This window comes from Calliphora vicina, chromosome 5, assembly GCF_958450345.1.
Source record: "Calliphora vicina chromosome 5, idCalVici1.1, whole genome shotgun sequence".
NCBI classification, from domain to species: domain Eukaryota; kingdom Metazoa; phylum Arthropoda; class Insecta; order Diptera; family Calliphoridae; genus Calliphora; species Calliphora vicina.
The window spans coordinates 61,970,713-62,042,801 of record NC_088784.1 but is presented as its reverse complement, the minus strand read 5'-3'; the positions used below and the strand labels follow the sequence as shown (position 1 = coordinate 62,042,801).

The 72,089-nt window shown below is 28.8% G+C and overlaps 7 protein-coding genes across 7 annotated transcripts; 4 read left to right on the top strand and 3 right to left on the bottom strand.

Annotated features, from left to right (window-relative positions):
* Positions 1-5,883: 5,883 nt before the first annotated feature.
* Positions 5,884-6,464, bottom strand: LOC135961308 (uncharacterized). The gene is made up of 3 exons (XM_065512800.1): positions 6,406-6,464; positions 6,259-6,340; positions 5,884-6,186 (listed from the first exon to the last, which is right to left on the bottom strand). The coding sequence occupies exons 1-3, from the start codon at positions 6,462-6,464 to the stop codon at positions 5,884-5,886; spliced, it is 444 nt and encodes a 147-aa protein (XP_065368872.1).
* Positions 6,465-11,023: 4,559 nt separating this feature from the next.
* Positions 11,024-11,604, top strand: LOC135961307 (uncharacterized). The gene is made up of 3 exons (XM_065512799.1): positions 11,024-11,082; positions 11,148-11,229; positions 11,302-11,604. Exons 1-3 carry the CDS (start codon positions 11,024-11,026, stop codon positions 11,602-11,604), a joined length of 444 nt encoding a protein of 147 aa, XP_065368871.1.
* Positions 11,605-18,435: 6,831 nt separating this feature from the next.
* Positions 18,436-19,016, top strand: LOC135961306 (uncharacterized). Its single transcript, XM_065512798.1, has 3 exons — positions 18,436-18,494; positions 18,560-18,641; positions 18,714-19,016. The coding sequence occupies exons 1-3, from the start codon at positions 18,436-18,438 to the stop codon at positions 19,014-19,016; spliced, it is 444 nt and encodes a 147-aa protein (XP_065368870.1).
* A 17,820-nt stretch (positions 19,017-36,836) lies between these two features.
* On the bottom strand, positions 36,837-37,417 carry LOC135961305 (uncharacterized). The gene is made up of 3 exons (XM_065512797.1): positions 37,359-37,417; positions 37,212-37,293; positions 36,837-37,139 (listed from the first exon to the last, which is right to left on the bottom strand). Exons 1-3 carry the CDS (start codon positions 37,415-37,417, stop codon positions 36,837-36,839), a joined length of 444 nt encoding a protein of 147 aa, XP_065368869.1.
* Positions 37,418-43,643: 6,226 nt separating this feature from the next.
* On the top strand, positions 43,644-44,224 carry LOC135961304 (uncharacterized). The gene is made up of 3 exons (XM_065512796.1): positions 43,644-43,702; positions 43,768-43,849; positions 43,922-44,224. Exons 1-3 carry the CDS (start codon positions 43,644-43,646, stop codon positions 44,222-44,224), a joined length of 444 nt encoding a protein of 147 aa, XP_065368868.1.
* A 19,451-nt stretch (positions 44,225-63,675) lies between these two features.
* LOC135961303 (uncharacterized) lies at positions 63,676-64,256 on the bottom strand. The gene is made up of 3 exons (XM_065512795.1): positions 64,198-64,256; positions 64,051-64,132; positions 63,676-63,978 (listed from the first exon to the last, which is right to left on the bottom strand). Exons 1-3 carry the CDS (start codon positions 64,254-64,256, stop codon positions 63,676-63,678), a joined length of 444 nt encoding a protein of 147 aa, XP_065368867.1.
* Positions 64,257-68,547: 4,291 nt separating this feature from the next.
* LOC135961302 (uncharacterized) lies at positions 68,548-69,128 on the top strand. Its single transcript, XM_065512793.1, has 3 exons — positions 68,548-68,606; positions 68,672-68,753; positions 68,826-69,128. The coding sequence occupies exons 1-3, from the start codon at positions 68,548-68,550 to the stop codon at positions 69,126-69,128; spliced, it is 444 nt and encodes a 147-aa protein (XP_065368865.1).
* The last annotated feature ends 2,961 nt before the right edge of the window (positions 69,129-72,089 follow it).

Sequence of the window (72,089 nt, the reverse complement as noted above, 5' to 3'; positions counted from 1 at the left end):
GAATAAAAATTGTTAATAAATATGTTAATGTTTTACACGCGGGTCCGGGCATTTATAAAATCATATATAGGGTTAAAGAGAATACTTTTAACATTATCTGGGCGATGTATTGACGTATAGTACTTTCACAAATATTTTATAACACATGCCATGTAGTGTACCGTTTTCAAAGACTACAATCCAACCAATTTAGAAAGAACAGGTAAGAGTGCTATATTCGGCTGTGCCGAATCTTATATACCCTTCACCAAATTATACTTCAAAATTTTAAATATTTTTAGGCAAACAAAATTTAATTTTTTTTCCAGTTGTTTTTTTAATTTTTTTGAAAAATTTTTTTTTCGATTATTATTTTAATTTTTTTTTTTAAATTTAAAATTTTTTTTTTTTTATTTTTTAAATTTCTTTTTTTGAAAAAAAAAAAATTCGGGTTAAAATTTTTTTTTTCCGATTTTGACCCATTGTAGGTCCAACTTACTATGGTCTTATATACGTCGTTGCAAATGTCTTTGAAATATCTATCATTAGATATCCATATTGTCTATATTAATGTCTTAGTAATCCAGATATAGGTAAAAAATAGGTGAAAAATCGAGGTTGTCTTGGTTTTTTCCTCATATCTCAGCCATTTGTGGACCGATTTTGCTGATTTTAAATAGCAAATTCTCGAAAGCATGTCTGACAGAATTATTGAAGATTTGGATCCCGAAGATATCTGGGGTCTTCAGAAAATTTATTTCAACAGACAGACATACGGACATGGTTTAATCGACTCCGCTATCTATAAGGATCCAGAATATATATACTTTATAGGGTCGGAAATGAAAAATGTAGAAATTACAAACGGAATGACAAACTTATATATACCCTTCTCACGAAGCTGAAGGGTATAAAAAATCAGTTCATTATCGATAATAATTTAGCTATGATCATTTTTATCTGATCAAATATAGACAATTAACTTTTTTCCAAAATTAAATTAAATATTTATGTTTACATATTTTGGCTATCTTAGTTTTGATATGTTTACTAACTAATGGCAAAATTTATGTTTTTGACAATGAAAATCAATTATGTCCGGCGACGTGTATAATTATACCCTACACCACCATAGTGGGGAGGGTATAATGCGTTTGTACAGATGTTTGTAACGCCGAAAAATATTGGTCTAACACCCGCCTTAAAGTATACCGATCGACTTAGAATCACTTTCTTAGTTGATTAAAGGATGTCCGTCCGTCTGGCTGGCTGTCCATGTAAACCTTGTGCGCAGACTACAGGTCGCAATTTTGAAGATATTTCGATAAAATTTGGTACATATTATATTTTCGGCCCAAGGAAACCTATTGAAACTGGCTGAAATCACTCCATTATTTCACCTAGCCCCCATACAAATGTCCTCTCGAAATTATTCTTTATCGGTCCTAAATGTTTAATTTATTTATGTAACTACACAAATTTCGCTCCAAATAAGTTTTATATATACAAAATTCATGTCACCAAATTTTGATACGATCGGTCGATAATTAGTCATAGCTCTCATATAGACCCGCTTCCGAAAATCACTTTAACGTGCATAAATCTCTTAAAAATGTTGGTATATACACAAAATTCAACATAAATAACTTTCATAACAGACATAAATCACTCGACCTAATTTCATGGTGATCGGTCCATAATTGGTCATAGCTCCCATATAAGGCCCACTTCCGAATATCACTCACGAATATAAATTATTGATATTTTAAAAGAAAAATGTTTTTGCTCATTAACTTGGTGTAGGGTATTATATGGTCGGGCTGGACCGACCATACTTTCTTACTTGTTTTTAGAATATTTTTTTTTCTGCATTACATGAGAGGCATATTTGCCATATATTCACTTATCAAAATATTCTCCATCGAAGTTATCACAAAGGATTACTTTATACATAATTTGTCTTTCATATAAAAAAATTTGCCTAAGGTATTTATAGACGGCAATACTGAATATTAATATTTGTCAAAAACTCAAGTAACATAATACAATTTCATCGCCTAAACAAAATTTGTATTAGATTTTCAAAAAATACGAATGATTTTTTTTTGATTTACGGTCGGTATTCAAAATTTGTTTAAAACAATTCAAAAACTTTTTATTTTCATATGTATCGAGTATATATTTATAAATACAATTAAGGCAAACAAAAATGTCAAGAAAATATAAAATGAAAATAAAGTTTGCAGAAAAATATCAATCAACAAAGAAATAAAATATTTGTAATACTATCGTGTAAACAATAAATGTTTTTTCGAAATGATTTATTGAAATACGGAATGATTTCAATAATATTTTAAATTTGAAAAGAGTTAATACTCGGTGTTGCCGTCTATGACTACCTCTAGGAGCATTTTGCAGGCCAGGTGATAAATACAAGGCTTTAAAAACATCGGCATATGATATACGTGTGGCCCCATATTACGTTATTTTAAAGTTAAGGATCAACATACAGGAATAAATTTTCTTATTTTCTTGCATTTGAACGTGTGTTATATTCATACATTTTTGTTTGTCTATTCGGCATAGCCAAATCTATGTAACATTCTAAGTTGTTTTTTGTGTCAAATGTACATATGTATTTTTTTAATTAAAAATTTTAGCCCTTTTTGTTCACCGTGAATTGGCAACACTGGTTCTAAGGGACACTCTAAAATATATAGTCAGCGTTGCCACTCATAAAATATTTTTCCTACCAAATTTCTAATTAAAAACTACCAAAACCTACCAAATTTAAAATATTTTAGAAATGCTATATGGATTCGTTTCAAAATTAATAGTTATCTTAAAATTATATTATTGCTGCTATAAAATTACCCAGAGGAAGAAAGATATTTAATAACACTACAATCATAAATAAGTCAAAATCGTTCAGTTTTCGATTTAAAGATGTCCTTTCGTACGTCTGTCTGGCTGGCTGTCCATGTATTTCACATAGCCCCCATATAAATGTCCTCCAGAAATAAGACATTATCCGTTATAAATGCTTGATTTATATAGATATTAAATAACATTTTTACAAATAAATTAACCTAAAAATTCAATTCATAATTGACCATATGGTCGGCCCTCTTCCGAAAATTACTTAAACGAGCATAAAAATCCTAAAATTGTTGGTATCCTGAAAAAATTCAACACAAATAAGTTTCATATAGAAATAAATTAAGCGTCCTAATTTCCATAATTGGATATTTAAAGTGTCAGATGAAACTGAAATATTGAAGCAGAGTTTAACATATATTATTAGAAAAAGTTTTGAGAGCCCTTTGGCATTTTTTGAACTCAACACTACTAAATAAATACACATTTACCTGACTAAACTAAATATTTAAGAAAATGATATCTTCATATTTTGCAAATATGTAGTTTTATTATTTTGGCACAACATAAGTAGTTTTTTCGTTATTATTTTAATTATTTTGTTCTTAAAAATACTTATGTATTCAGAAATATCGTAGCCTACCAAAATACGACAAATATCGGAACAAACCAACCAAACTACCAAAAGTCAATTTGTTAACTTGAAACTACCAATTTTGGTCCAATTGGACCAAAGCGGCAACGCTGTATATAGTTCATAAAAAGTTGCAGAACTATTATTTTTAACTACTAAATCACCAGGAAGTCTCAACGTTTGACGGTAAACTAATTCAGAAGGACAACATTTGAGTTCTTCCTTTATATTTGATCGAATTCCCAATAAAATAATGGGCAATTGTTCAGACCAATTTTTACGTTATTATTAGATTTAAGAGCAGTTTTTAATTGTCGATGAAAGCGTTCAACCAAGCGTGATAACAAGATGTATGAATTTTTATGGTTTCCTAAAAGTATATCTGCATTGTTTTTGAATTTATAATATTTAGATGAGGGGATTACTGTTGCACCTGTATTAATTAACAATTTTAAATTATTTTTATAATCAAAAATAAATAAGCGACGTGATGGTTCCTTTTGTGATCATTTATTTGTCGCTGCAATATTGGAATAATTTGGTTTAAATTTTTGGTATTATTCGAAATGAAATGCCAAATTTCTGATGATACCAACAAAAATTACAACTTTTGTAATTTCTTTGGTCCTGATTAATTTTTTTTGGACGATTTTTTATTTCCATTACTTCTCCATATTTTCTGTTAAACTTGAAGTAACTTTGATTAAATTTTCTAAAAGATCTTAAGGTAGAAGTAGGTAAATAAACGGAAGATATTTGGAGTTTATTTGACAATTCATACATTTTGTCGGCTAAGATTAATTTTTCACTAAAAAATGTTAAAGTCAACGCTGTTAGATGTATTTAAATAGTAGATTGAAGCTTTCGGATCCACAGTTTTGTTATTTGTTCATTATTTATCATAGAATTATTTATAGCAAGTTTCCTTAAATCATGGAAAAACTCAGATGATTTTCTATCTCCAATTTCTAATTCGTTGAGAAGTTTTTCAAAACGAAAATCCTCACTCATAGAAAAACGCTCAAGTATAATTTTTTTAATATATGGATATTTATTAGAGTGCCCAAAAAACCGGAAAATTTAAAAAACTGGTTTCCGGTTTAACCGAAAAAGTGTGTTTTTGAAAAAACCGGTTTCGATTATTATATTTTAAAAAAACCGGTTAAGCGGTTTATATTAAATTTTTATTTAATGGAAATTTATCATTTTTGAATTCTTTATGCATTTATTTTATATCTTTTACGAAATGTTGTCAAAAGCAACAATTTTCTATAAAATAAATCGTCTTACAAAAACCGGTTTGTCAAAAAAAAATAGTTAAAATAACCGAAACCGTTGAAGTTTACAAAGATGAAAATACCAATTGACCGGTTTTGGATACTCTCATGTTTATATTCTAAAGGTGGATTGTGAATTACATCTACTAATTTATTTAGAACATCATCAGATAGAGAAATAATAACAAGTTGATATTTAGTTGTATCATCTATGATGCCTTTAAAGGTAAATGTTAATTCTGTTTGTATGAACCAAGTTTCAGGACATGAAACCCAAAATTGTGGTAATTTTATAGAAACTTGTACTGGATTGTTAATTTGTATGTTTGTATTTGAGTTGGTATTAGAAAATGACATCTTGAAGTCTGAATTATTTATATTTTGTTGTTTAGTGGCGTATCTTGTTCGTTGAACGGGTTATAACAATTCTGTATATAGATAATTACTGGTAAAGGATTTACAAATAAAAACATATTGTAAAATTAATGGTACACAGAAAAAATAAATTCATAATTGGAATGAATTTTGTAATAAATATTATTAATCGAACATGAGTTTTTTTCCCAAACTTTTTTCATTCAGAATAAGAACTTGTTCATAAAATTGTACATGATGGAAATTTTGGCTTTTTTACATAAATTGTAAGATATTTTTTAAAAAAATTGCGTTATAATTCTATAATCGAATGAATTAGTTAAAACAATTTTGCATTATTGTCATATATTGGCCAATATTTTAAGATGAATTAACAATATCTGAAACTTAAAAAATGTTATTAATCATAATAAAACATCCATAAACATTAAAGCAGTTCATTCTCCATACAAAATTTAGTTAATTTCGCGCATATTTTCCCATTTTGTAGCTGAAAATCATAAAAAAATAAAAAATGTTCAAAAGAAAATTTCAAACATTTTTGAACAACAAAAAAATATTCTGGTTTAATTAAAAACACATGTTTATATATATTTTACATAACTACAATTATGCAATTATGGTTATTTATTATTATTTGTTTGATACTAATACTAATTATATATAAGGAATCACTATTTTCTAATATTACATACTAAATTATAAGCTAAGTTTTAAATAAAGGTGTAATTCATGTTAGCATTAGTTACAACCTGTCCTTTCCATCAGCCAGCCCTTAACGGATTCCACAATTTCAAACTCATTGTTGAAACAGCCGCGGCAAATATGTGCAGTTAAAGAAAGACGTCCTTCCACATTTATATGCTCGCACATATAGAACATCGAATGTACGGATTCTTTGCCCATTATAAAATACATGTTTTCAAACCGATGACCATTTGCCTTAAATAAATCTTCATTGCCCGAAGTAATATTCCACTCACAATAGCGTACCTTTGCGGTGGATGGTATACTCGACTTCTCTTGAGTCATTATGCGATCAAACTAAAAAGAGAAAGAAAGTTATTTGTAAGTATAAATTTAGAATAAATATTAATCTGTTTCTATAAAACTTACCCAATCATTAACTAGAGGTATGGAATCACATGGTGAACGCTTCCTGCGTGACACTGTAATTTGAGGACAGGATTGAGGATGCCTGTAAATAAATTGTTATTATTAAATACATAGTTTATAAATGATTAATTAAAATTAAATACTTACATTGATATGGAATATGTAAGTTTTAGAACAACATATTCAACTTTAATTTTAGGTGCCATTTTCAAAAAAAATTATTTAAAATATCTATTTAAATTACCAACTGAAGTTCTTGATGCTTACTGTGCCAAGATCGTTTTAGTTGTGTATAAGAAATTCGTAAATCTTTAGTCTTTTATACTTTAAAATCTTTAAGCTAAACATATTATCAGATGTCTTGTTCCTAATTTAGGTTCTAGCTCATAAATGAGTTAAGCGTTTTATGATATAATGGGACATTTTTAAAATTTGTGTGCGCTTTTAGGTAACAGAATAATTTGCAGCCGCAGCAATTAACCCTAATTAAAACATCCTTAAGTTATTCTTAGGAATCTACAGGTAAAATTATGCACACATGTGTGGAAAATAATGTAAAACAGGAATTTTCTTTTAAATTTTTCAAGAATACGTACATACAAATGTATTTCAGATTAAATCGCAGAAAAATATTAAAATATTAATTTTAAAATGATATTTTTCTACAATTCCGAACATATATTGCATTTTTATGAGTTAATAGTTTTCAAATCACCCATGATGTAATAAGTTAGGTGAGAGCCTTTCGACAACAATCACAATATTTGTTGCTGACAACAGCATAGGTTTTGTCAAAATTGAATTTGTCAAATAAAAAATAAACAAATTTTATTTTTGCATATTAACTAAAAACGGCCGTTAAATTTAAATTATTTTTGAAAAAGAACAACGGTTAATAGTGCTTTATCCAAATTTCATTATATGAAATCTTTTTATTCACATTTTCATTCATGTTTTTTGATTTAATTTGTTTCTTCTTTGAAAATAAAATTTATTATTTTTTCAAAATAAATTCAGTTTGACAAAACACAAGCACTTTCAAAATAGATAAATAAAAATCAGCTGTGTTGTTGATTTCACCTTACTTAGTGCATCCTGAAGCCACCTGTAAATTTTAAATTACGATATTAATGATTTATTGATTATTACACCATTTTTCATTGAAACTGAGAACAGTATACCTGATATTGAGAAAATTTCAAATTAAATTGAGAATTTCCATTTTAAATTGAGAATTTCAACTTTAAATTGAGAAAATTCCAAACGAAATTAAGCGATTTTACGTACAATACGTCCTGAATCTGGATAGAAAAGTAGGTATGTAAGATTTTGTAATATATAGTATCGGCCATAACTAAAGCGCCCCCTCAGTGAATTTGTGAGGGTGACTTCATTGAAATTTATCTTATTTTGTTTAATTATTTCAAATTCGCATTAGGTTTTACTAAATTTTTCTTTGGCTGTATTATAAATTCTACTGTTTGAACAAAATTACTATAATTGATTTTGTTTTTCAATTTTTTTATGTTTTGTTTAGTTAGCTTTGATTTTCATATATTTCTAATTTGTCTAATAATATAAAATTTTTCATTATTTGAAAATTGTCTTAAAACTCAGTCGATCGCAAGAGCTCATTAAAATACATTTTCTTTTGATTTTTTTGATATTGGTGGTTGATCCCTAGGTCGTATTTGCAAATTTCTTTATCGAATCTTTTTCTAATTGAGGTAAGGTCATTATTTCTATGATTTTTAAGATTTTGTTTGTAAAATAGTGATTTTTTTAAATATAGTGCATGTAACTCGAGATATTTGGTGCTAAAACTGACCCTATCTAAAATCGTGATCTTTGGAACGATTTTGCTTTTATATCAAGTAATTCAACATACAATTCTATGAGAATTCAAATCTGCTTTTATAACAGAAGATTCAACATCAAATTTTGTGAACGACTATAAAATAGATCCGAAATTTCGTGTGTCAGTTGAATCCATTGAATAATATACCTATACATATATCGCATATAAGGTTAAATCTTCTCAAACTCAATTACAATTGTCTGTTAAGGACCAAATTTTAGACTAACGTGTTAATAATCTTATCTCAAAACTTTGATATCAAACAATAATTTTCGGTTATTCGTATTCAGTTAAACAGAAATTGTAAATATTGCTGAAATCTTTAAATTTTAATCACAAAATTCTAAATTTTTGCATTTAAATTCTAAATTTTTTATCTTTAATTTATAATAATATTCCTAAAATTCGAATTTTCTAAAATCATTTTATTTTTTTTGTTAAATATTATTGTAAAATATCATTTTTGTTTTAAATTTCAATATGTAATTAACAATTGATATGGTCACCTAAGATAACTTTTATTAATATATTTGAAAATATCCTAAAACTATACTACACAAAATAATTAAAATTACTAATTGAAACATAAAGAACACATATACAATAATGTGGAATCTGTATTAGATGAAAATTTAATTTTTCATTTAATACACAATCCACAAACCACACACTTACACATACATCCAAACATATAAACATAATTTATACTCTCTTATATTAATGGTGATTGAGCAAATTTAAATAATATTCGCAAACGTCTACTCAGTATAAAAGTATTCAAAATCTGCCATTCTTTATCCTAGAAATGATGGCGTTTGTCAAATCAACGGTGAGGTGTTCCAAATACTTGAGTATTAACATAGTAGAATGTTATAGCATAGCCGAAAGAGAAAACTATCCGGTCGAGTTATTGAACAGCCTTTCACCATCTGGTATGCCGGCTCATAAATTAAACTTCAAGGTCGGTGTTATTTTTATGCTTCTGCGGAATTTAAATACGAGGAGAGGACTCTGTAATGGCACAAGATTGCAGGTGACCAAACTTTCGAAAAACCTCATATGTGCAAATATCTTGACAGGCACTGAAGAAGGATGACCAGCATTTATCGTTTTGCCCATAAGGCTGACGTTTTCCATAAAGTGATTCATAGAATGAAAATTATTCATTTAAATCGAAGTTACTAAAGAAAATTTAAGTCAATGTAGTTATTGCTTTTTGTTATGTATGATTCGGTCAATTAGGCTTATTTGTTTGTAAATTAAATTGTGTATTTCATTCTATAAAGAAATAAAATTGTTCTTCCTTAAAAACCATTAGAAAATTCTTTACAATCTACATACATATGTATTATTTATTAAAACCTGTTTGGATTTTTCGACTTTGATGATTTGCCTGCATGGACAGGCTTTTCAACTACACCATTTTTCATTGAAATTGAGAAATTCCAAGTGATATTTATAATTTCCATTTTAAATTGAGAAAATTCCAAATGAAATTGAGAATTTCCATTTTGAATTGAGAAAATTCCAAATTAAATTGAGAAAATTCGAAATATTGAGAATTTCAATATGAAATTGGAAAAACTCCAAATGAAATTGCGAAAATTCTAAATTAAATAGAGAAACATTATATGAAATATTTTAAATGAAAAAAACAATCAATTAGTTCCATAAAAAATATACAATATACAATCTCCTGTCATTTATTTTGGTCAAACATTCTTTCTGTGATGAGAAATTAGAAGTCAACATTTTATTTGAACGAACAAAAAGGGATTTAAAATATAATTTAGAGTTCCCTGTCGTCACATTTTCCTCGAAAAATGTGTAACTTCAGTTAGATCAAATCGTAGAGGTGAAATTGAAGGTAAATTTAAAAATCAACCGTAATAATTTATGTTACAAAATCTTACATACCTACTTTTCTATCCAGATTCAGAACGTATTGTATTGGGTCAAAAGAGTTCTTGATAGATGGCAAGAATTGACAACTCTCCAGCAACACTTCTACGATTTAGTCGCTATTCATCAACGCTTAATCCTATTGAAATAATTTGGTCCAAATTCAGAAGTAATGTCAAGTCAAGGATGAATATACCAACCGTAGATCCTCCGAATGTTGGACAGCATAAGATTTTATATTTTAAAGAATTAATATGCCTGTTGGTCATACGTATGTAGAGTCAAATAAAATAGAATTTTCTCAATTTCATATTAAAATTCTAAATTTCATATTGAAATTCTCAATTTCAATTGGAATTTTCTGAATTTAAAATGAAAATTCTCAATTTAAAGTTGAAATTCTCAATTTAATTTGGAATTTTCTAATGTTCTCAATTTCAATGAAAAATGATGTAATAATCAATAAATCATTAATATCGTAATTTAAAATTTACAGGTGATTTGAAAACTATTAACTCATAAAACTGCAATATATGTTCGGAATTGTAGAAAAATATCATTTTAAAATTAATATTTTAATATTTTTCTGCGATTTAATCTGAAATACATTTGTATGTACGTATTCTTGAAAAATTTAAAAGAAAATTCCTGTTTTACATTATTTTCCACACATGTGTGCATAATATTACCTGTAAATTCCTAAGAATAACTTAAGGATGTTTTAATTAGGGTTAATTGCTGCGGCTGCAAATTATTCTGTTACCTAAAAGCACACACAAATTTTAAAAATGTCCCATTATATCATAAAACGCTTAACTCATTTATGAGCTAGAACCTAAATTAGGAACAAGACATCTGATAATATGTTTAGCTTAAAGATTTTAAAGTATAAAAGACTAAAGATTTACGAATTTCTTATACACAACTAAAACGATCTTGGCACAGTAAGCATCAAGAACTTCAGTTGGTAATTTAAATAGATATTTTAAATAATTTTTTTTGAAAATGGCACCTAAAATTAAAGTTGAATATGTTGTTCTAAAACTTACATATTCCATATCAATGTAAGTATTTAATTTTAATTAATCATTTATAAACTATGTATTTAATAATAACAATTTATTTACAGGCATCCTCAATCCTGTCCTCAAATTACAGTGTCACGCAGGAAGCGTTCACCATGTGACTCCATACCTCTAGTTAATGATTGGGTAAGTTTTATAGAAACAGATTAATATTTATTCTAAATTTATACTTACAAATAACTTTCTTTCTCTTTTTAGTTTGATCGCATAATGACTCAAGAGAAGTCGAGTATACCATCCACCGCAAAGGTACGCTATTGTGAGTGGAATATTACTTCGGGCAATGAAGATTTATTTAAGGCAAATGGTCATCGGTTTGAAAACATGTATTTTATAATGGGCAAAGAATCCGTACATTCGATGTTCTATATGTGCGAGCATATAAATGTGGAAGGACGTCTTTCTTTAACTGCACATATTTGCCGCGGCTGTTTCAACAATGAGTTTGAAATTGTGGAATCCGTTAAGGGCTGGCTGATGGAAAGGACAGGTTGTAACTAATGCTAACATGAATTACACCTTTATTTAAAACTTAGCTTATAATTTAGTATGTAATATTAGAAAATAGTGATTCCTTATATATAATTAGTATTAGTATCAAACAAATAATAATAAATAACCATAATTGCATAATTGTAGTTATGTAAAATATATATAAACATGTGTTTTTAATTAAACCAGAATATTTTTTTGTTGTTCAAAAATGTTTGAAATTTTCTTTTGAACATTTTTTATTTTTTTATGATTTTCAGCTACAAAATGGGAAAATATGCGCGAAATTAACTAAATTTTGTATGGAGAATGAACTGCTTTAATGTTTATGGATGTTTTATTATGATTAATAACATTTTTTAAGTTTCAGATATTGTTAATTCATCTTAAAATATTGGCCAATATATGACAATAATGCAAAATTGTTTTAACTAATTCATTCGATTATAGAATTATAACGCAATTTTTTTAAAAAATATCTTACAATTTATGTAAAAAAGCCAAAATTTCCATCATGTACAATTTTATGAACAAGTTCTTATTCTGAATGAAAAAAGTTTGGGAAAAAAACTCATGTTCGATTAATAATATTTATTACAAAATTCATTCCAATTATGAATTTATTTTTTCTGTGTACCATTAATTTTACAATATGTTTTTATTTGTAAATCCTTTACCAGTAATTATCTATATACAGAATTGTTATAACCCGTTCAACGAACAAGATACGCCACTAAACAACAAAATATAAATAATTCAGACTTCAAGATGTCATTTTCTAATACCAACTCAAATACAAACATACAAATTAATAATCCAGTACAAGTTTCTATAAAATTACCACAATTTTGGGTTTCATGTCCTGAAACTTGGTTCATACAAACAGAATTAACATTTACCTTTAAAGGCATCATAGATGATACAACTAAATATCAACTTGTTATTATTTCTCTATCTGATGATGTTCTAAATAAATTAGTAGATGTAATTCACAATCCACCTTTAGAATATAAACATGAGAGTATCCAAAACCGGTCAATTGGTATTTTCATCTTTGTAAACTTCAACGGTTTCGGTTATTTTAACTATTTTTTTTTGACAAACCGGTTTTTGTAAGACGATTTATTTTATAGAAAATTGTTGCTTTTGACAACATTTCGTAAAAGATATAAAATAAATGCATAAAGAATTCAAAAATGATAAATTTCCATTAAATAAAAATTTAATATAAACCGCTTAACCGGTTTTTTTAAAATATAATAATCGAAACCGGTTTTTTCAAAAACACACTTTTTCGGTTAAACCGGAAACCAGTTTTTTAAATTTTCCGGTTTTTTGGGCACTCTAATAAATATCCATATATTAAAAAAATTATACTTGAGCGTTTTTCTATGAGTGAGGATTTTCGTTTTGAAAAACTTCTCAACGAATTAGAAATTGGAGATAGAAAATCATCTGAGTTTTTCCATGATTTAAGGAAACTTGCTATAAATAATTCTATGATAAATAATGAACAAATAACAAAACTGTGGATCCGAAAGCTTCAATCTACTATTTAAATACATCTAACAGCGTTGACTTTAACATTTTTTAGTGAAAAATTAATCTTAGCCGACAAAATGTATGAATTGTCAAATAAACTCCAAATATCTTCCGTTTATTTACCTACTTCTACCTTAAGATCTTTTAGAAAATTTAATCAAAGTTACTTCAAGTTTAACAGAAAATATGGAGAAGTAATGGAAATAAAAAATCGTCCAAAAAAAATTAATCAGGACCAAAGAAATTACAAAAGTTGTAATTTTTGTTGGTATCATCAGAAATTTGGCATTTCATTTCGAATAATACCAAAAATTTAAACCAAATTATTCCAATATTGCAGCGACAAATAAATGATTTATTTTTGATTATAAAAATAATTTAAAATTGTTAATTAATACAGGTGCAACAGTAATCCCCTCATCTAAATATTATAAATTCAAAAACAATGCAGATATACTTTTAGGAAACCATAAAAATTCATACATCTTGTTATCACGCTTGGTTGAACGCTTTCATCGACAATTAAAAACTGCTCTTAAATCTAATAATAACGTAAAAATTGGTCTGAACAATTGCCCATTATTTTATTGGGAATTCGATCAAATATAAAGGAAGAACTCAAATGTTGTCCTTCTGAATTAGTTTACCGTCAAACGTTGAGACTTCCTGGTGATTTAGTAGTTAAAAATAATAGTTCTGCAACTTTTTATGAACTATATACAGCGTTGCCGCTTTGGTCCAATTGGACCAAAATTGGTAGTTTCAAGTTAACAAATTGACTTTTGGTAGTTTGGTTGGTTTGTTCCGATATTTGTCGTATTTTGGTAGGCTACGATATTTCTGAATACATAAGTATTTTTAAGAACAAAATAATTAAAATAATAACGAAAAAACTACTTATGTTGTGCCAAAATAATAAAACTACATATTTGCAAAATATGAAGATATCATTTTCTTAAATATTTAGTTTAGTCAGGTAAATGTGTATTTATTTAGTAGTGTTGAGTTCAAAAAATGCCAAAGGGCTCTCAAAACTTTTTCTAATAATATATGTTAAACTCTGCTTCAATATTTCAGTTTCATCTGACACTTTAAATATCCAATTATGGAAATTAGGACGCTTAATTTATTTCTATATGAAACTTATTTGTGTTGAATTTTTTCAGGATACCAACAATTTTAGGATTTTTATGCTCGTTTAAGTAATTTTCGGAAGAGGGCCGACCATATGGTCAATTATGAATTGAATTTTTAGGTTAATTTATTTGTAAAAATGTTATTTAATATCTATATAAATCAAGCATTTATAACGGATAATGTCTTATTTCTGGAGGACATTTATATGGGGGCTATGTGAAATACATGGACAGCCAGCCAGACAGACGTACGAAAGGACATCTTTAAATCGAAAACTGAACGATTTTGACTTATTTATGATTGTAGTGTTATTAAATATCTTTCTTCCTCTGGGTAATTTTATAGCAGCAATAATATAATTTTAAGATAACTATTAATTTTGAAACGAATCCATATAGCATTTCTAAAATATTTTAAATTTGGTAGGTTTTGGTAGTTTTTAATTAGAAATTTGGTAGGAAAAATATTTTATGAGTGGCAACGCTGACTATATATTTTAGAGTGTCCCTTAGAACCAGTGTTGCCAATTCACGGTGAACAAAAAGGGCTAAAATTTTTAATTAAAAAAATACATATGTACATTTGACACAAAAAACAACTTAGAATGTTACATAGATTTGGCTATGCCGAATAGACAAACAAAAATGTATGAATATAACACACGTTCAAATGCAAGAAAATAAGAAAATTTATTCCTGTATGTTGATCCTTAACTTTAAAATAACGTAATATGGGGCCACACGTATATCATATGCCGATGTTTTTAAAGCCTTGTATTTATCACCTGGCCTGCAAAATGCTCCTAGAGGTAGTCATAGACGGCAACACCGAGTATTAACTCTTTTCAAATTTAAAATATTATTGAAATCATTCCGTATTTCAATAAATCATTTCGAAAAAACATTTATTGTTTACACGATAGTATTACAAATATTTTATTTCTTTGTTGATTGATATTTTTCTGCAAACTTTATTTTCATTTTATATTTTCTTGACATTTTTGTTTGCCTTAATTGTATTTATAAATATATACTCGATACATATGAAAATAAAAAGTTTTTGAATTGTTTTAAACAAATTTTGAATACCGACCGTAAATCAAAAAAAAATCATTCGTATTTTTTGAAAATCTAATACAAATTTTGTTTAGGCGATGAAATTGTATTATGTTACTTGAGTTTTTGACAAATATTAATATTCAGTATTGCCGTCTATAAATACCTTAGGCAAATTTTTTTATATGAAAGACAAATTATGTATAAAGTAATCCTTTGTGATAACTTCGATGGAGAATATTTTGATAAGTGAATATATGGCAAATATGCCTCTCATGTAATGCAGAAAAAAAAATATTCTAAAAACAAGTAAGAAAGTATGGTCGGTCCAGCCCGACCATATAATACCCTACACCAAGTTAATGAGCAAAAACATTTTTCTTTTAAAATATCAATAATTTATATTCGTGAGTGATATTCGGAAGTGGGCCTTATATGGGAGCTATGACCAATTATGGACCGATCACCATGAAATTAGGTCGAGTGATTTATGTCTGTTATGAAAGTTATTTATGTTGAATTTTGTGTATATACCAACATTTTTAAGAGATTTATGCACGTTAAAGTGATTTTCGGAAGCGGGTCTATATGAGAGCTATGACTAATTATCGACCGATCGTATCAAAATTTGGTGACATGAATTTTGTATATATAAAACTTATTTGGAGCGAAATTTGTGTAGTTACATAAATAAATTAAACATTTAGGACCGATAAAGAATAATTTCGAGAGGACATTTGTATGGGGGCTAGGTGAAATAATGGAGTGATTTCAGCCAGTTTCAATAGGTTTCCTTGGGCCGAAAATATAATATGTACCAAATTTTATCGAAATATCTTCAAAATTGCGACCTGTAGTCTGCGCACAAGGTTTACATGGACAGCCAGCCAGACGGACGGACATCCTTTAATCAACTAAGAAAGTGATTGAGCAAATTTAAATAATATTCGCAAACGTCTACTCAGTATAAAAGTATTCAAAATCTGCCATTCTTTATCCTAGAAATGATGGCGTTTGTCAAATCAACGGTGAGGTGTTCCAAATACTTGAGTATTAACATAGTAGAATGTTATAGCATAGCCGAAAGAGAAAACTATCCGGTCGAGTTATTGAACAGCCTTTCACCATCTGGTATGCCGGCTCATAAATTAAACTTCAAGGTCGGTGTTATTTTTATGCTTCTGCGGAATTTAAATACGAGGAGAGGACTCTGTAATGGCACAAGATTGCAGGTGACCAAACTTTCGAAAAACCTCATATGTGCAAATATCTTGACAGGCACTGAAGAAGGATGACCAGCATTTATCGTTTTGCCCATAAGGCTGACGTTTTCCATAAAGTGATTCATAGAATGAAAATTATTCATTTAAATCGAAGTTACTAAAGAAAATTTAAGTCAATGTAGTTATTGCTTTTTGTTATGTATGATTCGGTCAATTAGGCTTATTTGTTTGTAAATTAAATTGTGTATTTCATTCTATAAAGAAATAAAATTGTTCTTCCTTAAAAACCATTAGAAAATTCTTTACAATCTACATACATATGTATTATTTATTAAAACCTGTTTGGATTTTTCGACTTTGATGATTTGCCTGCATGGACAGGCTTTTCAACTACACCATTTTTCATTGAAATTGAGAAATTCCAAGTGATATTTATAATTTCCATTTTAAATTGAGAAAATTCCAAATGAAATTGAGAATTTCCATTTTGAATTGAGAAAATTCCAAATTAAATTGAGAAAATTCGAAATATTGAGAATTTCAATATGAAATTGGAAAAACTCCAAATGAAATTGCGAAAATTCTAAATTAAATAGAGAAACATTATATGAAATATTTTAAATGAAAAAAACAATCAATTAGTTCCATAAAAAATATACAATATACAATCTCCTGTCATTTATTTTGGTCAAACATTCTTTCTGTGATGAGAAATTAGAAGTCAACATTTTATTTGAACGAACAAAAAGGGATTTAAAATATAATTTAGAGTTCCCTGTCGTCACATTTTCCTCGAAAAATGTGTAACTTCAGTTAGATCAAATCGTAGAGGTGAAATTGAAGGTAAATTTAAAAATCAACCGTAATAATTTATGTTACAAAATCTTACATACCTACTTTTCTATCCAGATTCAGAACGTATTGTATTGGGTCAAAAGAGTTCTTGATAGATGGCAAGAATTGACAACTCTCCAGCAACACTTCTACGATTTAGTCGCTATTCATCAACGCTTAATCCTATTGAAATAATTTGGTCCAAATTCAGAAGTAATGTCAAGTCAAGGATGAATATACCAACCGTAGATCCTCCGAATGTTGGACAGCATAAGATTTTATATTTTAAAGAATTAATATGCCTGTTGGTCATACGTATGTAGAGTCAAATAAAATAGAATTTTCTCAATTTCATATTAAAATTCTAAATTTCATATTGAAATTCTCAATTTCAATTGGAATTTTCTGAATTTAAAATGAAAATTCTCAATTTAAAGTTGAAATTCTCAATTTAATTTGGAATTTTCTAATGTTCTCAATTTCAATGAAAAATGATGTAATAATCAATAAATCATTAATATCGTAATTTAAAATTTACAGGTGATTTGAAAACTATTAACTCATAAAACTGCAATATATGTTCGGAATTGTAGAAAAATATCATTTTAAAATTAATATTTTAATATTTTTCTGCGATTTAATCTGAAATACATTTGTATGTACGTATTCTTGAAAAATTTAAAAGAAAATTCCTGTTTTACATTATTTTCCACACATGTGTGCATAATATTACCTGTAAATTCCTAAGAATAACTTAAGGATGTTTTAATTAGGGTTAATTGCTGCGGCTGCAAATTATTCTGTTACCTAAAAGCACACACAAATTTTAAAAATGTCCCATTATATCATAAAACGCTTAACTCATTTATGAGCTAGAACCTAAATTAGGAACAAGACATCTGATAATATGTTTAGCTTAAAGATTTTAAAGTATAAAAGACTAAAGATTTACGAATTTCTTATACACAACTAAAACGATCTTGGCACAGTAAGCATCAAGAACTTCAGTTGGTAATTTAAATAGATATTTTAAATAATTTTTTTTGAAAATGGCACCTAAAATTAAAGTTGAATATGTTGTTCTAAAACTTACATATTCCATATCAATGTAAGTATTTAATTTTAATTAATCATTTATAAACTATGTATTTAATAATAACAATTTATTTACAGGCATCCTCAATCCTGTCCTCAAATTACAGTGTCACGCAGGAAGCGTTCACCATGTGACTCCATACCTCTAGTTAATGATTGGGTAAGTTTTATAGAAACAGATTAATATTTATTCTAAATTTATACTTACAAATAACTTTCTTTCTCTTTTTAGTTTGATCGCATAATGACTCAAGAGAAGTCGAGTATACCATCCACCGCAAAGGTACGCTATTGTGAGTGGAATATTACTTCGGGCAATGAAGATTTATTTAAGGCAAATGGTCATCGGTTTGAAAACATGTATTTTATAATGGGCAAAGAATCCGTACATTCGATGTTCTATATGTGCGAGCATATAAATGTGGAAGGACGTCTTTCTTTAACTGCACATATTTGCCGCGGCTGTTTCAACAATGAGTTTGAAATTGTGGAATCCGTTAAGGGCTGGCTGATGGAAAGGACAGGTTGTAACTAATGCTAACATGAATTACACCTTTATTTAAAACTTAGCTTATAATTTAGTATGTAATATTAGAAAATAGTGATTCCTTATATATAATTAGTATTAGTATCAAACAAATAATAATAAATAACCATAATTGCATAATTGTAGTTATGTAAAATATATATAAACATGTGTTTTTAATTAAACCAGAATATTTTTTTGTTGTTCAAAAATGTTTGAAATTTTCTTTTGAACATTTTTTATTTTTTTATGATTTTCAGCTACAAAATGGGAAAATATGCGCGAAATTAACTAAATTTTGTATGGAGAATGAACTGCTTTAATGTTTATGGATGTTTTATTATGATTAATAACATTTTTTAAGTTTCAGATATTGTTAATTCATCTTAAAATATTGGCCAATATATGACAATAATGCAAAATTGTTTTAACTAATTCATTCGATTATAGAATTATAACGCAATTTTTTTAAAAAATATCTTACAATTTATGTAAAAAAGCCAAAATTTCCATCATGTACAATTTTATGAACAAGTTCTTATTCTGAATGAAAAAAGTTTGGGAAAAAAACTCATGTTCGATTAATAATATTTATTACAAAATTCATTCCAATTATGAATTTATTTTTTCTGTGTACCATTAATTTTACAATATGTTTTTATTTGTAAATCCTTTACCAGTAATTATCTATATACAGAATTGTTATAACCCGTTCAACGAACAAGATACGCCACTAAACAACAAAATATAAATAATTCAGACTTCAAGATGTCATTTTCTAATACCAACTCAAATACAAACATACAAATTAATAATCCAGTACAAGTTTCTATAAAATTACCACAATTTTGGGTTTCATGTCCTGAAACTTGGTTCATACAAACAGAATTAACATTTACCTTTAAAGGCATCATAGATGATACAACTAAATATCAACTTGTTATTATTTCTCTATCTGATGATGTTCTAAATAAATTAGTAGATGTAATTCACAATCCACCTTTAGAATATAAACATGAGAGTATCCAAAACCGGTCAATTGGTATTTTCATCTTTGTAAACTTCAACGGTTTCGGTTATTTTAACTATTTTTTTTTGACAAACCGGTTTTTGTAAGACGATTTATTTTATAGAAAATTGTTGCTTTTGACAACATTTCGTAAAAGATATAAAATAAATGCATAAAGAATTCAAAAATGATAAATTTCCATTAAATAAAAATTTAATATAAACCGCTTAACCGGTTTTTTTAAAATATAATAATCGAAACCGGTTTTTTCAAAAACACACTTTTTCGGTTAAACCGGAAACCAGTTTTTTAAATTTTCCGGTTTTTTGGGCACTCTAATAAATATCCATATATTAAAAAAATTATACTTGAGCGTTTTTCTATGAGTGAGGATTTTCGTTTTGAAAAACTTCTCAACGAATTAGAAATTGGAGATAGAAAATCATCTGAGTTTTTCCATGATTTAAGGAAACTTGCTATAAATAATTCTATGATAAATAATGAACAAATAACAAAACTGTGGATCCGAAAGCTTCAATCTACTATTTAAATACATCTAACAGCGTTGACTTTAACATTTTTTAGTGAAAAATTAATCTTAGCCGACAAAATGTATGAATTGTCAAATAAACTCCAAATATCTTCCGTTTATTTACCTACTTCTACCTTAAGATCTTTTAGAAAATTTAATCAAAGTTACTTCAAGTTTAACAGAAAATATGGAGAAGTAATGGAAATAAAAAATCGTCCAAAAAAAATTAATCAGGACCAAAGAAATTACAAAAGTTGTAATTTTTGTTGGTATCATCAGAAATTTGGCATTTCATTTCGAATAATACCAAAAATTTAAACCAAATTATTCCAATATTGCAGCGACAAATAAATGATCACAAAAGGAACCATCACGTCGCTTATTTATTTTTGATTATAAAAATAATTTAAAATTGTTAATTAATACAGGTGCAACAGTAATCCCCTCATCTAAATATTATAAATTCAAAAACAATGCAGATATACTTTTAGGAAACCATAAAAATTCATACATCTTGTTATCACGCTTGGTTGAACGCTTTCATCGACAATTAAAAACTGCTCTTAAATCTAATAATAACGTAAAAATTGGTCTGAACAATTGCCCATTATTTTATTGGGAATTCGATCAAATATAAAGGAAGAACTCAAATGTTGTCCTTCTGAATTAGTTTACCGTCAAACGTTGAGACTTCCTGGTGATTTAGTAGTTAAAAATAATAGTTCTGCAACTTTTTATGAACTATATACAGCGTTGCCGCTTTGGTCCAATTGGACCAAAATTGGTAGTTTCAAGTTAACAAATTGACTTTTGGTAGTTTGGTTGGTTTGTTCCGATATTTGTCGTATTTTGGTAGGCTACGATATTTCTGAATACATAAGTATTTTTAAGAACAAAATAATTAAAATAATAACGAAAAAACTACTTATGTTGTGCCAAAATAATAAAACTACATATTTGCAAAATATGAAGATATCATTTTCTTAAATATTTAGTTTAGTCAGGTAAATGTGTATTTATTTAGTAGTGTTGAGTTCAAAAAATGCCAAAGGGCTCTCAAAACTTTTTCTAATAATATATGTTAAACTCTGCTTCAATATTTCAGTTTCATCTGACACTTTAAATATCCAATTATGGAAATTAGGACGCTTAATTTATTTCTATATGAAACTTATTTGTGTTGAATTTTTTCAGGATACCAACAATTTTAGGATTTTTATGCTCGTTTAAGTAATTTTCGGAAGAGGGCCGACCATATGGTCAATTATGAATTGAATTTTTAGGTTAATTTATTTGTAAAAATGTTATTTAATATCTATATAAATCAAGCATTTATAACGGATAATGTCTTATTTCTGGAGGACATTTATATGGGGGCTATGTGAAATACATGGACAGCCAGCCAGACAGACGTACGAAAGGACATCTTTAAATCGAAAACTGAACGATTTTGACTTATTTATGATTGTAGTGTTATTAAATATCTTTCTTCCTCTGGGTAATTTTATAGCAGCAATAATATAATTTTAAGATAACTATTAATTTTGAAACGAATCCATATAGCATTTCTAAAATATTTTAAATTTGGTAGGTTTTGGTAGTTTTTAATTAGAAATTTGGTAGGAAAAATATTTTATGAGTGGCAACGCTGACTATATATTTTAGAGTGTCCCTTAGAACCAGTGTTGCCAATTCACGGTGAACAAAAAGGGCTAAAATTTTTAATTAAAAAAATACATATGTACATTTGACACAAAAAACAACTTAGAATGTTACATAGATTTGGCTATGCCGAATAGACAAACAAAAATGTATGAATATAACACACGTTCAAATGCAAGAAAATAAGAAAATTTATTCCTGTATGTTGATCCTTAACTTTAAAATAACGTAATATGGGGCCACACGTATATCATATGCCGATGTTTTTAAAGCCTTGTATTTATCACCTGGCCTGCAAAATGCTCCTAGAGGTAGTCATAGACGGCAACACCGAGTATTAACTCTTTTCAAATTTAAAATATTATTGAAATCATTCCGTATTTCAATAAATCATTTCGAAAAAACATTTATTGTTTACACGATAGTATTACAAATATTTTATTTCTTTGTTGATTGATATTTTTCTGCAAACTTTATTTTCATTTTATATTTTCTTGACATTTTTGTTTGCCTTAATTGTATTTATAAATATATACTCGATACATATGAAAATAAAAAGTTTTTGAATTGTTTTAAACAAATTTTGAATACCGACCGTAAATCAAAAAAAAATCATTCGTATTTTTTGAAAATCTAATACAAATTTTGTTTAGGCGATGAAATTGTATTATGTTACTTGAGTTTTTGACAAATATTAATATTCAGTATTGCCGTCTATAAATACCTTAGGCAAATTTTTTTATATGAAAGACAAATTATGTATAAAGTAATCCTTTGTGATAACTTCGATGGAGAATATTTTGATAAGTGAATATATGGCAAATATGCCTCTCATGTAATGCAGAAAAAAAAATATTCTAAAAACAAGTAAGAAAGTATGGTCGGTCCAGCCCGACCATATAATACCCTACACCAAGTTAATGAGCAAAAACATTTTTCTTTTAAAATATCAATAATTTATATTCGTGAGTGATATTCGGAAGTGGGCCTTATATGGGAGCTATGACCAATTATGGACCGATCACCATGAAATTAGGTCGAGTGATTTATGTCTGTTATGAAAGTTATTTATGTTGAATTTTGTGTATATACCAACATTTTTAAGAGATTTATGCACGTTAAAGTGATTTTCGGAAGCGGGTCTATATGAGAGCTATGACTAATTATCGACCGATCGTATCAAAATTTGGTGACATGAATTTTGTATATATAAAACTTATTTGGAGCGAAATTTGTGTAGTTACATAAATAAATTAAACATTTAGGACCGATAAAGAATAATTTCGAGAGGACATTTGTATGGGGGCTAGGTGAAATAATGGAGTGATTTCAGCCAGTTTCAATAGGTTTCCTTGGGCCGAAAATATAATATGTACCAAATTTTATCGAAATATCTTCAAAATTGCGACCTGTAGTCTGCGCACAAGGTTTACATGGACAGCCAGCCAGACGGACGGACATCCTTTAATCAACTAAGAAAGTGATTCTAAGTCGATCGGTATACTTTAAGGCGGGTGTTAGACCAATATTTTTCGGCGTTACAAACATCTGTACAAACGCATTATACCCTCCCCACTATGGTGGTGTAGGGTATAATTATACACGTCGCCGGACATAATTGATTTTCATTGTCAAAAACATAAATTTTGCCATTAGTTAGTAAACATATCAAAACTAAGATAGCCAAAATATGTAAACATAAATATTTAATTTAATTTTGGAAAAAAGTTAATTGTCTATATTTGATCAGATAAAAATGATCATAGCTAAATTATTATCGATAATGAACTGATTTTTTATACCCTTCAGCTTCGTGAGAAGGGTATATATAAGTTTGTCATTCCGTTTGTAATTTCTACATTTTTCATTTCCGACCCTATAAAGTATATATATTCTGGATCCTTATAGATAGCGGAGTCGATTAAACCATGTCCGTATGTCTGTCTGTTGAAATAAATTTTCTGAAGACCCCAGATATCTTCGGGATCCAAATCTTCAATAATTCTGTCAGACATGCTTTCGAGAATTTGCTATTTAAAATCAGCAAAATCGGTCCACAAATGGCTGAGATATGAGGAAAAAACCAAGACAACCTCGATTTTTCACCTATTTTTTACCTATATCTGGATTACTAAGACATTAATATAGACAATATGGATATCTAATGATAGATATTTCAAAGACATTTGCAACGACGTATATAAGACCATAGTAAGTTGGACCTACAATGGGTCAAAATCGGAAAAAAAAAATTTTAACCCGAATTTTTTTTTTTTCAAAAAAAGAAATTTAAAAAATAAAAAAAAAAAAATTTTAAATTTAAAAAAAAAAATTAAAATAATAATCGAAAAAAAAATTTTTCAAAAAAATTAAAAAAACAACTGGAAAAAAAATTAAATTTTGTTTACCTAAAAATATTTAAAATTTTGAAGTATAATTTGGTGAAGGGTATATAAGATTCGGCACAGCCGAATATAGCACTCTTACCTGTTCTTTCTAAATTGGTTGGATTGTAGTCTTTGAAAACGGTACACTACATGGCATGTGTTATAAAATATTTGTTAAAGTACTATATTTACGTCAATACATCGCCCGGATAAAGTTAAAAGTATTCTCTTTAACCCTATATATGATTTTATATACGCCCGGACCCGCGCGTAAAACATTAACATATATATTAACAATTTTTATTCAAATAACGTCCATTTTATCTATATTAGTTATGGCATTTTTTTAATGTATGGAAGGTCCAACAATTTGTATGTGATTAAATTGTTTACTGGTTCAAAATTTTTAGTTAATTTTTGTCATAATATCCCTGCCAATTTTTTTGAACTGATTTTACTAATTTTCAACAGCAAACATTTAAGATCATTAGAGTAAATATATAATTTTCATTAGCGTAAATACATAGTATGTATGGCTAAATAAAAATAAAAAAGGCTAAACAAGATTGAAAAAGGGCTAAATTGGCAACACTGCTTAGAACTAAATTTGTTTAGCGTGTACTAAGAAGGGCAACCCGTGCCGACTTTCGATTTAGTTTTGAGGTGCATTTACAGGGAGAAAAAAATGCATTTTATCCGTTTTTTTTTTAAAAATTTTGCCATTTGCAATTTAATTTAAAAGAATCGAAATGTGTAATTGTAATATTAAAACAAAAGTTTATTCTTACTTAAAATATATCCATATTTATTTTACATTACCTATTCGCAGGTATAACCAAAAAAAAATATTTTTTTTAACGGCAGTTTCAAAACTCCAATTTAAAATTTTGTTAAACAAATTTCAGAATTTTTTGATCATCACATGGGGATTTATTGACAATATAATCATAATATTAATAGGCAAGTCGATTTCTTTAGACCCCTTTTACGCTCATATTAAACATTCAATTTGGGCAAAAAATATACCATTATAAAGGGATTTATTCACAGATGTGCAGAATATATATTTTATTGAAATCGGTTTAGTTTTTTAGGAGTTATAAGCGTTTAAAGATGTTACTAACACATATGCAAAAACGTGTACATGTGAAACTTAAGCTAAAATGAAAACAAAGCAATGCATGTTTGTCTAATTTGTTGTTGTAAATAAATAGTAACCTTGTATATTTGAATCATGGTACAGAGTGAAGTTATTCACCATAGCAATAGCGCTCATTATTTTATACCTGAAGAGGTCTTTTTTGCCGCCAATTTTTATTTTTAAATACTCATATTAAACAGAAGCCAAAAATTCAGGTCTCTATGTAAATATTTTCCCTATAAACAGGGTGATTCAATATGCACCTTTTTATTATCTGACTGAAAAGTAGGATTTTGTAATAAATTTTGAAAATTCAAAACGCTTGATTTTCAAAAGTGATTTTTATGAAGTAAACGGGTTTCGTTAAAATGGTTTCATAGCTTCAATTTGAATGTATATATATTTATCGAGCCATTAGCGCCAAATTATCGTAAACGACAAAACACAAATTTTACAGGAGAGTCTCCCATCGGATGCGTCCCAGGTGGCGGATAGTTGGAGCAATTGCCTAGTCTAGTGATACTGCTTTTTACAACAGGTCACTGGCCCTGACAATAGATCGAGTGATGTCAATATCTTGAGTAGAGTGTCCAAAAAACCGACAAATTTGAAAAACCGGTTTCCGGTTTAACCGAAAAAGTGTTTTTTGAATAAAACCGGTTTTGATTAATGTCTTTTAATAATATCGGTTAAACGGTTTCGGTTTTTGTCTTCAAAAAAACCGGTTAACCGGTTTATATTAAATTTTTATTTAATATGAAAATGGTTTCCTTAAATTTATTTTTATTTATGGAAATTTGTTAAGAATTGTGTACTAAATCTTCGGAAATTTTACATTTTTGAATTTTTAAGGCTCTATCTATATGCAATTATTTTATATCTTTTACGAAATATTGTCAAATGCTATAATATTCTATAAAATAAATCAATATTTTTAAAAATGGTATCAAAGTTTTTCATAAATATGCTTGAATGAGCTTTAGAAAATACATTTCATTAAAAGCGGTTAACCGTCTTACAAAAACCGGTTTGTCAAAAATCCGAAAATTTAGAAAAACCGAAACCGGTGGAGTTTGCGGCGATATCGATTGGGAAGTGGTAAGGTGGCCACCGATATTAAAATAATTGTAAATAAATAAAGTTGGTGATAGTTGTTAATTTTATTTAAATAATAAAAACACAAAAGAAATTTTTTTTTGAAAGTTTATTAAAATAAAGAAAAGTTAAAAATGATAATGAATAAATGACTAAAAGCATAAAAATATAAAAAAACTAAAATCTAAAGCAAAAGCTAAAACTAAAGTTAAATAAATTAAAAAACTAAAAGTTAAAATAAGCCTAAATTCGAAACTAAATGCTAAATAAAACTTAAACCTAAAATAACTAAGACTAAATTAATAATAAACTTAGAGACTGAGTTAAAATGAAACTAAAGCTTAAAAACAAATCTAAAAACTAAATAAAAATAGAACTAAAACTTAAATAAATCAGAAAGAAACTAAATTAAAATAAAACTAAAAGCTAAATTTAAATATAAAAATAAAGCTAAAATAAAATTTAAAACTAAAACTAAATGAACCGAAAAACTAAATGAAAAGTAAAAAGTAAAACTAAAGCCAAGAATAAAAATTTAAAGCTAAAAATAAAGAAAAACACTAGGGCTAAAAATACAAAAACTGAAGCTAAAATAAAAAGTAAAAAAAAACTAAATCTAAACTAAAATATAAAACTACTCCTAACTAAAACTTAAAAATAAATCTATAAAAAGACTAAATAAAAAAAGAACTGAAAAAGAAAGAAAGAAACAATCATCATAATATTAATAGGCAAGTCGATTTCTTTAGACCCCTTTTACGCTCTCATTATACATTCAATTATGGTAAAAAAATATACCATTTTAAAGGGATTTCTTCACAGAAGTGCAGAATATATATTTTATTGAAATCGGTTCAGGTTTTTAGGAGTTATAAGCGTTTAAAGATGTTACTAATACATATGCAAAAACGTGTACATGTGAACCTTAAGCTAAAATGTAAACAAAACAATGCATATTTGTCCAATTTGTTGTTGTAAATAAATAAGAGTAACAAATAAACAGTATTGATTTCGCTCTGTTTAAAGTGAGAGTTGTTATAGAAAACAAAGAAGAAGACTTTAGTAATTCAAAGTCAATTAAAAAACTATATTTTGAAGGTGTTTTTTTTGTTTGTTTTCTAACACCCATATGCATAAACAATTTTTAAATTTTTCAAAGGTTTATAAAACAAAATTTCCATTCAAAATTTGTTTTATAAACATTTGACAAATTTAAAAACTGTTTATGCATATGGGGGTAAATACTTCATACGAATCAATTTCTTATCACGGCATGAAGTTTAATAAAAAATGGGACGGGTTGGAACAAATGGTGAGCCACCTCCCATACAAATTAAATAGTTATTTATAAATATTTTGTGAACTTGCAAGATTCTCCAAACTTAGTCTAAATGGCTCATTTATAATTTTGCATAGTTTCGCTGAAATTGTTCGGGATTGAAATAGTGAACGTGGCCCTATACAAAGTAAATAATTAATTTCGAATATCTGTAGAACTATAATTGTAAAAGTGTTTAAACTTTTTACGAATTAATTTCTTATTACTGTGCGGAGTTTATCTGAATATAGACGGAATTGGATTAGAGGGAGTAGCACCTCCCATACAGAGTAAATATTGATTTCGAATATCTGGGGAACCAAAATGGGAGAGGTCGGAAAAGGAGGTGAGTCACCTTCCATACAAAGTAATAATTGGAAGGTTATTCAAAGTTTGTCCGCATAGCTCTCTTACAATTTTACAGAGATTGTCTGAAAATTGTCGGGATTGTAGTAGTTGTCGTGGCACAATGTAAATAATTAATTTTGAATATCTCGAGAACTATAATTCTAAAAATATTTAAACTCCGTATGAATCAATTTATTACCATTCTACGGAGGTTAGCCAAAAACGAATTTATTCCTGATCCCTGTACGAAGTTTAGCTAAGCGTGATCGGCGTAGTAGGATGACCCCTCCATTATAAAGGAAAGTTAAAGTAAAGCTTGATATGAGTTATTTTTTTACACAAAAGTTTTAAAAATGGGTGGGATCAGAACAGTGGAGTGGTATCTCCCATACCAAATTAGTTAGTTATATTTTACATGTGTTATTTTCTTACCATTGTACGTAGTTAGGTTGTATTAGAAAACATTCATATTTTTTTAATTTTACTAGGGTAGGGGTAGGGGTAGCGAAGTGCCCGGGTTATGCTAGTATTTAATAAAAATAAAAAAAAAATAAATCTGCCAAATTCCACATCCGCCACATAAAAAAAATCCATTCCATCCGCATCAATTCAATCTGCATTTCGCCATCTGTAATTTTCTACATCAGCATCAATCATCCGCAAGAGTCAGCCTAGTCATCATCCTTATGGTCATCGTTTCATCCGCCATAGCCTTACTAGTCATCTTTCTGGTCATCCTCCATTATCATCTTGTCCATCCTCATCAGCGTTGTCATCCTCTTTCACCATACACCACATACTTCAGCACATACATAATAGCCATCATAACAGCCCATATTCAGCATAGCACCATCATCAGTATAAAACAGCACCAGGTATCTGTAGATAAACAAAAAAAATATATTAAATATTCATTATACCCTACACCACCATTGTGGGGAGGGTATTATGCGTTTGTGCAGATGTTTGTAACGCCCAAAAATATTAGTCTAACACTTAAAGTATACCGATCGACTTAGAATCACTTTCTGAGTCGATTAAACGATGTCCGTCCGTCCGCCTGGTTGGCTGGCTGTCCATGTAAACCTTGTGCGCAGAGTACAGGTCGCAATTTTGAAGATATTTCAATCAAATTTGGTACATATTACTTTTTCGGCCCAAGGACCAAGCCTATTGAAACAGGCTGAAATCGGTCCATTATTTCACCTAGCCCCCATACAAATGTCCCCTCGAAATTGGACTTTATCGGTCATAAATGTTTAATTTATCTATGTATCTACTCAAATTTCGCTCCAAATAAGTTTTATATATGGGGCATTTCACGTCAAGTGAACCAACTTTTAAAGCGATGAAATTTGCACCAATGTTATTGGATAGTAATTCTATTGGATAGTAATTCGGACACCATTTTTCAACAAGATCGGTCAAGAACTCTCTGAGTTATAGGAGGTCAAAATTTGACATTTTGGATAAACAGGTGTTTTTTTATCCATATAACTTATTACCTATTGTTCTTAGCAAAATGTGTCCGAATAGGCCTATCAGTCTATAGTCCTTCCTCTTGAAGGCCATGGAAAGGTTGATTGATCTGATCCTTCTTTCATCGATTAATCCAAACTGGGCTGCTTGAGAGATTCATCGCTTGTGAGATTCATAGAGAAATCACTCGAGCACAAAGAATATGCATTGGGTGGCTTTTTTGGATATTGAAGGGGCCTTTAACAATGTGACGCCAGAGACAATTCTTTCGGCTCTAGGCGGTCTGAATATAGATTAGTCTATTATCCGCTTCATAGGTAGACTTCTGACCAATAGAGTCATTATTTCTTCTGTAGGAACTGCTACTATCTCCACTCTTGTGGAATCTTGCCATTAATATATTACTAATGAAATTAGATTCCATGAAGTGCAAAACTGTTGCATATGCTGATGATGTCGCTGTAGCTGTTTCTGGGAAACACCTGGACACATTATCACAATGCCTACAAACTTCACTTAGTAGACTTAGCCAGTGGAGCACTGCTAGTGGACTGGGCGTGAATCCTGGGAAAACGGAGCTTGTGCTTTTCTCCAGAAGGTACAAAATTCCCTCATTCCCACTGCCGCTCCTTAAGGGAGTGGAACTTAAGCTCCCGGATAGTGCTAAGTATCTGGGAATTATTCTAGACTCTAAGCTATCCTGGAGCCAGAATATTCATGCGAGAGCGTCCAAGGCGGCTATCGCCATTTATGCTTGCATTTATACTAATGTATGGAGCACTAGTATGGTGGAAGGCTCTAGGTAAAGCCACCTACTGCGGGATAATTGAGAGAATCCTGCGAATCTCTGCACTAATGATTACGGGTGCCCTGCGTAGTACTCCGTCCCGTGCTCTGTTTGTAATGGATGCACTGGATATGATTAGGTACTGTAGGAGCATGGGACATGCTTCAGTTGTACTGGCCATGCTTCTATTTTATGGACACTAGAGTATCCCTTATAATTAAATTTTTTGAAATGTTGAAACGGTACCCCTGAAAACTTTCGTAACGACCTAAAATACCACCAAAAAAATGTTTAGCTTGTTCTAAGAAGGGCAACCCGTGCCGACTTTCGATTTAGTTTTGAAGTGCATTTACAAGGGGAAAAATAATTTTTTTTCAGTTTTTTTTTAAAAAATGTTGCTAATAAGTAATTACTTTTGCAATTTATTTTAAAATAATCGAAATGTGTACGTAATTATCGTTCTAATGAGATATAAAAGACAAAACTTGGTTAAAAAAGTTTAATGTTATTAAAAAATCGCCGGGCCCTGAACTTTTAAAATCACGAAAAACACAGTCATTTTGACCCCAAGTGCTCTTAAGGGTTAATTTCCATTTTTGTACTATTATTGTAGACACTAGACTTCATGTTATATTTTCTTAAGTTTCATCAAAATCGGCCAAAAAGTATATAACATTTCGCTATATTCCCATTAGAAATTCCAAATATTGAAAAATTTGACATTTGACCTTTACGATTTTCGAGAAAAACTAACTTTTTGGCCATATTTTTACGAATGAGTAATTTTAAATACAGTCTGTATAACGTTTTCCGATTTTAGGAAAACATTCAGACTGTATTTAAAATTACCTGGACGATAATATTCTGAACAGATTTTACTTAAAATTAATAACAGTAAGGAAATTGGGCTCATTCGTAAAAATATGGCCAAAAAATTAGTTTTTCTCGAAAATCGCAAAATTTATATCGCAGGTACGGAAAAACTATAGGATGTATTGACATACTTTTTTCACATTTTTATTCCCTATTATATTGTCAATAAATCCCCATGTGATGATAAAAAAATTCTGAAATTTGTTTAACAACATTTTTAAAAATTTGAAATTGGAGTTTTGAAACTGCCGTTAAAAAAATATTTTTTTGGTTATACCTGCGAATATGTATATGAAGATAAAAACTCATATACAAGTAAATATGGATATATTTTAAGTAAGAATAAACTTTTGTTTTAATTTTTCTCAAAATATGTTAATTTTGTTCATACATTTCTTGTTCTAGTGTCCTGAGACAAATGGCCTGGCGATTTTTTAATAACTTTAACATTTTTTAACCAATTTTTGTCTTTTATATCTCATTAGAACGATAACGTACACATTTCGATTCTTTTAAATTAAATTGCAAAAGTAATTACTTAATAGCAAAATTTTTAAAAAACTGAAAAAAATGCATTTTTTCCCTCAAAACTAAATCGAAAGTCGGCACGGGTTGCCCTTCTTAAAACTTAATAATTTTGTTGGTGGTATTTTAGGTCCTTACGAAAGTTTTCAGGGGGTACCGTTTCAACATTTCAAAAAATTTAATTCTAAGGGACACTCTAATGGACACGTTTGTCATATATACAGATGGTTCCAAGTCTGCGGTTGGGGTGGGTGGTGTCTTTTATATTCCCCATCTTCAGAAGAGGGTGTGTTTCAGGCGATTAAATGGGCGGTACACTGGATGAAGTACTATAGGCTATTTGGTGTGAATATCCGAATCTGTACCGACAGTAAGCCTGCTATCAAATCCCTATCTGGCGTCTATTCGACATCCAGATTGGTACATGAATGCCGGGTATCTCTTAATGAGATGGCGAGATATTCTAACCTGGAGCTATTCTGGGTGCCTGGTCACTAGAGTGCTCCAAGATTGTATGGGCGAAAAAAAATTCTAGGTACAGGCCGTCCCCCCTCTAGAATTGTCCTATGTATTGTAAAATACATAAAATACATTTACACGCTGTGTAAAATATTAGGATGATAGGATAGCGTTAACTGGTGGCGCAACGAAGCTGAAGTTTTGAGGTGCATTTTTTCAGTTTTTGTAAAATTTTTGCCATTAAATAATGACTTTTACAATTCAATTTAAAAGAATCGAAATGTGTACGTAATTGTCGTTCTAATAAGATATAAAAGACAAAAATTGGCAAAAAAAAAATGTTAAAGTTATTAAAAAATCGCCAGGCCATTAACGTGTCTCAGGCCTCTAGAACAAGACATTTATGAACAAAATTAACATATTTTGATAAATATTAAAATAAAAGCTTATTTTTACTTAAAATATATCCATATTTACTTGTAAATGAGTTTTTGTCCTCATAGGATACCGTTAACCTATTCGCAGGTATGACCAAAAAAATTAAATTTTTTAACGGCAGTTTCAAAACTCCAATTTCAAATTTTTAAAAATTTTGTTAAACAAATTTTAGAATTTTTGGATCATCACATGGGGATTCATTGACAACATAATAGGGAATAAAAATGTGAAAAAATTATGTCAATACCTCCTATAGTTTTTCCGTACCTGCGATATAAATTTTGCGATTTTCGAGAAAAACTAATTTTTTAGCCATATTTTGGCGAATGAGCCCAATTTCCTTACTGCACAGAAAAAACTATTTCTTAAACCGTTTCAATTCAAATATTTGCTCAAAAACAAAATTTCTTTATATTTTCTATTGAATTTTGAGTTATTGGTTGAATTTCAAATACAAAAAATATTGAATATATAATTTTCGTAATTGAAAACACATTTTTGTTATTTTTTGTGTTTCAATTACGAAAATTATCTATTCAATAATTTTTGTATTTGAAATTCAACCAATAACGAAAATTGTATATTCAATTGTCAAAATAATCAAATTCAAAACTCAAAATTCAATAGAAAATATAAAGAAATTTTGTTTTCTTTTTCTTCAATATGGGATAAATGTTTGAATTGAAATATAATTTTTTTCTGTGTGTTATTAATTTTAAGTAAAATCTGTTCAGAATATAATAGTCCAGGTAATTTTAAATATAGTCTGATAGTTTTCCTAAAATCTTTTTTTCTATTATAACAATTACGTACACATTTCGATTCTTTTAAATTAAATTGTAAAAGTCATTATTTAATGGCAAATTTTTTACAAAAACTGAAAAAATTGCTGTTTTTTCCCCTTGTAAATGCACCTCAAAACTTCAACATCGTTGCGCCACCAGTTAACGGTATCCTGTCATCCTAATATTTTACACCACATATTTCTACAATACATAGAATTATTCTAGATGGGGGGACGGTCAAAATTAGCAATTTTATTTTTTTTGGAGCACTCTGCTGGTCACTCTGGTGTACCTGGCAATACTATTGCGGATGAACTGGCCAAAAGAGGCTCACGCCTCCAAGTCGAAGAGATCGATTACTTGGTCGGTTTAGCGCTATCCTGCTGTAAGTCAATCACACAGCGTAAATTATTTGAGTCTGCTCAACTCAAATGGTATAATTTGACAAATTGCTCGATATCGAGACTCACATGGCCCGTTTTTGACCATCATAGGTCAATGTCCCTCACGGGGCTACCTGGGACTAGGCTACGAGCTCTGATATCAGTGCTCACGGGAATCTCTATGCCAGGAGACTGAATACTCCATATAATGACTTCTGTAGGAGTTGCCATGATGAAGACGAGGATGAGACGATTGAACATCTCCTCTGTCTTTGCCCTGCCTTAGCAGGGGCTCGGACTGCGACAATATGTAGTCCATTTTTGCACGGCCTAGCGAATCTATCTACTCCGGATGTCAGGAAGATTGAATCGTTCATTCGTGCGACAGGTTGGTTCGGCATTGAACCCAGTTCTGATATGTGAAGGACCTGAGCATGGTAATTTAGGGTAACACAAAGGGACCAATTTATGGACCCAAGTGAGCTGGTTGATACTAGCTGCCTTTATAACCTAACCTAAGCTCTGATTTAGAATATATTGAAAGTGACTCGCAAAATTTAGAAGCTCAGCTCAGTTTAGCAATAAAAGAAGTTCAAAATCTACACAAAAGAACTAATATTGCCACAACGAACAAACAAGATTTTAATTATTTGGACTAATTTTCAGAAATATCGAATTAAATATTTTATACAATGCAATTTTAACAGTTAAATAATTTAAAGAACAAAATATAATTAACTATTATTATTATACAAAAGTATCTATTAATATTAAATTAAATTGCATCCTTTCTTTTGATTTCAAATTCTGAGTAATTTGACTGAACAATTTTTTAATTTGTTTTAATAAAAAAATAATTTAATATACCTCAATTCTTAAATTGACAAAAAAGGCTAAAAATCGGTTATTCTAACCGGTTTTTGAAAGAAAAAACCGAAAACCGGTTTTTTAAAAATTACACTTTTCGAATTATTCGAAAACCGGGTTTTAGAATATGTCGAATATTTGAAAACTCTAGTCATGATCGTGTGTTTTTTGCACTGTGTTATTTATAGAAAGTTTCATTAAATCATGGAAAAACTCAGATGATTTTCTATCTCCAATTTCTAATTCGTTGAGAAGTTTTTCAAAACGAAAATCCTCACTCATAGAAAAACGCTCAAGTATAATTTTTTTAATATATGGATATTTATTAGAGTGCCCAAAAAACCGGAAAATTTAAAAAAACTGGTTTCCGGTTTAACCGAAAAAGTGTGTTTTTGAAAAAACCGGTTTCGATTATTATATTTTAAAAAAACCGGTTAAGCGGTTTATATTAAATTTTTATTTAATGGAAATTTATCATTTTTGAATTCTTTATGCATTTATTTTATATCTTTTACGAAATGTTGTCAAAAGCAACAATTTTCTATAAAATAAATCAATATTTTTAAAAATGGTATAAACATTTTTCATAAATATGTTTGAATGAGCTTTAGAAAATATATTTCAGTTAACCGTCTTACAAAAACCGGTTTGTCAAAAAAAAATAGTTAAAATAACCGAAACCGTTGAAGTTTACAAAGATGAAAATACCAATTGACCGGTTTTGGATACTCTCATGTTTATATTCTAAAGGTGGATTGTGAATTACATCTACTAATTTATTTAGAACATCATCAGATAGAGAAATAATAACAAGTTGATATTTAGTTGTATCATCTATGATGCCTTTAAAGGTAAATGTTAATTCTGTTTGTATGAACCAAGTTTCAGGACATGAAACCCAAAATTGTGGTAATTTTATAGAAACTTGTACTGGATTATTAATTTGTATGTTTGTATTTGAGTTGGTATTAGAAAATGACATCTTGAAGTCTGAATTATTTATATTTTGTTGTTTAGTGGCGTATCTTGTTCGTTGAACGGGTTATAACAATTCTGTATATAGATAATTACTGGTAAAGGATTTACAAATAAAAACATATTGTAAAATTAATGGTACACAGAAAAAATAAATTCATAATTGGAATGAATTTTGTAATAAATATTATTAATCGAACATGAGTTTTTTTCCCAAACTTTTTTCATTCAGAATAAGAACTTGTTCATAAAATTGTACATGATGGAAATTTTGGCTTTTTTACATAAATTGTAAGATATTTTTTAAAAAAATTGCGTTATAATTCTATAATCGAATGAATTAGTTAAAACAATTTTGCATTATTGTCATATATTGGCCAATATTTTAAGATGAATTAACAATATCTGAAACTTAAAAAATGTTATTAATCATAATAAAACATCCATAAACATTAAAGCAGTTCATTCTCCATACAAAATTTAGTTAATTTCGCGCATATTTTCCCATTTTGTAGCTGAAAATCATAAAAAAATAAAAAATGTTCAAAAGAAAATTTCAAACATTTTTGAACAACAAAAAAATATTCTGGTTTAATTAAAAACACATGTTTATATATATTTTACATAACTACAATTATGCAATTATGGTTATTTATTATTATTTGTTTGATACTAATACTAATTATATATAAGGAATCACTATTTTCTAATATTACATACTAAATTATAAGCTAAGTTTTAAATAAAGGTGTAATTCATGTTAGCATTAGTTACAACCTGTCCTTTCCATCAGCCAGCCCTTAACGGATTCCACAATTTCAAACTCATTGTTGAAACAGCCGCGGCAAATATGTGCAGTTAAAGAAAGACGTCCTTCCACATTTATATGCTCGCACATATAGAACATCGAATGTACGGATTCTTTGCCCATTATAAAATACATGTTTTCAAACCGATGACCATTTGCCTTAAATAAATCTTCATTGCCCGAAGTAATATTCCACTCACAATAGCGTACCTTTGCGGTGGATGGTATACTCGACTTCTCTTGAGTCATTATGCGATCAAACTAAAAAGAGAAAGAAAGTTATTTGTAAGTATAAATTTAGAATAAATATTAATCTGTTTCTATAAAACTTACCCAATCATTAACTAGAGGTATGGAGTCACATGGTGAACGCTTCCTGCGTGACACTGTAATTTGAGGACAGGATTGAGGATGCCTGTAAATAAATTGTTATTATTAAATACATAGTTTATAAATGATTAATTAAAATTAAATACTTACATTGATATGGAATATGTAAGTTTTAGAACAACATATTCAACTTTAATTTTAGGTGCCATTTTCAAAAAAAATTATTTAAAATATCTATTTAAATTACCAACTGAAGTTCTTGATGCTTACTGTGCCAAGATCGTTTTAGTTGTGTATAAGAAATTCGTAAATCTTTAGTCTTTTATACTTTAAAATCTTTAAGCTAAACATATTATCAGATGTCTTGTTCCTAATTTAGGTTCTAGCTCATAAATGAGTTAAGCGTTTTATGATATAATGGGACATTTTTAAAATTTGTGTGCGCTTTTAGGTAACAGAATAATTTGCAGCCGCAGCAATTAACCCTAATTAAAACATCCTTAAGTTATTCTTAGGAATCTACAGGTAAAATTATGCACACATGTGTGGAAAAATATTAAAATATTAATTTTAAAATGATATTTTTCTACAATTCCGAACATATATTGCATTTTTATGAGTTAATAGTTTTCAAATCACCCATGATGTAATAAGTTAGGTGAGAGCCTTTCGACAACAATCACAATATTTGTTGCTGACAACAGCATAGGTTTTGTCAAAATTGAATTTGTCAAATAAAAAATAAACAAATTTTATTTTTGCATATTAACTAAAAACGGCCGTTAAATTTAAATTATTTTTGAAAAAGAACAACGGTTAATAGTGCTTTATCCAAATTTCATTATATGAAATCTTTTTATTCACATTTTCATTCATGTTTTTTGATTTAATTTGTTTCTTCTTTGAAAATAAAATTTATTATTTTTTCAAAATAAATTCAGTTTGACAAAACACAAGCACTTTCAAAATAGATAAATAAAAATCAGCTGTGTTGTTGATTTCACCTTACTTAGTGCATCCTGAAGCCACCTGTAAATTTTAAATTACGATATTAATGATTTATTGATTATTACACCATTTTTCATTGAAACTGAGAACAGTATACCTGATATTGAGAAAATTTCAAATTAAATTGAGAATTTCCATTTTAAATTGAGAATTTCAACTTTAAATTGAGAAAATTCCAAACGAAATTAAGCGATTTTACGTACAATACGTCCTGAATCTGGATAGAAAAGTAGGTATGTAAGATTTTGTAATATATAGTATCGGCCATAACTAAAGCGCCCCCTCAGTGAATTTGTGAGGGTGACTTCATTGAAATTTATCTTATTTTGTTTAATTATTTCAAATTCGCATTAGGTTTTACTAAATTTTTCTTTGGCTGTATTATAAATTCTACTGTTTGAACAAAATTACTATAATTGATTTTGTTTTTCAATTTTTTTATGTTTTGTTTAGTTAGCTTTGATTTTCATATATTTCTAATTTGTCTAATAATATAAAATTTTTCATTATTTGAAAATTGTCTTAAAACTCAGTCGATCGCAAGAGCTCATTAAAATACATTTTCTTTTGATTTTTTTGATATTGGTGGTTGATCCCTAGGTCGTATTTGCAAATTTCTTTATCGAATCTTTTTCTAATTGAGGTAAGGTCATTATTTCTATGATTTTTAAGATTTTGTTTGTAAAATAGTGATTTTTTTAAATATAGTGCATGTAACTCGAGATATTTGGTGCTAAAACTGACCCTATCTAAAATCGTGATCTTTGGAACGATTTTGCTTTTATATCAAGTAATTCAACATACAATTCTATGAGAATTCAAATCTGCTTTTATAACAGAAGATTCAACATCAAATTTTGTGAACGACTATAAAATAGATCCGAAATTTCGTGTGTCAGTTGAATCCATTGAATAATATACCTATACATATATCGCATATAAGGTTAAATCTTCTCAAACTCAATTACAATTGTCTGTTAAGGACCAAATTTTAGACTAACGTGTTAATAATCTTATCTCAAAACTTTGATATCAAACAATAATTTTCGGTTATTCGTATTCAGTTAAACAGAAATTGTAAATATTGCTGAAATCTTTAAATTTTAATCACAAAATTCTAAATTTTTGCATTTAAATTCTAAATTTTTTATCTTTAATTTATAATAATATTCCTAAAATTCGAATTTTCTAAAATCATTTTATTTTTTTTGTTAAATATTATTGTAAAATATCATTTTTGTTTTAAATTTCAATATGTAATTAACAATTGATATGGTCACCTAAGATAACTTTTATTAATATATTTGAAAATATCCTAAAACTATACTACACAAAATAATTAAAATTACTAATTGAAACATAAAGAACACATATACAATAATGTGGAATCTGTATTAGATGAAAATTTAATTTTTCATTTAATACACAATCCACAAACCACACACTTACACATACAGTGGTGGTCAAAACATATGCAACCAGCAACAGAATTTTACAAAAGTGGTTTAAACTACTTTAAGATGTAAACAAAAATATTCATTTGCTTATAATATTTTTTAATTTATGCTTTAAAAATAAGAATATGAAATTTAATTCAGAATTTTTTGCATTGAAAAGAAAAAAAATTTAAAAAACTACGTATGGGTTGATATTTCATTGGCCAAAACATATGCAACTAATTGCTTTTAAAACATTTCTGTCTATAAAACTTAATATTTCGTGGCAAATCCTATATTTTCAATGACGGCCTTACATCGGCAAGGCTGTGAAGCTATCAAATTGGCAATAAAATTTGCAGGAATAGCGTTCCAAGCATAACCAATCCTTGAAACATAATATTATTAATAATATTGAATTAGTGCAATTTTCGGTGTCGATTCTTTGATTAACGATTGCGCAAATGTTCTCAATGGGATTTAGATCTGGTAATTGTGGTGGCCATTCCATTACCGAAACTGTTTCTTGTGCTAACCACGATTTAACAACATGTGAAGAGTGCTTGGGGTCGTTATCGTGCTGAATAACTCATCGAAGAGGCTTATTATCCTCAGAATTTGGAAACATTACTCTTTCCAAGATGTCTCTATAGATAAATCCATCCATTATTTCATTAATTTAGAGCGACGGGCCAACTCCAGCAGCAGAAAAACAACCCCCATACCATTACGTTGCATCCTGCAAGCTTCACCGACGATTTCCCTACGCGCAAAAACCGCTTATATTAAAAGAAACGTTTGAAGTTTGCTATGGAGTATTTAAATTGGCCAGAAAACAAATGGACTACTGTCCTATTTAGCGACGAATCCGAATTTAATATCATCGGAAGTGATTTCATGTGTTACGTAAGACGACCACTTAACACGCGGCTTCAAGCACATAATGCAAAAAGACACTGAAACATGGAGGATGCAACGTAATGGTATGGGGGCAGTTTTTCTGATGCTGGAGTTGGCCAATCGCTCTAAATTAATGAAATAATGGATGGATTTATCTATATAGACATCTTGGAAAGAGTAATGCTTCCAAATTCTGAGGATAATAAGCCTCTTGGATGAGTTATTCAGCACTATAACGACCCCAAGCACTCTTCACATGTTGTTAAATCGTTGTTAGTACAAGAAAGAGTTTCGGTAATGGAATGGCCACCACAATTACCAGATCTAAATCCCATTGAGAACATTTGGGCAATCGTTAATCAAAGAATCGACACCGAAAATTGCACTAATTCAGATATTATGTTTCAAGGATTGGTAGATGCTTGGAACGCTATTCCTGCAAATTTTATTGCCAATTTGATAGCTTCACAGCCTTGCCGATGTAAGGCCGTCATTGGAAATATAGGATTTGCCACGAAATATTAAGTTTTATAGACAGAAATGTTTTAAAAGCAATTAGTTGCATATGTTTTGGCCAATGAAATATCAACCCATACGTAGTTTTTTAAATTTTTTTTCTTTTTAATGCAAAAAATTCTGAATTAAATTTCATATTCTTATTTTTAAAGCATTAATTAAAAAATATTATAAGCAAATGAATATTTTTGTTTACATCTTAAAGTAGTTTAAATCACTTTTGTAATATTCTGTTGCTGGTTGCATATGTTTTGACCACCACTGTACATCCAAACATATAAACATAATTTATACTCTCTTATATTAATGGTGATTGAGCAAATTTAAATAATATTCGCAAACGTCTACTCAGTATAAAAGTATTCAAAATCTGCCATTCTTTATCCTAGAAATGATGGCGTTTGTCAAATCAACGGTGAGGTGTTCCAAATACTTGAGTATTAACATAGTAGAATGTTATAGCATAGCCGAAAGAGAAAACTATCCGGTCGAGTTATTGAACAGCCTTTCACCATCTGGTATGCCGGCTCATAAATTAAACTTCAAGGTCGGTGTTATTTTTATGCTTCTGCGGAATTTAAATACGAGGAGAGGACTCTGTAATGGCACAAGATTGCAGGTGACCAAACTTTCGAAAAACCTCATATGTGCAAATATCTTGACAGGCACTGAAGAAGGATGACCAGCATTTATCGTTTTGCCCATAAGGCTGACGTTTTCCATAAAGTGATTCATAGAATGAAAATTATTCATTTAAATCGAAGTTACTAAAGAAAATTTAAGTCAATGTAGTTATTGCTTTTTGTTATGTATGATTCGGTCAATTAGGCTTATTTGTTTGTAAATTAAATTGTGTATTTCATTCTATAAAGAAATAAAATTGTTCTTCCTTAAAAACCATTAGAAAATTCTTTACAATCTACATACATATGTATTATTTATTAAAACCTGTTTGGATTTTTCGACTTTGATGATTTGCCTGCATGGACAGGCTTTTCAACTACACCATTTTTCATTGAAATTGAGAAATTCCAAGTGATATTTATAATTTCCATTTTAAATTGAGAAAATTCCAAATGAAATTGAGAATTTCCATTTTGAATTGAGAAAATTCCAAATTAAATTGAGAAAATTCGAAATATTGAGAATTTCAATATGAAATTGGAAAAACTCCAAATGAAATTGCGAAAATTCTAAATTAAATAGAGAAACATTATATGAAATATTTTAAATGAAAAAAACAATCAATTAGTTCCATAAAAAATATACAATATACAATCTCCTGTCATTTATTTTGGTCAAACATTCTTTCTGTGATGAGAAATTAGAAGTCAACATTTTATTTGAACGAACAAAAAGGGATTTAAAATATAATTTAGAGTTCCCTGTCGTCACATTTTCCTCGAAAAATGTGTAACTTCAGTTAGATCAAATCGTAGAGGTGAAATTGAAGGTAAATTTAAAAATCAACCGTAATAATTTATGTTACAAAATCTTACATACCTACTTTTCTATCCAGATTCAGAACGTATTGTATTGGGTCAAAAGAGTTCTTGATAGATGGCAAGAATTGACAACTCTCCAGCAACACTTCTACGATTTAGTCGCTATTCATCAACGCTTAATCCTATTGAAATAATTTGGTCCAAATTCAGAAGTAATGTCAAGTCAAGGATGAATATACCAACCGTAGATCCTCCGAATGTTGGACAGCATAAGATTTTATATTTTAAAGAATTAATATGCCTGTTGGTCATACGTATGTAGAGTCAAATAAAATAGAATTTTCTCAATTTCATATTAAAATTCTAAATTTCATATTGAAATTCTCAATTTCAATTGGAATTTTCTGAATTTAAAATGAAAATTCTCAATTTAAAGTTGAAATTCTCAATTTCTATTGGAATTTTCCCAATTGAAAATTGAAATTCTCAATTTCATTTGGAATTTTCTCAATTTAAAGTTGAAATTCTCAATTTAATTTGGAATTTTCTAATGTTCTCAATTTCAATGAAAAATTATGTAATAATCAATAAATCATTAATATCGTAATTTAAAATTTACAGGTGATTTGAAAACTATTAACTCATAAAACTGCAATATATGTTCGGAATTGTAGAAAAATATCATTTTAAAATTAATATTTTAATATTTTTCTGCGATTTAATCTGAAATACATTTGTATGTACGTATTCTTGAAAAATTTAAAAGAAAATTCCTGTTTTACATTATTTTCCACACATGTGTGCATAATTTTACCTGTAGATTCCTAAGAATAACTTAAGGATGTTTTAATTAGGGTTAATTGCTGCGGCTGCAAATTATTCTGTTACCTAAAAGCGCACACAAATTTTAAAAATGTCCCATTATATCATAAAACGCTTAACTCATTTATGAGCTAGAACCTAAATTAGGAACAAGACATCTGATAATATGTTTAGCTTAAAGATTTTAAAGTATAAAAGACTAAAGATTTACGAATTTCTTATACACAACTAAAACGATCTTGGCACAGTAAGCATCAAGAACTTCAGTTGGTAATTTAAATAGATATTTTAAATAATTTTTTTTGAAAATGGCACCTAAAATTAAAGTTGAATATGTTGTTCTAAAACTTACATATTCCATATCAATGTAAGTATTTAATTTTAATTAATCATTTATAAACTATGTATTTAATAATAACAATTTATTTACAGGCATCCTCAATCCTGTCCTCAAATTACAGTGTCACGCAGGAAGCGTTCACCATGTGACTCCATACCTCTAGTTAATGATTGGGTAAGTTTTATAGAAACAGATTAATATTTATTCTAAATTTATACTTACAAATAACTTTCTTTCTCTTTTTAGTTTGATCGCATAATGACTCAAGAGAAGTCGAGTATACCATCCACCGCAAAGGTACGCTATTGTGAGTGGAATATTACTTCGGGCAATGAAGATTTATTTAAGGCAAATGGTCATCGGTTTGAAAACATGTATTTTATAATGGGCAAAGAATCCGTACATTCGATGTTCTATATGTGCGAGCATATAAATGTGGAAGGACGTCTTTCTTTAACTGCACATATTTGCCGCGGCTGTTTCAACAATGAGTTTGAAATTGTGGAATCCGTTAAGGGCTGGCTGATGGAAAGGACAGGTTGTAACTAATGCTAACATGAATTACACCTTTATTTAAAACTTAGCTTATAATTTAGTATGTAATATTAGAAAATAGTGATTCCTTATATATAATTAGTATTAGTATCAAACAAATAATAATAAATAACCATAATTGCATAATTGTAGTTATGTAAAATATATATAAACATGTGTTTTTAATTAAACCAGAATATTTTTTTGTTGTTCAAAAATGTTTGAAATTTTCTTTTGAACATTTTTTATTTTTTTATGATTTTCAGCTACAAAATGGGAAAATATGCGCGAAATTAACTAAATTTTGTATGGAGAATGAACTGCTTTAATGTTTATGGATGTTTTATTATGATTAATAACATTTTTTAAGTTTCAGATATTGTTAATTCATCTTAAAATATTGGCCAATATATGACAATAATGCAAAATTGTTTTAACTAATTCATTCGATTATAGAATTATAACGCAATTTTTTTAAAAAATATCTTACAATTTATGTAAAAAAGCCAAAATTTCCATCATGTACAATTTTATGAACAAGTTCTTATTCTGAATGAAAAAAGTTTGGGAAAAAAACTCATGTTCGATTAATAATATTTATTACAAAATTCATTCCAATTATGAATTTATTTTTTCTGTGTACCATTAATTTTACAATATGTTTTTATTTGTAAATCCTTTACCAGTAATTATCTATATACAGAATTGTTATAACCCGTTCAACGAACAAGATACGCCACTAAACAACAAAATATAAATAATTCAGACTTCAAGATGTCATTTTCTAATACCAACTCAAATACAAACATACAAATTAATAATCCAGTACAAGTTTCTATAAAATTACCACAATTTTGGGTTTCATGTCCTGAAACTTGGTTCATACAAACAGAATTAACATTTACCTTTAAAGGCATCATAGATGATACAACTAAATATCAACTTGTTATTATTTCTCTATCTGATGATGTTCTAAATAAATTAGTAGATGTAATTCACAATCCACCTTTAGAATATAAACATGAGAGTATCCAAAACCGGTCAATTGGTATTTTCATCTTTGTAAACTTCAACGGTTTCGGTTATTTTAACTATTTTTTTTTGACAAACCGGTTTTTGTAAGACGATTTATTTTATAGAAAATTGTTGCTTTTGACAACATTTCGTAAAAGATATAAAATAAATGCATAAAGAATTCAAAAATGATAAATTTCCATTAAATAAAAATTTAATATAAACCGCTTAACCGGTTTTTTTAAAATATAATAATCGAAACCGGTTTTTTCAAAAACACACTTTTTCGGTTAAACCGGAAACCAGTTTTTTAAATTTTCCGGTTTTTTGGGCACTCTAATAAATATCCATATATTAAAAAAATTATACTTGAGCGTTTTTCTATGAGTGAGGATTTTCGTTTTGAAAAACTTCTCAACGAATTAGAAATTGGAGATAGAAAATCATCTGAGTTTTTCCATGATTTAAGGAAACTTGCTATAAATAATTCTATGATAAATAATGAACAAATAACAAAACTGTGGATCCGAAAGCTTCAATCTACTATTTAAATACATCTAACAGCGTTGACTTTAACATTTTTTAGTGAAAAATTAATCTTAGCCGACAAAATGTATGAATTGTCAAATAAACTCCAAATATCTTCCGTTTATTTACCTACTTCTACCTTAAGATCTTTTAGAAAATTTAATCAAAGTTACTTCAAGTTTAACAGAAAATATGGAGAAGTAATGGAAATAAAAAATCGTCCAAAAAAAATTAATCAGGACCAAAGAAATTACAAAAGTTGTAATTTTTGTTGGTATCATCAGAAATTTGGCATTTCATTTCGAATAATACCAAAAATTTAAACCAAATTATTCCAATATTGCAGCGACAAATAAATGATCACAAAAGGAACCATCACGTCGCTTATTTATTTTTGATTATAAAAATAATTTAAAATTGTTAATTAATACAGGTGCAACAGTAATCCCCTCATCTAAATATTATAAATTCAAAAACAATGCAGATATACTTTTAGGAAACCATAAAAATTCATACATCTTGTTATCACGCTTGGTTGAACGCTTTCATCGACAATTAAAAACTGCTCTTAAATCTAATAATAACGTAAAAATTGGTCTGAACAATTGCCCATTATTTTATTGGGAATTCGATCAAATATAAAGGAAGAACTCAAATGTTGTCCTTCTGAATTAGTTTACCGTCAAACGTTGAGACTTCCTGGTGATTTAGTAGTTAAAAATAATAGTTCTGCAACTTTTTATGAACTATATACAGCGTTGCCGCTTTGGTCCAATTGGACCAAAATTGGTAGTTTCAAGTTAACAAATTGACTTTTGGTAGTTTGGTTGGTTTGTTCCGATATTTGTCGTATTTTGGTAGGCTACGATATTTCTGAATACATAAGTATTTTTAAGAACAAAATAATTAAAATAATAACGAAAAAACTACTTATGTTGTGCCAAAATAATAAAACTACATATTTGCAAAATATGAAGATATCATTTTCTTAAATATTTAGTTTAGTCAGGTAAATGTGTATTTATTTAGTAGTGTTGAGTTCAAAAAATGCCAAAGGGCTCTCAAAACTTTTTCTAATAATATATGTTAAACTCTGCTTCAATATTTCAGTTTCATCTGACACTTTAAATATCCAATTATGGAAATTAGGACGCTTAATTTATTTCTATATGAAACTTATTTGTGTTGAATTTTTTCAGGATACCAACAATTTTAGGATTTTTATGCTCGTTTAAGTAATTTTCGGAAGAGGGCCGACCATATGGTCAATTATGAATTGAATTTTTAGGTTAATTTATTTGTAAAAATGTTATTTAATATCTATATAAATCAAGCATTTATAACGGATAATGTCTTATTTCTGGAGGACATTTATATGGGGGCTATGTGAAATACATGGACAGCCAGCCAGACAGACGTACGAAAGGACATCTTTAAATCGAAAACTGAACGATTTTGACTTATTTATGATTGTAGTGTTATTAAATATCTTTCTTCCTCTGGGTAATTTTATAGCAGCAATAATATAATTTTAAGATAACTATTAATTTTGAAACGAATCCATATAGCATTTCTAAAATATTTTAAATTTGGTAGGTTTTGGTAGTTTTTAATTAGAAATTTGGTAGGAAAAATATTTTATGAGTGGCAACGCTGACTATATATTTTAGAGTGTCCCTTAGAACCAGTGTTGCCAATTCACGGTGAACAAAAAGGGCTAAAATTTTTAATTAAAAAAATACATATGTACATTTGACACAAAAAACAACTTAGAATGTTACATAGATTTGGCTATGCCGAATAGACAAACAAAAATGTATGAATATAACACACGTTCAAATGCAAGAAAATAAGAAAATTTATTCCTGTATGTTGATCCTTAACTTTAAAATAACGTAATATGGGGCCACACGTATATCATATGCCGATGTTTTTAAAGCCTTGTATTTATCACCTGGCCTGCAAAATGCTCCTAGAGGTAGTCATAGACGGCAACACCGAGTATTAACTCTTTTCAAATTTAAAATATTATTGAAATCATTCCGTATTTCAATAAATCATTTCGAAAAAACATTTATTGTTTACACGATAGTATTACAAATATTTTATTTCTTTGTTGATTGATATTTTTCTGCAAACTTTATTTTCATTTTATATTTTCTTGACATTTTTGTTTGCCTTAATTGTATTTATAAATATATACTCGATACATATGAAAATAAAAAGTTTTTGAATTGTTTTAAACAAATTTTGAATACCGACCGTAAATCAAAAAAAAATCATTCGTATTTTTTGAAAATCTAATACAAATTTTGTTTAGGCGATGAAATTGTATTATGTTACTTGAGTTTTTGACAAATATTAATATTCAGTATTGCCGTCTATAAATACCTTAGGCAAATTTTTTTATATGAAAGACAAATTATGTATAAAGTAATCCTTTGTGATAACTTCGATGGAGAATATTTTGATAAGTGAATATATGGCAAATATGCCTCTCATGTAATGCAGAAAAAAAAATATTCTAAAAACAAGTAAGAAAGTATGGTCGGTCCAGCCCGACCATATAATACCCTACACCAAGTTAATGAGCAAAAACATTTTTCTTTTAAAATATCAATAATTTATATTCGTGAGTGATATTCGGAAGTGGGCCTTATATGGGAGCTATGACCAATTATGGACCGATCACCATGAAATTAGGTCGAGTGATTTATGTCTGTTATGAAAGTTATTTATGTTGAATTTTGTGTATATACCAACATTTTTATGAGATTTATGCACGTTAAAGTGATTTTCGGAAGCGGGTCTATATGAGAGCTATGACTAATTATCGACCGATCGTATCAAAATTTGGTGACATGAATTTTGTATATATAAAACTTATTTGGAGCGAAATTTGTGTAGTTACATAAATAAATTAAACATTTAGGACCGATAAAGAATAATTTCGAGAGGACATTTGTATGGGGGCTAGGTGAAATAATGGAGTGATTTCAGCCAGTTTCAATAGGTTTCCTTGGGCCGAAAATATAATATGTACCAAATTTTATCGAAATATCTTCAAAATTGCGACCTGTAGTCTGCGCACAAGGTTTACATGGACAGCCAGCCAGACGGACGGACATCCTTTAATCAACTAAGAAAGTGATTCTAAGTCGATCGGTATACTTTAAGGCGGGTGTTAGACCAATATTTTTCGGCGTTACAAACATCTGTACAAACGCATTATACCCTCCCCACTATGGTGGTGTAGGGTATAATTATACACGTCGCCGGACATAATTGATTTTCATTGTCAAAAACATAAATTTTGCCATTAGTTAGTAAACATATCAAAACTAAGATAGCCAAAATATGTAAACATAAATATTTAATTTAATTTTGGAAAAAAGTTAATTGTCTATATTTGATCAGATAAAAATGATCATAGCTAAATTATTATCGATAATGAACTGATTTTTTATACCCTTCAGCTTCGTGAGAAGGGTATATATAAGTTTGTCATTCCGTTTGTAATTTCTACATTTTTCATTTCCGACCCTATAAAGTATATATATTCTGGATCCTTATAGATAGCGGAGTCGATTAAACCATGTCCGTATGTCTGTCTGTTGAAATAAATTTTCTGAAGACCCCAGATATCTTCGGGATCCAAATCTTCAATAATTCTGTCAGACATGCTTTCGAGAATTTTGCTATTTAAAATCAGCAAAATCGGTCCACAAATGGCTGAGATATGAGGAAAAAACCAAGACAACCTCGATTTTTCACCTATTTTTTACCTATATCTGGATTACTAAGACATTAATATAGACAATATGGATATCTAATGATAGATATTTCAAAGACATTTGCAACGACGTATATAAGACCATAGTAAGTTGGACCTACAATGGGTCAAAATCGGAAAAAAAAAATTTTAACCCGAATTTTTTTTTTTTCAAAAAAAGAAATTTAAAAAATAAAAAAAAAAAAATTTTAAATTTAAAAAAAAAAATTAAAATAATAATCGAAAAAAAAATTTTTCAAAAAAATTAAAAAAACAACTGGAAAAAAAATTAAATTTTGTTTACCTAAAAATATTTAAAATTTTGAAGTATAATTTGGTGAAGGGTATATAAGATTCGGCACAGCCGAATATAGCACTCTTACCTGTTCTTTCTAAATTGGTTGGATTGTAGTCTTTGAAAACGGTACACTACATGGCATGTGTTATAAAATATTTGTTAAAGTACTATATTTACGTCAATACATCGCCCGGATAAAGTTAAAAGTATTCTCTTTAACCCTATATATGATTTTATATACGCCCGGACCCGCGCGTAAAACATTAACATATATATTAACAATTTTTATTCAAATAACGTCCATTTTATCTATATTAGTTATGGCATTTTTTTAATGTATGGAAGGTCCAACAATTTGTATGTGATTAAATTGTTTACTGGTTCAAAATTTTTAGTTAATTTTTGTCATAATATCCCTGCCAATTTTTTTGAACTGATTTTACTAATTTTCAACAGCAAACATTTAAGATCATTAGAGTAAATATATAATTTTCATTAGCGTAAATACATACACTGAATCAAATAAGTCTCCGTACAGATGTTTTGTTCGTAACTGATGTTATATTTTTACCCTAAAAACATAAAATCTCTAATAATTGAACTTTTTAATTTAATATATGAATAGTAGTGAACTACAATGTGGCAACTTTATGAGTCATATTGCAAATATGCTCATGTAATAATGACTTTTACATGGCAACACTGTTTTTTTACACCGAAAAAGTCTCCGTACAATGTTTGTTTTTGTATTATAACGGTAATCTAGCATTTTCTTTTGATCTAAAAAGTATTGAATATCAAAGAAAGTAGTGTTTTCTCTAAACGAAAGAGTTAATTAATAAAATTAAAAATTATGGAGTGCAAAAATAAGCAGATTTCAATAGATACCAAAAAAATTATAATTCACCTTAAAAATAATGGAAAAAGCCTATCGGAAATAAGTGAAATTGTTAAAAGACCACGTTCATCCATTCAATACGTCATTCAACAATTTAAAAAAACTGGAACAATGACAAACAAACCTAGAACTGGCCGTCCAAGGAAAATAGACCAACACTTGGAGAGGAGAATTATACGAACCGTAAACAACAATCCCAAAATTAGTGCGTGTCTCATTGCTGGAAACTTGAAATCTAGTGACGGAATCACTGTAGACCCCCAAACGGTAAGAAACGTCCTTAAAAGAAATGGATATAATGGACGGGTTAGTCGTAAGAAGCCGTATGTTCGAAAGGCCAATTTGAAAAAGAGATTAAATTACGCCTCTGAACATATTGATAAGGATTTTTGGTTTTGGGATAGAGTAATTTTCAGTGATGAAAGCAAATTTAATGTTTTTGGGTCAGATGGAAGAAGAATGGTATGGAGAAAGCCAAATACCGAAATGTACTCGAAGCATTTGACCCCAACTGTAAAGCATGGCGGAGGTAGCGTAATGGTATGGGGATGTATGGCCTCTTCTGGTGTTGGTAACCTCGTTTTTATTGAAAATACAATGGACAAATTTGCTTATTTAAATATATTGGAAGAAAACCTTAAACAAAGCGCGGAAAAATTAGGTTTGGGGCACTTGTATTACTTCCAGCAGGACAACGATCCAAAACACACCTCTGGAATAGTGAAAGAATGGATCACTAATAATGTCCCAATGCAGTTAAAACACCCACCGCAGTCACCCGATCTCAACCCGATTGAGCATTTGTGGGACCACTTGGAAAAAAAGATCCGGCAGCACATTATATCCAATAAAGACCATCTTAAAGCTGTTATTCGGATAGAATGGGAAAAAATAGATCCTACGACCACAACAAAGCTGGTACATTCAATGAAAAGCCGGTTAAATGCAGTAATTTCCAATAAAGGAGGACCAACCACATATTAAAAGTCATTATAAGGGATTTTAATCTAAAAACGATGAACTGTACGGAGACTTTTTTGGGATTGTTTTTAGTGAAGTTGAAGAAATTGTTTTATTTTTTATGTTTTTAATGAATATTGTTATATTTTGTTTATGTTATTTTATAATTTATAATAGATATTATGAAACAAAAATGTATTAATTTAATAAACACCTTGTTAACAAATAATAAATTAGCCATATATGAAATGATATAATCTGTACGGAGACTTAATTGATTCAGTGTATGTATGGCTAAATAAAAATAAAAAAGGCTAAACAAGATTGAAAAAGGGCTAAATTGGCAACACTGCTTAGAACTAAATTTGTTTAGCGTGTACTAAGAAGGGCAACCCGTGCCGACTTTCGATTTAGTTTTGAGGTGCATTTACAGGGAGAAAAAAATGCATTTTATCCGTTTTTTTTTTAAAAATTTTGCCATTTGCAATTTAATTTAAAAGAATCGAAATGTGTAATTGTAATATTAAAACAAAAGTTTATTCTTACTTAAAATATATCCATATTTATTTTACATTACCTATTCGCAGGTATAACCAAAAAAAAATATTTTTTTTAACGGCAGTTTCAAAACTCCAATTTAAAATTTTGTTAAACAAATTTCAGAATTTTTTGATCATCACATGGGGATTTATTGACAATATAATCATAATATTAATAGGCAAGTCGATTTCTTTAGACCCCTTTTACGCTCATATTAAACATTCAATTTGGGCAAAAAATATACCATTATAAAGGGATTTATTCACAGATGTGCAGAATATATATTTTATTGAAATCGGTTTAGTTTTTTAGGAGTTATAAGCGTTTAAAGATGTTACTAACACATATGCAAAAACGTGTACATGTGAAACTTAAGCTAAAATGAAAACAAAGCAATGCATGTTTGTCTAATTTGTTGTTGTAAATAAATAGTAACCTTGTATATTTGAATCATGGTACAGAGTGAAGTTATTCACCATAGCAATAGCGCTCATTATTTTATACCTGAAGAGGTCTTTTTTGCCGCCAATTTTTATTTTTAAATACTCATATTAAACAGAAGCCAAAAATTCAGGTCTCTATGTAAATATTTTCCCTATAAACAGGGTGATTCAATATGCACCTTTTTATTATCTGACTGAAAAGTAGGATTTTGTAATAAATTTTGAAAATTCAAAACGCTTGATTTTCAAAAGTGATTTTTATGAAGTAAACGGGTTTCGTTAAAATGGTTTCATAGCTTCAATTTGAATGTATATATATTTATCGAGCCATTAGCGCCAAATTATCGTAAACGACAAAACACAAATTTTACAGGAGAGTCTCCCATCGGATGCGTCCCAGGTGGCGGATAGTTGGAGCAATTGCCTAGTCTAGTGATACTGCTTTTTACAACAGGTCACTGGCCCTGACAATAGATCGAGTGATGTCAATATCTTGAGTAGAGTGTCCAAAAAACCGACAAATTTGAAAAACCGGTTTCCGGTTTAACCGAAAAAGTGTTTTTTGAATAAAACCGGTTTTGATTAATGTCTTTTAATAATATCGGTTAAACGGTTTCGGTTTTTGTCTTCAAAAAAACCGGTTAACCGGTTTATATTAAATTTTTATTTAATATGAAAATGGTTTCCTTAAATTTATTTTTATTTATGGAAATTTGTTAAGAATTGTGTACTAAATCTTCGGAAATTTTACATTTTTGAATTTTTAAGGCTCTATCTATATGCAATTATTTTATATCTTTTACGAAATATTGTCAAATGCTATAATATTCTATAAAATAAATCAATATTTTTAAAAATGGTATCAAAGTTTTTCATAAATATGCTTGAATGAGCTTTAGAAAATACATTTCATTAAAAGCGGTTAACCGTCTTACAAAAACCGGTTTGTCAAAAATCCGAAAATTTAGAAAAACCGAAACCGGTGGAGTTTGCGGCGATATCGATTGGGAAGTGGTAAGGTGGCCACCGATATTAAAATAATTGTAAATAAATAAAGTTGGTGATAGTTGTTAATTTTATTTAAATAATAAAAACACAAAAGAAATTTTTTTTTGAAAGTTTATTAAAATAAAGAAAAGTTAAAAATGATAATGAATAAATGACTAAAAGCATAAAAATATAAAAAAACTAAAATCTAAAGCAAAAGCTAAAACTAAAGTTAAATAAATTAAAAAACTAAAAGTTAAAATAAGCCTAAATTCGAAACTAAATGCTAAATAAAACTTAAACCTAAAATAACTAAGACTAAATTAATAATAAACTTAGAGACTGAGTTAAAATGAAACTAAAGCTTAAAAACAAATCTAAAAACTAAATAAAAATAGAACTAAAACTTAAATAAATCAGAAAGAAACTAAATTAAAATAAAACTAAAAGCTAAATTTAAATATAAAAATAAAGCTAAAATAAAATTTAAAACTAAAACTAAATGAACCGAAAAACTAAATGAAAAGTAAAAAGTAAAACTAAAGCCAAGAATAAAAATTTAAAGCTAAAAATAAAGAAAAACACTAGGGCTAAAAATACAAAAACTGAAGCTAAAATAAAAAGTAAAAAAAAACTAAATCTAAACTAAAATATAAAACTACTCCTAACTAAAACTTAAAAATAAATCTATAAAAAGACTAAATAAAAAAAGAACTGAAAAAGAAAGAAAGAAACAATCATCATAATATTAATAGGCAAGTCGATTTCTTTAGACCCCTTTTACGCTCTCATTATACATTCAATTATGGTAAAAAAATATACCATTTTAAAGGGATTTCTTCACAGAAGTGCAGAATATATATTTTATTGAAATCGGTTCAGGTTTTTAGGAGTTATAAGCGTTTAAAGATGTTACTAATACATATGCAAAAACGTGTACATGTGAACCTTAAGCTAAAATGTAAACAAAACAATGCATATTTGTCCAATTTGTTGTTGTAAATAAATAAGAGTAACAAATAAAAAGTATTGATTTCGCTCTGTTTAAAGTGAGAGTTGTTATAGAAAACAAAGAAGAAGACTTTAGTAATTCAAAGTCAATTAAAAAACTATATTTTGAAGGTGTTTTTTTTGTTTGTTTTCTAACACCCATATGCATAAACAATTTTTAAATTTTTCAAAGGTTTATAAAACAAAATTTCCATTCAAAATTTGTTTTATAAACATTTGACAAATTTAAAAACTGTTTATGCATATGGGGGTAAATACTTCATACGAATCAATTTCTTATCACGGCATGAAGTTTAATAAAAAATGGGACGGGTTGGAACAAATGGTGAGCCACCTCCCATACAAATTAAATAGTTATTTATAAATATTTTGTGAACTTGCAAGATTCTCCAAACTTAGTCTAAATGGCTCATTTATAATTTTGCATAGTTTCGCTGAAATTGTTCGGGATTGAAATAGTGAACGTGGCCCTATACAAAGTAAATAATTAATTTCGAATATCTGTAGAACTATAATTGTAAAAGTGTTTAAACTTTTTACGAATTAATTTCTTATTACTGTGCGGAGTTTATCTGAATATAGACGGAATTGGATTAGAGGGAGTAGCACCTCCCATACAGAGTAAATATTGATTTCGAATATCTGGGGAACCAAAATGGGAGAGGTCGGAAAAGGAGGTGAGTCACCTTCCATACAAAGTAATAATTGGAAGGTTATTCAAAGTTTGTCCGCATAGCTCTCTTACAATTTTACAGAGATTGTCTGAAAATTGTCGGGATTGTAGTAGTTGTCGTGGCACAATGTAAATAATTAATTTTGAATATCTCGAGAACTATAATTCTAAAAATATTTAAACTCCGTATGAATCAATTTATTACCATTCTACGGAGGTTAGCCAAAAACGAATTTATTCCTGATCCCTGTACGAAGTTTAGCTAAGCGTGATCGGCGTAGTAGGATGACCCCTCCATTATAAAGGAAAGTTAAAGTAAAGCTTGATATGAGTTATTTTTTTACACAAAAGTTTTAAAAATGGGTGGGATCAGAACAGTGGAGTGGTATCTCCCATACCAAATTAGTTAGTTATATTTTACATGTGTTATTTTCTTACCATTGTACGTAGTTAGGTTGTATTAGAAAACATTCATATTTTTTTAATTTTACTAGGGTAGGGGTAGGGGTAGCGAAGTGCCCGGGTTATGCTAGTATTTAATAAAAATAAAAAAAAAATAAATCTGCCAAATTCCACATCCGCCACATAAAAAAAATCCATTCCATCCGCATCAATTCAATCTGCATTTCGCCATCTGTAATTTTCTACATCAGCATCAATCATCCGCAAGAGTCAGCCTAGTCATCATCCTTATGGTCATCGTTTCATCCGCCATAGCCTTACTAGTCATCTTTCTGGTCATCCTCCATTATCATCTTGTCCATCCTCATCAGCGTTGTCATCCTCTTTCACCATACACCACATACTTCAGCACATACATAATAGCCATCATAACAGCCCATATTCAGCATAGCACCATCATCAGTATAAAACAGCACCAGGTATCTGTAGATAAACAAAAAAAATATATTAAATATTCATTATACCCTACACCACCATTGTGGGGAGGGTATTATGCGTTTGTGCAGATGTTTGTAACGCCCAAAAATATTAGTCTAACACTTAAAGTATACCGATCGACTTAGAATCACTTTCTGAGTCGATTAAACGATGTCCGTCCGTCCGCCTGGTTGGCTGGCTGTCCATGTAAACCTTGTGCGCAGAGTACAGGTCGCAATTTTGAAGATATTTCAATCAAATTTGGTACATATTACTTTTTCGGCCCAAGGACCAAGCCTATTGAAACAGGCTGAAATCGGTCCATTATTTCACCTAGCCCCCATACAAATGTCCCCTCGAAATTGGACTTTATCGGTCATAAATGTTTAATTTATCTATGTATCTACTCAAATTTCGCTCCAAATAAGTTTTATATATGGGGCATTTCACGTCAAGTGAACCAACTTTTAAAGCGATGAAATTTGCACCAATGTTATTGGATAGTAATTCTATTGGATAGTAATTCGGACACCATTTTTCAACAAGATCGGTCAAGAACTCTCTGAGTTATAGGAGGTCAAAATTTGACATTTTGGATAAACAGGTGTTTTTTTATCCATATAACTTATTACCTATTGTTCTTAGCAAAATGTGTCCGAATAGGCCTATCAGTCTATAGTCCTTCCTCTTGAAGGCCATGGAAAGGTTGATTGATCTGATCCTTCTTTCATCGATTAATCCAAACTGGGCTGCTTGAGAGATTCATCGCTTGTGAGATTCATAGAGAAATCACTCGAGCACAAAGAATATGCATTGGGTGGCTTTTTTGGATATTGAAGGGGCCTTTAACAATGTGACGCCAGAGACAATTCTTTCGGCTCTAGGCGGTCTGAATATAGATTAGTCTATTATCCGCTTCATAGGTAGACTTCTGACCAATAGAGTCATTATTTCTTCTGTAGGAACTGCTACTATCTCCACTCTTGTGGAATCTTGCCATTAATATATTACTAATGAAATTAGATTCCATGAAGTGCAAAACTGTTGCATATGCTGATGATGTCGCTGTAGCTGTTTCTGGGAAACACCTGGACACATTATCACAATGCCTACAAACTTCACTTAGTAGACTTAGCCAGTGGAGCACTGCTAGTGGACTGGGCGTGAATCCTGGGAAAACGGAGCTTGTGCTTTTCTCCAGAAGGTACAAAATTCCCTCATTCCCACTGCCGCTCCTTAAGGGAGTGGAACTTAAGCTCCCGGATAGTGCTAAGTATCTGGGAATTATTCTAGACTCTAAGCTATCCTGGAGCCAGAATATTCATGCGAGAGCGTCCAAGGCGGCTATCGCCATTTATGCTTGCATTTATACTAATGTATGGAGCACTAGTATGGTGGAAGGCTCTAGGTAAAGCCACCTACTGCGGGATAATTGAGAGAATCCTGCGAATCTCTGCACTAATGATTACGGGTGCCCTGCGTAGTACTCCGTCCCGTGCTCTGTTTGTAATGGATGCACTGGATATGATTAGGTACTGTAGGAGCATGGGACATGCTTCAGTTGTACTGGCCATGCTTCTATTTTATGGACACTAGAGTATCCCTTATAATTAAATTTTTTGAAATGTTGAAACGGTACCCCTGAAAACTTTCGTAACGACCTAAAATACCACCAAAAAAATGTTTAGCTTGTTCTAAGAAGGGCAACCCGTGCCGACTTTCGATTTAGTTTTGAAGTGCATTTACAAGGGGAAAAATAATTTTTTTTCAGTTTTTTTTTAAAAAATGTTGCTAATAAGTAATTACTTTTGCAATTTATTTTAAAATAATCGAAATGTGTACGTAATTATCGTTCTAATGAGATATAAAAGACAAAACTTGGTTAAAAAAGTTTAATGTTATTAAAAAATCGCCGGGCCCTGAACTTTTAAAATCACGAAAAACACAGTCATTTTGACCCCAAGTGCTCTTAAGGGTTAATTTCCATTTTTGTACTATTATTGTAGACACTAGACTTCATGTTATATTTTCTTAAGTTTCATCAAAATCGGCCAAAAAGTATATAACATTTCGCTATATTCCCATTAGAAATTCCAAATATTGAAAAATTTGACATTTGACCTTTACGATTTTCGAGAAAAACTAACTTTTTGGCCATATTTTTACGAATGAGTAATTTTAAATACAGTCTGTATAACGTTTTCCGATTTTAGGAAAACATTCAGACTGTATTTAAAATTACCTGGACGATAATATTCTGAACAGATTTTACTTAAAATTAATAACAGTAAGGAAATTGGGCTCATTCGTAAAAATATGGCCAAAAAATTAGTTTTTCTCGAAAATCGCAAAATTTATATCGCAGGTACGGAAAAACTATAGGATGTATTGACATACTTTTTTCACATTTTTATTCCCTATTATATTGTCAATAAATCCCCATGTGATGATAAAAAAATTCTGAAATTTGTTTAACAACATTTTTAAAAATTTGAAATTGGAGTTTTGAAACTGCCGTTAAAAAAATATTTTTTTGGTTATACCTGCGAATATGTATATGAAGATAAAAACTCATATACAAGTAAATATGGATATATTTTAAGTAAGAATAAACTTTTGTTTTAATTTTTCTCAAAATATGTTAATTTTGTTCATACATTTCTTGTTCTAGTGTCCTGAGACAAATGGCCTGGCGATTTTTTAATAACTTTAACATTTTTTAACCAATTTTTGTCTTTTATATCTCATTAGAACGATAACGTACACATTTCGATTCTTTTAAATTAAATTGCAAAAGTAATTACTTAATAGCAAAATTTTTAAAAAACTGAAAAAAATGCATTTTTTCCCTCAAAACTAAATCGAAAGTCGGCACGGGTTGCCCTTCTTAAAACTTAATAATTTTGTTGGTGGTATTTTAGGTCCTTACGAAAGTTTTCAGGGGGTACCGTTTCAACATTTCAAAAAATTTAATTCTAAGGGACACTCTAATGGACACGTTTGTCATATATACAGATGGTTCCAAGTCTGCGGTTGGGGTGGGTGGTGTCTTTTATATTCCCCATCTTCAGAAGAGGGTGTGTTTCAGGCGATTAAATGGGCGGTACACTGGATGAAGTACTATAGGCTATTTGGTGTGAATATCCGAATCTGTACCGACAGTAAGCCTGCTATCAAATCCCTATCTGGCGTCTATTCGACATCCAGATTGGTACATGAATGCCGGGTATCTCTTAATGAGATGGCGAGATATTCTAACCTGGAGCTATTCTGGGTGCCTGGTCACTAGAGTGCTCCAAGATTGTATGGGCGAAAAAAAATTCTAGGTACAGGCCGTCCCCCCTCTAGAATTGTCCTATGTATTGTAAAATACATAAAATACATTTACACGCTGTGTAAAATATTAGGATGATAGGATAGCGTTAACTGGTGGCGCAACGAAGCTGAAGTTTTGAGGTGCATTTTTTCAGTTTTTGTAAAATTTTTGCCATTAAATAATGACTTTTACAATTCAATTTAAAAGAATCGAAATGTGTACGTAATTGTCGTTCTAATAAGATATAAAAGACAAAAATTGGCAAAAAAAAAATGTTAAAGTTATTAAAAAATCGCCAGGCCATTAACGTGTCTCAGGCCTCTAGAACAAGACATTTATGAACAAAATTAACATATTTTGATAAATATTAAAATAAAAGCTTATTTTTACTTAAAATATATCCATATTTACTTGTAAATGAGTTTTTGTCCTCATAGGATACCGTTAACCTATTCGCAGGTATGACCAAAAAAATTAAATTTTTTAACGGCAGTTTCAAAACTCCAATTTCAAATTTTTAAAAATTTTGTTAAACAAATTTTAGAATTTTTGGATCATCACATGGGGATTCATTGACAACATAATAGGGAATAAAAATGTGAAAAAATTATGTCAATACCTCCTATAGTTTTTCCGTACCTGCGATATAAATTTTGCGATTTTCGAGAAAAACTAATTTTTTAGCCATATTTTGGCGAATGAGCCCAATTTCCTTACTGCACAGAAAAAACTATTTCTTAAACCGTTTCAATTCAAATATTTGCTCAAAAACAAAATTTCTTTATATTTTCTATTGAATTTTGAGTTATTGGTTGAATTTCAAATACAAAAAATATTGAATATATAATTTTCGTAATTGAAAACACATTTTTGTTATTTTTTGTGTTTCAATTACGAAAATTATCTATTCAATAATTTTTGTATTTGAAATTCAACCAATAACGAAAATTGTATATTCAATTGTCAAAATAATCAAATTCAAAACTCAAAATTCAATAGAAAATATAAAGAAATTTTGTTTTCTTTTTCTTCAATATGGGATAAATGTTTGAATTGAAATATAATTTTTTTCTGTGTGTTATTAATTTTAAGTAAAATCTGTTCAGAATATAATAGTCCAGGTAATTTTAAATATAGTCTGATAGTTTTCCTAAAATCTTTTTTTCTATTATAACAATTACGTACACATTTCGATTCTTTTAAATTAAATTGTAAAAGTCATTATTTAATGGCAAATTTTTTACAAAAACTGAAAAAATTGCTGTTTTTTCCCCTTGTAAATGCACCTCAAAACTTCAACATCGTTGCGCCACCAGTTAACGGTATCCTGTCATCCTAATATTTTACACCACATATTTCTACAATACATAGAATAATTCTAGATGGGGGGACGGTCAAAATTAGCAATTTTATTTTTTTGGAGCACTCTGCTGGTCACTCTGGTGTACCTGGCAATACTATTGCGGATGAACTGGCCAAAAGAGGCTCACGCCTCCAAGTCGAAGAGATCGATTACTTGGTCGGTTTAGCGCTATCCTGCTGTAAGTCAATCACACAGCGTAAATTATTTGAGTCTGCTCAACTCAAATGGTATAATTTGACAAATTGCTCGATATCGAGACTCACATGGCCCGTTTTTGACCATCATAGGTCAATGTCCCTCACGGGGCTACCTGGGACTAGGCTACGAGCTCTGATATCAGTGCTCACGGGAATCTCTATGCCAGGAGACTGAATACTCCATATAATGACTTCTGTAGGAGTTGCCATGATGAAGACGAGGATGAGACGATTGAACATCTCCTCTGTCTTTGCCCTGCCTTAGCAGGGGCTCGGACTGCGACAATATGTAGTCCATTTTTGCACGGCCTAGCGAATCTATCTACTCCGGATGTCAGGAAGATTGAATCGTTCATTCGTGCGACAGGTTGGTTCGGCATTGAACCCAGTTCTGATATGTGAAGGACCTGAGCATGGTAATTTAGGGTAACACAAAGGGACCAATTTATGGACCCAAGTGAGCTGGTTGATACTAGCTGCCTTTATAACCTAACCTAAGCTCTGATTTAGAATATATTGAAAGTGACTCGCAAAATTTAGAAGCTCAGCTCAGTTTAGCAATAAAAGAAGTTCAAAATCTACACAAAAGAACTAATATTGCCACAACGAACAAACAAGATTTTAATTATTTGGACTAATTTTCAGAAATATCGAATTAAATATTTTATACAATGCAATTTTAACAGTTAAATAATTTAAAGAACAAAATATAATTAACTATTATTATTATACAAAAGTATCTATTAATATTAAATTAAATTGCATCCTTTCTTTTGATTTCAAATTCTGAGTAATTTGACTGAACAATTTTTTAATTTGTTTTAATAAAAAAATAATTTAATATACCTCAATTCTTAAATTGACAAAAAAGGCTAAAAATCGGTTATTCTAACCGGTTTTTGAAAGAAAAAACCGAAAACCGGTTTTTTAAAAATTACACTTTTCGAATTATTCGAAAACCGGGTTTTAGAATATGTCGAATATTTGAAAACTCTAGTCATGATCGTGTGTTTTTTGCACTGTGTTATTTATAGAAAGTTTCATTAAATCATGGAAAAACTCAGATGATTTTCTATCTCCAATTTCTAATTCGTTGAGAAGTTTTTCAAAACGAAAATCCTCACTCATAGAAAAACGCTCAAGTATAATTTTTTTAATATATGGATATTTATTAGAGTGCCCAAAAAACCGGAAAATTTAAAAAAACTGGTTTCCGGTTTAACCGAAAAAGTGTGTTTTTGAAAAAACCGGTTTCGATTATTATATTTTAAAAAAACCGGTTAAGCGGTTTATATTAAATTTTTATTTAATGGAAATTTATCATTTTTGAATTCTTTATGCATTTATTTTATATCTTTTACGAAATGTTGTCAAAAGCAACAATTTTCTATAAAATAAATCAATATTTTTAAAAATGGTATAAACATTTTTCATAAATATGTTTGAATGAGCTTTAGAAAATATATTTCAGTTAACCGTCTTACAAAAACCGGTTTGTCAAAAAAAAATAGTTAAAATAACCGAAACCGTTGAAGTTTACAAAGATGAAAATACCAATTGACCGGTTTTGGATACTCTCATGTTTATATTCTAAAGGTGGATTGTGAATTACATCTACTAATTTATTTAGAACATCATCAGATAGAGAAATAATAACAAGTTGATATTTAGTTGTATCATCTATGATGCCTTTAAAGGTAAATGTTAATTCTGTTTGTATGAACCAAGTTTCAGGACATGAAACCCAAAATTGTGGTAATTTTATAGAAACTTGTACTGGATTATTAATTTGTATGTTTGTATTTGAGTTGGTATTAGAAAATGACATCTTGAAGTCTGAATTATTTATATTTTGTTGTTTAGTGGCGTATCTTGTTCGTTGAACGGGTTATAACAATTCTGTATATAGATAATTACTGGTAAAGGATTTACAAATAAAAACATATTGTAAAATTAATGGTACACAGAAAAAATAAATTCATAATTGGAATGAATTTTGTAATAAATATTATTAATCGAACATGAGTTTTTTTCCCAAACTTTTTTCATTCAGAATAAGAACTTGTTCATAAAATTGTACATGATGGAAATTTTGGCTTTTTTACATAAATTGTAAGATATTTTTTAAAAAAATTGCGTTATAATTCTATAATCGAATGAATTAGTTAAAACAATTTTGCATTATTGTCATATATTGGCCAATATTTTAAGATGAATTAACAATATCTGAAACTTAAAAAATGTTATTAATCATAATAAAACATCCATAAACATTAAAGCAGTTCATTCTCCTTACAAAATTTAGTTAATTTCGCGCATATTTTCCCATTTTGTAGCTGAAAATCATAAAAAAATAAAAAATGTTCAAAAGAAAATTTCAAACATTTTTGAACAACAAAAAAATATTCTGGTTTAATTAAAAACACATGTTTATATATATTTTACATAACTACAATTATGCAATTATGGTTATTTATTATTATTTGTTTGATACTAATACTAATTATATATAAGGAATCACTATTTTCTAATATTACATACTAAATTATAAGCTAAGTTTTAAATAAAGGTGTAATTCATGTTAGCATTAGTTACAACCTGTCCTTTCCATCAGCCAGCCCTTAACGGATTCCACAATTTCAAACTCATTGTTGAAACAGCCGCGGCAAATATGTGCAGTTAAAGAAAGACGTCCTTCCACATTTATATGCTCGCACATATAGAACATCGAATGTACGGATTCTTTGCCCATTATAAAATACATGTTTTCAAACCGATGACCATTTGCCTTAAATAAATCTTCATTGCCCGAAGTAATATTCCACTCACAATAGCGTACCTTTGCGGTGGATGGTATACTCGACTTCTCTTGAGTCATTATGCGATCAAACTAAAAAGAGAAAGAAAGTTATTTGTAAGTATAAATTTAGAATAAATATTAATCTGTTTCTATAAAACTTACCCAATCATTAACTAGAGGTATGGAGTCACATGGTGAACGCTTCCTGCGTGACACTGTAATTTGAGGACAGGATTGAGGATGCCTGTAAATAAATTGTTATTATTAAATACATAGTTTATAAATGATTAATTAAAATTAAATACTTACATTGATATGGAATATGTAAGTTTTAGAACAACATATTCAACTTTAATTTTAGGTGCCATTTTCAAAAAAAATTATTTAAAATATCTATTTAAATTACCAACTGAAGTTCTTGATGCTTACTGTGCCAAGATCGTTTTAGTTGTGTATAAGAAATTCGTAAATCTTTAGTCTTTTATACTTTAAAATCTTTAAGCTAAACATATTATCAGATGTCTTGTTCCTAATTTAGGTTCTAGCTCATAAATGAGTTAAGCGTTTTATGATATAATGGGACATTTTTAAAATTTGTGTGCGCTTTTAGGTAACAGAATAATTTGCAGCCGCAGCAATTAACCCTAATTAAAACATCCTTAAGTTATTCTTAGGAATCTACAGGTAAAATTATGCACACATGTGTGGAAAAATATTAAAATATTAATTTTAAAATGATATTTTTCTACAATTCCGAACATATATTGCATTTTTATGAGTTAATAGTTTTCAAATCACCCATGATGTAATAAGTTAGGTGAGAGCCTTTCGACAACAATCACAATATTTGTTGCTGACAACAGCATAGGTTTTGTCAAAATTGAATTTGTCAAATAAAAAATAAACAAATTTTATTTTTGCATATTAACTAAAAACGGCCGTTAAATTTAAATTATTTTTGAAAAAGAACAACGGTTAATAGTGCTTTATCCAAATTTCATTATATGAAATCTTTTTATTCACATTTTCATTCATGTTTTTTGATTTAATTTGTTTCTTCTTTGAAAATAAAATTTATTATTTTTTCAAAATAAATTCAGTTTGACAAAACACAAGCACTTTCAAAATAGATAAATAAAAATCAGCTGTGTTGTTGATTTCACCTTACTTAGTGCATCCTGAAGCCACCTGTAAATTTTAAATTACGATATTAATGATTTATTGATTATTACACCATTTTTCATTGAAACTGAGAACAGTATACCTGATATTGAGAAAATTTCAAATTAAATTGAGAATTTCCATTTTAAATTGAGAATTTCAACTTTAAATTGAGAAAATTCCAAACGAAATTAAGCGATTTTACGTACAATACGTCCTGAATCTGGATAGAAAAGTAGGTATGTAAGATTTTGTAATATATAGTATCGGCCATAACTAAAGCGCCCCCTCAGTGAATTTGTGAGGGTGACTTCATTGAAATTTATCTTATTTTGTTTAATTATTTCAAATTCGCATTAGGTTTTACTAAATTTTTCTTTGGCTGTATTATAAATTCTACTGTTTGAACAAAATTACTATAATTGATTTTGTTTTTCAATTTTTTTATGTTTTGTTTAGTTAGCTTTGATTTTCATATATTTCTAATTTGTCTAATAATATAAAATTTTTCATTATTTGAAAATTGTCTTAAAACTCAGTCGATCGCAAGAGCTCATTAAAATACATTTTCTTTTGATTTTTTTGATATTGGTGGTTGATCCCTAGGTCGTATTTGCAAATTTCTTTATCGAATCTTTTTCTAATTGAGGTAAGGTCATTATTTCTATGATTTTTAAGATTTTGTTTGTAAAATAGTGATTTTTTTAAATATAGTGCATGTAACTCGAGATATTTGGTGCTAAAACTGACCCTATCTAAAATCGTGATCTTTGGAACGATTTTGCTTTTATATCAAGTAATTCAACATACAATTCTATGAGAATTCAAATCTGCTTTTATAACAGAAGATTCAACATCAAATTTTGTGAACGACTATAAAATAGATCCGAAATTTCGTGTGTCAGTTGAATCCATTGAATAATATACCTATACATATATCGCATATAAGGTTAAATCTTCTCAAACTCAATTACAATTGTCTGTTAAGGTGACCAGGACCAAATTTTAGACTAACGTGTTAATAATCTTATCTCAAAACTTTGATATCAAACAATAATTTTCGGTTATTCGTATTCAGTTAAACAGAAATTGTAAATATTGCTGAAATCTTTAAATTTTAATCACAAAATTCTAAATTTTTGCATTTAAATTCTAAATTTTTTATCTTTAATTTATAATAATATTCCTAAAATTCGAATTTTCTAAAATCATTTTATTTTTTTTGTTAAATATTATTGTAAAATATCATTTTTGTTTTAAATTTCAATATGTAATTAACAATTTATATGGTCACCTAAGATAACTTTTATTAATATATTTGAAAATATCGTAAAACTATACTACACAAAATAATTAAAACTACTAATTGAAACATAAAGAACACATATACAATAATGTGGAATCTGTATTAGATGAAAATTTAATTTTTCATTTAATACACAATCCACAAACCACACACTTACACATACATCCAAACATATAAACATAATTTATACTCTCTTATATTAATGGTGATTGAGCAAATTTAAATAATATTCGCAAACGTCTACTCAGTATAAAAGTATTCAAAATCTGCCATTCTTTATCCTAGAAATGATGGCGTTTGTCAAATCAACGGTGAGGTGTTCCAAATACTTGAGTATTAACATAGTAAGGCTGACGTTTTCCATAAAGTGATTCATAGAATGAAAATTATTCATTTAAATCGAAGTTACTAAAGAAAATTTAAGTCAATGTAGTTATTGCTTTTTGTTATGTATGATTCGGTCAATTAGGCTTATTTGTTTGTAAATTAAATTGTGTATTTCATTCTATAAAGAAATAAAATTGTTCTTCCTTAAAAACCATTAGAAAATTCTTTACAATCTACATACATATGTATTATTTATTAAAACCTGTTTGGATTTTTCGACTTTGATGATTTGCCTGCATGGACAGGCTTTTCAACTACACCATTTTTCATTGAAATTGAGAAATTCCAAGTGATATTTATAATTTCCATTTTAAATTGAGAAAATTCCAAATGAAATTGAGAATTTCCATTTTGAATTGAGAAAATTCCAAATTAAATTGAGAAAATTCGAAATATTGAGAATTTCAATATGAAATTGGAAAAACTCCACATTATAAACTAAACATTATATGAAATATTTTAAATGAAAAAAACAATCAATTAGTTCCATAAAAAATATACAATATACAATCTCCTATCATTTATTTTGGTCAAACATTCTTTCTGTGATGAGAAATTAGAAGTCAACATTTTATTTGAACGAACAAAAAGGGATTTAAAATATAATTTAGAGTTCCCTGTCGTCACATTTTCCTCGAAAAATGTGTAACTTCAGTTAGATCAAATTGTAGAGGTGAAATTGAAGGTAAATTTAAAAATCAACCGTAATAATTTATGTTACAAAATCTTACATACCTACTTTTCTATCCAGATTCAGAACGTATTGTATTGGGTCAAAAGAGTTCTTGATAGATGGCAAAAATTGACAACTCTCCAGCAACACTTCTACGATTTAGTCGCTATTCATCAACGCTTAATCCTATTGAAATAATTTGGTCCAAATTCAGAAGTAATGTCAAGTCAAGGATGAATATACCAACCGTAGATCCTCCGAATGTTGGACAGCATAAGATTTTATATTTTAAAGAATTAATATGCCTGTTGGTCATACGTATGTAGTCAAATAAAATAGAATTTTCTCAATTTCATATTAAAATTCTAAATTTCATATTGAAATTCTCAATTTCAATTGGAATTTTCTGAATTTAAAATGAAAATTCTCAATTTAAAGTTGAAATTCTCAATTTCTATTGGAATTTTCCCAATTGAAAATTGAAATTCTCAATTTCATTTGGAATTTTCTCAATTTAAAGTTGAAATTCTCAATTTAATTTGGAATTTTCTAATGTTCTCAATTTCAATGAAAAATTATGTAATAATCAATAAATCATTAATATCGTAATTTAAAATTTACAGGTGATTTGAAAACTATTAACTCATAAAACTGCAATATATGTTCGGAATTGTAGAAAAATATCATTTTAAAATTAATATTTTAATATTTTTCTGCGATTTAATCTGAAATACATTTGTATGTACGTATTCTTGAAAAATTTAAAAGAAAATTCCTGTTTTACATTATTTTCCACACATGTGTGCATAATTTTACCTGTAGATTCCTAAGAATAACTTAAGGATGTTTTAATTAGGGTTAATTGCTGCGGCTGCAAATTATTCTGTTACCTAAAAGCGCACACAAATTTTAAAAATGTCCCATTATATCATAAAACGCTTAACTCATTTATGAGCTAGAACCTAAATTATGAACAAGACATCTGATAATATGTTTAGCTTAAAGATTTTAAAGTATAAAATACTAAAGATTTACGAATTTCTTATACACAACTAAAACGATCTTGGCACAGTAAGCATCAAGAACTTCAGTTGGTAATTTAAATAGATATTTTAAATAATTTTTTTTGAAAATGGCACCTAAAATTAAAGTTGAATATGTTGTTCTAAAACTTACATATTCCATATCAATGTAAGTATTTAATTTTAATTAATCATTTATAAACTATGTATTTAATAATAACAATTTATTTACAGGCATCCTCAATCCTGTCCTCAAATTACAGTGTCACGCAGGAAGCGTTCACCATGTGACTCCATACCTCTAGTTAATGATTGGGTAAGTTTTATAGAAACAGATTAATATTTATTCTAAATTTATACTTACAAATAACTTTCTTTCTCTTTTTAGTTTGATCGCATAATGACTCAAGAGAAGTCGAGTATACCATCCACCGCAAAGGTACGCTATTGTGAGTGGAATATTACTTCGGGCAATGAAGATTTATTTAAGGCAAATGGTCATCGGTTTGAAAACATGTATTTTATAATGGGCAAAGAATCCGTACATTCGATGTTCTATATGTGCGAGCATATAAATGTGGAAGGACGTCTTTCTTTAACTGCACATATTTGCCGCGGCTGTTTCAACAATGAGTTTGAAATTGTGGAATCCGTTAAGGGCTGGCTGATGGAAAGGACAGGTTGTAACTAATGCTAACATGAATTACACCTTTATTTAAAACTTAGCTTATAATTTAGTATGTAATATTAGAAAATAGTGATTCCTTATATATAATTAGTATTAGTATCAAACAAATAATAATAAATAACCATAATTGCATAATTGTAGTTATGTAAAATCATAATATTAATAGGCAAGTCGATTTCTTTAGACCCCTTTTACGCTCACATTATACATTAAATTTGGGCAAGAAATATACCATTTTAAAGGGATTTATTCACAGAATTGCAGAATATATATTTTATTGAAATCGGTTCAGTATTTTAGGAGCTATAAGCATGTAAAGTTGTTACTAACACATATGCAAAAAACGTGTACATGTAATCTTCAAGCTAAAAAGTAAACAAAGCAATTATGTTTGTCCAATGTGTTGTTGTAAGTAAATAAGAGAAAGAGTTAAACAACATTGATTTTGCTCTGTTTAAAGTGAGAGTTGTTATAGAAAACAATGAAGAAGAAGATTTTAATAATTAAAACAAATATTTTGAAGGTGTTTTTTTGTAAGTAAATAGTTATTTTGTAATATCTGCAGAACTATAATTGTGACGGTGTTCAAACTTTATACGAATCAATTTCTTATCACTGCATGTAGTTTAAGCAAAAATTGGACGGATCGGAACAGTTGGCGAATCACCTCCCATACAAAGTAAATTGTTATTTTTTAATATTTTGTGAACTATAATTCCAAGACTTTTCAAACTTTGTCTAAATGGCTCTTTTATCATTTTGCATAGTTTCACTGAAAATTTCCGGGATTGGAATAGTGGGCGTCTGGAGAACTATTACAATTATAAAAGTGTTTTTTACTTTTTACGAATTAATTTCTTATTACTGTGCGGAGTTAGCTGAATATAGGGAAAATTAGATTAGAGGGCGAAGCACCTCCTATACAAAGTAAATATTAATTTGGAATGTCTGGGGAACCAAAATGGGAGGGTCGGAAAAGGAGGTGAGTCACCTCCCATACGAAGTAAGAATTACAAGATTCTTCAAACTTTGTCCGCATAGTAGAGATTGTCTGAAAATGGTCGGGATTGTATTAGTGGTCGTGGCACCTCCCATACAAAATAAATAATTAATTTCGAATATCTGGAGTACTATAATTCTAAAAGTATTTAAAATGTGTATCAATCAAATTATTACCATTCTACGGAGGTTAGCTAAAAATGAAATTATTCCTAATCATTTTACAAAGTTTAGCTAAACTTGATCGGCTTAGTAGGAATGACCACTCCCATATAAAGGAAAGTTAAAGTGAAGCTTGATATGAGTTATTTTTTTACATAAAATACATAAAAATGGGTGGGATCAGTGGAGTGGTATCTCCCATACCAAATTAGTTAATGTTTGAATATCAAGCGAACTATAATTGAGAGATTCTCAATATTTTGCATGTGTTATTTTCATACCATTGCAATATGTGCCCAATTCCAATTTTTGTGGCAAAAATTCAAATGTTCAGCTTTCGCTTTTAAAAAAAAATTACGGTTCAATTCCTAATACTTCGATGACATAAATGTCAAAAACGTATGCCAATTGACCTATCAGTTTATATATAAAAAACTGTGAAAGTTAAAATTTTTTTAAATAAAGTTTTCAAGCTGAAAAAAGTAAAAAAATGCATTAGGGAAAAGGTGATTTTTTTTAAAAAAAATTAGTTATAACTAAGATTTTACCAAAATGAATTACAATACCGGAGGCGTGTACTTAAAAAAAAACTTAAAATATTTTACTAAATGTTTATATTAAGTGTAAAATTTCGTGTTTTTATTAGTAATATTTTTTGTGAAGTTACGAAAAAGTTGTTTGTTTTCTGTAGTATAGAACTTAAGTTGCTTGGATTTTGGACACATAGTGCATTGTAAGTAGTTAGGTTGTATCAGAAATCCATTCATATTTTTTAAATTTCACTAGGATAGGGGTAGCGAAGTGCACCAGGATATGCTAGTATATATAAACATGTGTTTTTAATTAAACCAGAATATTTTTTTGTTGTTCAAAAATGTTTGAAATTTTCTTTTGAACATTTTTTATTTTTTTATGATTTTCAGCTACAAAATGGGAAAATATGCGCGAAATTAACTAAATTTTGTAAGGAGAATGAACTGCTTTAATGTTTATGGATGTTTTATTATGATTAATAACATTTTTTAAGTTTCAGATATTGTTAATTCATCTTAAAATATTGGCCAATATATGGCAATAATGCAAAATTGTTTTAACTAATTCATTCGATTATAGAATTATAACGCAATTTTTTTAAAAAATATCTTACAATTTATGTAAAAAAGCCAAAATTTCCATCATGTACAATTTTATGAACAAGTTCTTATTCTGAATGAAAAAAGTTTGGGAAAAAAACTCATGTTCGATTAATAATATTTATTACAAAATTCATTCCAATTATGAATTTATTTTTTCTGTGTACCATTAATTTTACAATATGTTTTTATTTGTAAATCCTTTACCAGTAATTATCTATATACAGAATTGTTATAACCCGTTCAACGAACAAGATACGCCACTAAACAACAAAATATAAATAATTCAGACTTCAAGATGTCATTTTCTAATACCAACTCAAATACAAACATACAAATTAACAATCCAGTACAAGTTTCTATAAAATTACCACAATTTTGGGTTTCATGTCCTGAAACTTGGTTCATACAAACAGAATTAACATTTACCTTTAAAGGCATCATAGATGATACAACTAAATATCAACTTGTTATTATTTCTCTATCTGATGATGTTCTAAATAAATTAGTAGATGTAATTCACAATCCACCTTTAGAATATAAACATGAGAGTATCCAAAACCGGTCAATTGGTATTTTCATCTTTGTAAACTTCAACGGTTTCGGTTATTTTAACTATTTTGTTTTGACAAACCGGTTTTTGTAAGACGGTTAACTGAAATATATTTTC

Excerpts from the sequence above, each read along its gene's own strand:
- LOC135961306 (XM_065512798.1), top strand. The coding sequence starts at position 18,436 with ATGGCACCTAAAATTAAAGTTGAATATGTTGTTCTAAAACTTACATAT. Across the intron at positions 18,495-18,559 it reads CTTACATATTCCATATCAAT|GCATCCTCAATCCTGTCCTC; the intron begins GTAAGTATTTAA and ends ATTTATTTACAG. Across the intron at positions 18,642-18,713 it reads TACCTCTAGTTAATGATTGG|TTTGATCGCATAATGACTCA; the intron begins GTAAGTTTTATA and ends TTCTCTTTTTAG.
- LOC135961303 (XM_065512795.1), bottom strand. The coding sequence starts at position 64,256 with ATGGCACCTAAAATTAAAGTTGAATATGTTGTTCTAAAACTTACATAT. Across the intron at positions 64,133-64,197 it reads CTTACATATTCCATATCAAT|GCATCCTCAATCCTGTCCTC; the intron begins GTAAGTATTTAA and ends ATTTATTTACAG. Across the intron at positions 63,979-64,050 it reads TACCTCTAGTTAATGATTGG|TTTGATCGCATAATGACTCA; the intron begins GTAAGTTTTATA and ends TTCTCTTTTTAG.
- LOC135961307 (XM_065512799.1), top strand. The coding sequence starts at position 11,024 with ATGGCACCTAAAATTAAAGTTGAATATGTTGTTCTAAAACTTACATAT. Across the intron at positions 11,083-11,147 it reads CTTACATATTCCATATCAAT|GCATCCTCAATCCTGTCCTC; the intron begins GTAAGTATTTAA and ends ATTTATTTACAG. Across the intron at positions 11,230-11,301 it reads TACCTCTAGTTAATGATTGG|TTTGATCGCATAATGACTCA; the intron begins GTAAGTTTTATA and ends TTCTCTTTTTAG.
- LOC135961305 (XM_065512797.1), bottom strand. The coding sequence starts at position 37,417 with ATGGCACCTAAAATTAAAGTTGAATATGTTGTTCTAAAACTTACATAT. Across the intron at positions 37,294-37,358 it reads CTTACATATTCCATATCAAT|GCATCCTCAATCCTGTCCTC; the intron begins GTAAGTATTTAA and ends ATTTATTTACAG. Across the intron at positions 37,140-37,211 it reads TACCTCTAGTTAATGATTGG|TTTGATCGCATAATGACTCA; the intron begins GTAAGTTTTATA and ends TTCTCTTTTTAG.
- LOC135961304 (XM_065512796.1), top strand. The coding sequence starts at position 43,644 with ATGGCACCTAAAATTAAAGTTGAATATGTTGTTCTAAAACTTACATAT. Across the intron at positions 43,703-43,767 it reads CTTACATATTCCATATCAAT|GCATCCTCAATCCTGTCCTC; the intron begins GTAAGTATTTAA and ends ATTTATTTACAG. Across the intron at positions 43,850-43,921 it reads TACCTCTAGTTAATGATTGG|TTTGATCGCATAATGACTCA; the intron begins GTAAGTTTTATA and ends TTCTCTTTTTAG.
- LOC135961302 (XM_065512793.1), top strand. The coding sequence starts at position 68,548 with ATGGCACCTAAAATTAAAGTTGAATATGTTGTTCTAAAACTTACATAT. Across the intron at positions 68,607-68,671 it reads CTTACATATTCCATATCAAT|GCATCCTCAATCCTGTCCTC; the intron begins GTAAGTATTTAA and ends ATTTATTTACAG. Across the intron at positions 68,754-68,825 it reads TACCTCTAGTTAATGATTGG|TTTGATCGCATAATGACTCA; the intron begins GTAAGTTTTATA and ends TTCTCTTTTTAG.
- LOC135961308 (XM_065512800.1), bottom strand. The coding sequence starts at position 6,464 with ATGGCACCTAAAATTAAAGTTGAATATGTTGTTCTAAAACTTACATAT. Across the intron at positions 6,341-6,405 it reads CTTACATATTCCATATCAAT|GCATCCTCAATCCTGTCCTC; the intron begins GTAAGTATTTAA and ends ATTTATTTACAG. Across the intron at positions 6,187-6,258 it reads TACCTCTAGTTAATGATTGG|TTTGATCGCATAATGACTCA; the intron begins GTAAGTTTTATA and ends TTCTCTTTTTAG.